Consider the following 60,948-nt stretch of genomic DNA (forward strand, 5'->3'; position numbering starts at 1 on the left):
TGCATTATATCTTACAGACAGAGGAGAAAAAAGAGCAGAGAAGTGCCCGTCGTATGAAGTGATGACCGGACTAAAAGCTCTGCACGTCCACGTCTGAAACTTTCTCCCGACTCTCAAACCTGTAGGCCCCCCCACCCGTTTTCTGGCCACCTACATAAAATAGAATTAAAAAAAACAGCCAATTTATTTAGTTTGCACTTACATAAGACTTATTAATGGCTTATACAAGCAGGTTTTCTCCCTGAGAGCTGCGTTTGTTTAGAATGAGTCTGAGTCATTTCTATTAGGCCGAGACGCTTCTGTCCGGCTTCCGGTTATCACTACTGGTTGTGCAGTCCCCTCAACAAATATCAGTTTGTCGTGTCGGTGGTCTGAATGCTGTTTGTTTTCTCATCAAGAAGAGAAAATATAACATTTTGCGTTCTGGGGGAAAAGTCGTTTGGTAACAGATTTCAGGTGATTTAAGGAAATGTCTTATTTCCAGCTTGTGCTCAGCAGCCTCACACGCCCTCACGTCCTGAATCATTTGACCACTTGATTCTATAAAAGCACTGAACTCAGCTGCAGCGCTGCCGGTTAGACTCTCCTGAATCATATTCAGATTTTACTTCTGGTTGTCTTTATTGGAAAATAATAAATTCTTTGTGCGTTTTTTTCTCTAAATAAATGTAGTCTCATTTAAAATACACAGTAAAAATACTGAAGCCTGATTGGCCGACAGCAACACATCCTTAGATTATGAAATAAGTGGAAGACCGTTACTCATTTAGCCAATCATGAGGCAGTCTGGCTTTGAAAATGATCCAACTTTAAACTTCTGATACGAAATATATTAACAATGACCTCATTAAATGTCTCTAATCATATATGTACATGATCAGAGGCAGATCCGAATTCCTTTAATGTGGGGGAGAACCCTGCTGGTGAGGGTGAGGGGGTTGGGGGTGTGCAGTAAGAATGGGTTTGGGTTGGTGGATTAGAGGGCCGGTGGGGGGTTGAGGGCTGTGAACAGCAGCCACTGCAGCTCCTCATTGATCTTTTCTTCTTTAAGACCTTCAGCATTTCATAAGATGTGCCTGTGATTTATGACCCTCAGGGGCTCCAGTGGTCCCACATCATCCCGCTCCTACTGTCTGACAGCTGACCAGCTCTTTCTCTCTAATGTCGTTTCCCGTTTTCCTCACACACACGCACGCACACACACACTTGGATAAACATCTACTCTCACATGTCATTCATCTCAGTGACATGAATGGGAAACCCTTCGCTTGTATCTTACATCTGGATATATTTTTAAGCTGCGGTTGTGGGATAAAATTTTTTTTCTGATCCAATAAGGAGAAATATTTGTCATTTAAAAGCTTTCTTCTTCTTTCAGAGCTCTACGTTAAGTCAAACTACCTGTGAAAAAGGAAAAACACTCATCGCCGCAGTCGTGTGATCTGTGCTCGGCAGCATCTCGAGGACAATCAGAGAATGAACATTTCAACAGTACATCAGCAGTCACAAACCGAAATGCTTTGATGGTATGGCCAGCATGAGGTCAAAGGTCATCAGGACTCATCTGTGCAGTAATGTTGGGTTTCATGACAAAAGAAACACTGAATTTGTATAAAAAAGCATGAAAATGGATGTTATGGAATTGATAACACACAATATAAACAGTATCGGCATGCATTATCCTGAATCATGAGTAGAAAATGATGGTGTTACATGTTACTTTAAATCCTATTTAAACGTCGGCCCTGCAGCCGTCAGACCTCGCTGCTCTAGACTTTAGATTTCACTCTGCAGTTTGGCCATAGAGAACACAACATGTACGTGTTGTCACTGCTGAAGAAGGTTACAGCAAAGATTAAAAAACAGGTAGAAGATCAAAATCAAAGTCACTCTTACCATGAGTCTCAGTTTCTTGGTGAGGGAATACAATGCCTTCAGTTTCAAATAGGGGCTGCAGGAAGGCCACTACAGAGAGAGGAAGCACAGGGGTGGGGAGTGTGTGGCGTAAACTAATCACACAAAGAAACAACCATTATTACGATCTCTTAGCAGCACTTTGACTTCTATAACTTTACAACTGCGGCCTGAGAGCAGTTTAAAAATAGAAATACAAAACATAATCTCAGAGAAAATCTTCTGTTGAAAAGCAATTTGGGTAAAATCAACAACTACAAGGTGAATGTTTTCTTCTGCACCACGGGCCACCAATGTGAACGGTCCCTGCATGGTTTTATTGGTAAAATAATAGAATCATTCAGGCTAATCTCGTTTGTGTCAGCTGATTAATTCAAGTTAGAAATGTAAATCACAACAGAGGTCAAGACCGAATTCTTCGCCCGTGTAATTAGAAAAAAAAGACATTTTTTAAAAAAGATTAGAGTTAACTGTCAGTGCAAGATTCCCACAGAAGACCTGCAACCAAGCTCTGATTCCTCTTTCGTATTTATCTTAAGGGGCTGTAGGGAAGTGTGTGTGTGTGTGTGTGTGTGTGTGTGTGTGTGTGTGTGTGTGTGTGTGTGTGTGTGTGTGCGAGAGAACTTGTTCATTTTCAACCAAACGTCGTCTGATCATCAGCCTGATGCTGTCGGTTGAGGGACTGTTGACCTGGCGGCACGGCAGCCGTCCTCCCTGCCTGAGTAAAAGCCTGGCTGTGCTCCTCCTCCTCATCATCATCATCATCATCATCGTCCCAACCTTTTCATTTGTCTAAATGGACGAGCTGTCTGACTGTTAGTCAGGCAGGAGGACGGTCCCCTGAGGGGGCGCCTTGGGCTCTCACACACAGCGTGGAGGGGCCTTTAGTGCTCCGAGTGCTGCATCGATCTGCAGTTAAACGCCGCTCGCTAACCTGCAGCTCACCCCTCCTCAGCCGGACACTCTGTTTAATTATTACTCCTGAAGAGAGCTGTCATTTTTCCTGGAGGGAGCTGAAGAAACTGTTAAAAATGACTGTCCTGCTCTTTTGTGTCCCAGCCTGGTCACCCAAAGATCTACAGAAAGATGAAAAGGTATTGATCTCAGGACGCTCTGCGAGTCCCACGAGACCAGAACCGCTCAGGCTCTACAGGTCTGTTTAATGCTCTCAAAACATTCACTTAACCATCATTTCTATTGTACTAAATCAGCAAATCATCCCAAATTTAGAGCCTTTTAAGACAGATCAATAATGAGATCTCAGTGGGGTGACCACATCTGATCTGATGGAGGTTCCTCTCTGATCACACCTGCAGAGGAATCCCGTTCATTCATTTGAATCAACCTGCTTTGACTTGACTGATTATTAACACACTGGTCCTTTAACTTTAAGGACAGACTTAACTTTAAATTCATCCATCTGTGTTTCTGGGGAATATTTAGAGACTTTTCTGCCCTGACAGGAAACACTGGGGGCAAAACTAAATGTTTTCCTACGATAAATTTACACACATTCAACATTATATAACAGCTGTTCAGTAGATTTACATCAACCTTTGCATTAAAGGTGCAGGTCACCTAAAAATTTAGCTTTTTTTTTTTTTTAATAATCAACATTTAGATGACCATCTAACCCCAAAAATGGCTGATTCTCTCAACATCGTCTTTACATTGATATATTTGTCTTTGTCCTAAACAGGCGTCATTCATTCAGGCAGCATTAAAGGCCCCTGTGTCCACAGCGGCAGTCAGATTTAACAGTCTGCACTCGTCTAAACAGAACATCCACATTCACATTCACCATCTCCTCACCCGTGTCGTGTAAATAACACATTTCAAAGTGTAGTGTATGTCCAAATGTCCATGATGGGGTGCATGGCCAGGATAGGCTACTGATGGTTGTAATGCTGGATGATGGGAATGCTTGGCGCATGACAGCATGTAAACAAAAACCAAATATGGTGATTGCCATGGTGACATATCCATATTTCATCCAACCAGAGAATAATGAAGAAACATGATTGGACAATTTAGAGGAAAAATCTCTCCCTCCGAGCTGCAGGTTATTGAAATCAGGACAGCAAAGAATGATAAAAAATATACAGGCGCTGACATGCTGCAATCTCACAGAGACACTGTCGCATTCTGAGCTGCTCTGGATTCGCCTGGTTCTCTCTGGCTCGCCACGGGCCTGCTGTTGATATGAGTCCGCTTGTTTATCCGCTTGTGTAATTGTACACAAAGCGGCAATGGTGGCTGATGTGTGAGATTATCACAAGGTCATCCGTCGACGGGATGAGAGCCTGCGATCACGCACCAGCCTGATCTGGCTTTCACTTGTTTACATCCTGATTTTGGCTCCAGCATGGCCGCTGTGGCTGCGCGTAAATCTTAAGACGCAATAAAAACACCCAATTCGGCTGATCTAAAGAGGCTGGAGGAGTCAGGATGTGCGCGGAGGGAACCGGCGGCTTCCCTCCAAATCCCCCTCAGTCCCTCTCATTGTTTCCTTTCCATCAAAAGCGGCGGCCAATGATTATTTTCATGCTGATGGAAAATGACTGTCGGCTGGTTAGAAAGCGGATAATAAATCGTGCCCTCTATATTTATATCACTGCGTAAGTGGAGCACAAATCTACGAACGTGCGGCTGTAGCACGCCGCTGTGTACGCTAAGAATCAGATCAACCTGCTCCCCTTTCTCTCTGCCTGCCTCAGGACGAAGCAACATTCACCGAAACCCGAACAGCTCCCCGCATCCCCATCGCTGCTCTTACCTCCCGTGTTTGTGCGTTTGGTGCTGCTGGCCTCCGTCGGAGTCTCCAGGGGTCTTTTACGTGAGTCCGGGGGATCGGACTCCATGTGTGGTTGTTGATTGTGATGGTGAGGATTTGAGAAAATCCCGTTTTGCTGTACTGCTCCGCCGGCCATCATTTTCAAGCTTGCTCTTGGATGCTTGGGCTGCGTTTGCGGTTAATTCCCCCCTTTTCCCGTTTTTTTTACGCAGCGTAGCCGTGCAGATGAGTCCTTAGAGGAGGCGAGAGCGATTTAGGAATTGGAAAATACGCCTGTTTCTTACGGACGGGGAAGGTTAGCTGCGCGTTTCTCTGTGGTGCGCCGTGCGTACAGAGATGCTGCGCAGGGACAGAAAGAAAGAAACGCTGGAGCGGCAAATGATCGACTCAGAGGGGGGAAAAATCCGAAACCTCTGCAGATGGAGTGTGATCTAGGCTACTAAAAACGTGCAAATGGAGCGTCAATCTTCCATCAACCTTCTGATATGCGGGCTAGGATATGTGTGTCATTCCGCTGCAACCGGATAAAAGAGCGTACTCATGTCAGGCAGTGCAGGATGGTGGCGCTCCTCTGCAACAGCCAGCGAAACGGAACAATAAATAAAAGAAAACAAAAAAACACAACCGAAAGACAAAGAGGCGAAATCAAGCGAAGAAAGAAGAAAGGGAGGAAATGTCGGTGAAACAATAATAATACAAAAAATCCGATGCGTTACTGCTGGGCTATTCTAATTTCTCTCTTCTTATCCTGTCCTGGCTCCGATCGTGAAGACACCCAGAGGTGACGGGGTGTTTGAGGAGGGTCCGGAGACGCGGAGCTGGACGAACACAGAGAGGGAGACGTTTTTTCCTGCTCGGTCTCTGTCGGTGAAGATGCTGCAGTCTTGCGTTCAGAGCATCCCTTCTCTGACTGGCTGCTAGAGGGAGCGCAGGGGAGCGGCTGACGTCACAGGGCCCTGAGCTGCCTTCATGGACATTCCGTAAATCCGGATGTCCGATTCTTTAATGTAAAAGTGGGACTTGTCTGTGCGTTTTCGTGCCCTTTTGTCACCAAATAAAAGTCTAAAATACTAACTCGGGGAAATATTTTTGTCCAGTTTGTTTCTTTTTGTTTACAAGAACGAGGTATAATGTAGTAAATTTAAAAATATAAAAAGCTTGTCATCTACCTACAGTGGTCTTAAATTATTTCATGGTAATCTTCATGAACAGATATCTGCGTATGAATGCAGAATCTGCAGGCTAGGGGCAACATTTTGGTATTGAAAGTGTTCTGGTTAGTGCTTGTAATCCGAGAAATATTGACCAATCATATTTCAGAGGGTTCTGGTTGCATGCAGGTAAGCAGTCCATGTGGATAGCGAGCGAAAGAGACAGAACACACTGGCCATCATCTGATGACAATTTAGCTTTTTAAAATGTATTTGCAGTCAAGATTTGCTTAAATGCCGTTTGATAGCTTCAGAAGCTGCAAACTGGACTGTAAACAATAACCGGCACAGAGGAGAAAGTCGTGGCCTGGATATCCCAGAAGCCCAGAAACACTGGCTGTTGACCCCAGAGGCTAAACCGTGGCCAGAAGAAAGCCAGTGTTTGTAAAGACTGAACTCATGGCCCTGACACTCCGCAGGCTGTCATGCAAAATATTTGCACAAAAGTCAAATGAATGTTGCCGCAGTAAAAGAAATAACATGTTGACGAGTCGCACCAAGTCTACGTCCAGCAAACATTTCATCTCTTGAGCTCAGTTCAAACAGAAAATCCCGGCGTGCCACGTTGTAGCCACAACCAACCCGTGGCATCCTTCTTTTCGACGTCACCTGAAGGCATCACGAGAGAGAAAGCAAAAAATGAGAAGGAGAGCGACGCCTCCGTCGAGACGCGATTGGCCGAGGATGCATTTCTCCGGCAAAAACGCGCAGGACACAGATTTCGGCCGGTGGAGTCACATGACGCAGAGGAAAGGATGCGGCGGCGGGGTTTACTCCGTTACAGCCGCGGCAAATGCAATTATGGTTTAACGGGAGCCCGAAGGTCCCGCTGCGGATGTTTGAAGGTCTGTAGCGCTGCCCGTCAGCAGGCCAAGGGAGCCTTCACACACCTGGAGATCTGCAGGAGAGCTCGCCCTCAGTTTACTGGCTTCAGTCTAAGTGTTAGAAACCGGCAAGTGAATCAAACTGGAGACAGTTTAAGGAGTGTGTGTGTGTGTGTGTGTGTTTCAAGAGGAAAAGATATAGATGAGCAGCTTTTTTTTTTTTTTTTTAAATCTAACAGGCCTACATGTTTTGTTTATATTGGTGTTTTTTTTCCCCACAACCCCAGATTTGACAGATTTTGGTTTCCAAAGCACCTGACCAGCCCTGATGACCCTCAGGCCAGACTGCAGGCCTGCTCAGCTTCGACTTGCACCAAAAAAAACACAGATTTGACAGGTTTGGTAGCTCTGCGTGATCATAACGCCGTGCTGACTGAAGACGTCCCTATAACGCAGGAAGCACGAAACCTGAGCGGCCGGCCTGTCTCACCTGTCCTCTCAGCTGCTGTGTGACCCACCTGTGTGTGCTGCGCCTGACATCTCTGCGTTGCTCCGCCTGGATCTGAAGAGGGATCCTCCAGCACTGTGAGCTGTCTGAGAGAGCTATACCCGCCTCAGTCTTTCTCTCTCTCTTACACACACACACTCACACATTTGGCATATTCTCACACACACTCTGAGAGACACGCACTACCTTCTACTCCCTCTCTCCTCCTCTGTCCAGTGCCGTACGGATGCGATGCGCCCTCAATGCCTCCAGTAGATTGTAGTCAAGGTGACATTGTGCTGCCTGTGCACACACGCACACACACACATACATACAAACACGCACGCACACACCGAGAGAGAGAGAGAGAGAGAGAGAGAGAGAGAGAGAGAGAGAGAGACAGACAGAGTCACACAGAGCAGCTCTCTCACACTATTTCACATCACCATGAGAAACGAAACGCAGGTCTCCCGCTCTGGAAATACGTGGCAAATCGGAGGCAGATGGATCCCAAGCTGCAGTCTGAAACAGATTCTGCACCACAAATAGCAGGCGCCGCTCAGAGGGACAAAAGGCCTGGATGCCGGCACCTAATTGTATGAGCTACTCTGCATAGTCTGTGGAGCGTAGCACAGTTTCATCTGGACACACGCATTCATACATTTGGAGCTGAGACAAAATCTGCTGGAAGCTGAACTGTGAGGGTCCCACACTGCCAGACCGTCCACGCTGCTGCTGCTGCTGCTGCTGCAGCATATGGAAAAAGTGAAGTAGCCCCATAAGCAGTAAAGCACAGAGACCAGCAGCATTCTTGAGTTTTTATTAGGCTGGAGCTACGAGCAGATGTTAGCGAGACGGTTTTCAGAGATCTGCTTGTGCACACCCCTGTTCGACTGTGGACACTGACCCCCAAACAGTTAAAGCAGCCTGCAGAGTTGCCACAAATTATCCTGAACAGCACATGCAATTTGGAAGAAGCAGGGTTACAGTAATAACTCAGCTTATCCCACTATGTCATAATCTGAAGGCAAAAGCTTCAGCTCAGCCAACAGCAAATGTTTTTCACAATTCCACATGAGTTTTACACTCATGGCATCAGTTTTACAGCGATCGAATTTTAATTTTGGAAACAAAATCTGGAGTTCCCAGTGACTTAACTAAATTTTTTTTGGAAAGAAGAGGTGAAACATGAGCTAGCTGCTGTGCCAAATCTCAGACCTCCTGTAGCCAAAAGGTTCTGACATGTGACCCAGTGCATAACATGAGATAAACCCTTCAGCAAACATTTCATCCCACCAGCTGATTATCAGCTTTGTAATTTAAAAACAAGCATTTGTTACTATTTATGTAGCGCAATAATTCAAATAAAGACTGCACAAAGGCTGCAGAAACGAGTTTCCTTTAGGACAAGGTCGTTCTCAGCAGGTGTGACCTGCCCACACCTGTTTTCTCTGCAGAGTTCAGCACTGTACGTACAGTATTCGCTAACTCTGGGTCAAGGCTGACTGCAGCTAAATGGATATTCAGGATGTAAAACCAGCTGTGTGGTTCACAGATGTTGGGCCTCTGCTGCCCCCTGCTGGTAGCGTGCTAGAAGAACAGTACGTAGTCTAAACATTTATGTCAGTCACCATCCTGCTTTCACTGCAGCAGACTTTTTCTCCTTATGTTTTCTGACCTTATCATTCATACATGGACAAGTGAGACTTTTCTAACAGCTGATATTGGTCCATCACAGATATACTGGTTTTGACATGTACAGTCCGTTTGCAGATATCCATTAAAATTGCAGTGTATGAAAAATGCAGCCCAATATATTTTTTGTAAATACATTTTCATGTATTCTGCATTAGAAAATTAAAGGATAGTGGTTGACATCTTGCACTGGAATCATATTAAAAATGGGTCACTGCAGGGCCAGTTTGGAGAGGAACAATTACAGCAACCAAAAACTCCTTCAAAGTGCATATGAGCATGTGAGTGTTGTTCTAAGACAGACTTAAAAAACACGTGAACTTATCCTTCAAATCACTAATTTAAAAATACTCAACAAATTTAAGGGATCTTTGCCAAAAACAGTTTGCTACACAGTTTATAACAATGTAAACTACGTGGTTATCATTTGTTTATCTACTCTTAATCTAATGTCAGTATCAGCTCTGGCCTCAAATATCCAGCATCGGTTGGGAGAATATCACCTCATATTAATATCACCTCACTACTGCATTTCGTTGTCTCTGTGTTGCACTCTGACGATGACAATAACGTTGAATCTAATCTAATCATTCACTTGTAAAACATTCTGTCATCACTGTGGAAGAAAAGCCACAACATTCACGTTCAATGTTCTGCCAACAGGCCACCTCTAACAGTGTGAGTCCACAGCCCAGTCTGTCCCCGCCCACCTCCACTTTTGCATAATTGTCCTCTCACCTGGCACTCATCCAGTCCCAGGAATCAATGGAAGAGTCGACGAAGAAGAGGAGGCCCGGCCACTCTGTGAGATTGGAAGGAGACAGATGTGATGCTCTTCATTTTTGTTGTGTCTGACTCTGAACACACTCAAGCCAACACACAAGATTTATGAGTGACACCAACACGACCTGACGGCAGCAGAAGAACCAGGATTACAAGTGTATGTTATTTATAAAGATCACTATTCCAACCAACACTCACGTATTTTTAGAAACTACTGTACCAAAGCAGTGTGCCAGCCGTCTTTACAAGAAAGCTGTCCTGATTCTTCACACAGAGGAGGGGTAGTGACGACAACACTCTTCATCATTCAGTGTCTCAAAACTGCAAATGATTGAGTGTTGATGGATGTCTCAACCTATAATCACAACAGGAAGTTCACCCAAATAGCTGCCATAGCAATACAGAGGAGGTGAGTGCATTTCACACCTGAAAAATAAAACCGCAGCCTTTCTTTCCACAAATGTCTCCCAACTGTGGACAACACACGAAACAGTGGAAAGACAAACTGCTGTTGCAGTTTGTATGTGATTATGGTAATTGTGGACAGATGGCGCGGGGTCGTCCGGGTGAAAAACCATCTTGATCTCTTAAACTGTTAACGTAATGCTTTAATGGCTGCTCGCTCTTGCGCTCATTTTTAACCACTCTGGTTGTTTAAAACATAGACTTAACTGTGGTGTTTAATCTCAGGTAACAGAGGGAGACACAGCGGGAGAGGAAGCTAACAGGGCTCCAAAATATGAATGAACAGGCCCAGCACTAAGGATTTTGGTTGCTTCACTTGATTAATTATGGTAGAAACCCGAGAAGCAGGTAAAACAGCCACTATTTCACATTTGGAAAGAGTATAAAACATGACTTTTCCACCTCCTCCTCCTGAGAGCGGCCGATGAAGAGGAGCAGCTCGTGCGTCTGGCCAGCTGCCAGTCATTGTTCTGCTGCAGCAGACTGACACACATCTGGTCAAGAGAGCCTCTCTGTGTTTTTGATATTACTCTCTTTGTTCAGTGACACTGAAATCAGGCCTGTGCTGATATTTGAGCCGCTTTCAGCATCAAATTTCGATGGAAGCTTTATAGTTACGTCACAAATCTCTCAGCAACCACAGCTGTGCAACATATTGAGAATCCATTAGGGAATTGGCCGTGGACGGAAACATAAATGTCTCTATACGGCAATAAAATTTGAAAAGGAGACGCGTTCCCGGTGTGGAGATGAGAACAGCTGGATAGACTGAGTTCAGAGCTGGTTTTGTGTTAGCGGTCAGCAGGAGCATTTTGCACAGTAGCTGCTAACAGTAAATACAGCCACAGCTCATGTTCGCGCTGCCTGCAGCGAGCACAGACGACCTCCACTGTCAAAACCAGGCAAGACTAAGGTAAGCTTAAGTGCAAATGCAAGCTGACGTCAACACAAAATTCACATTTGCAGTACTATGGAAACTCACTTAAAGTAGGATTTTTTTTAACCTTATAATTTATTCTATTCTAACATTAACATCAGGCTCTAAATGTCTAAACTCAGCCTGAAGCCAGCAGGAAAGAAACATGCTACAACAGAAACAAAGTGATTTTCTCTGAAGCAACACGAGCCTGATTTCAGCACTGCTGCATGCAACAAGTACCAAAAAATAAAAAAATCTAACAGTCGTGCTTCAGGATGTTTCACCAGAAAATCTGTTTTGGATCAGCTAAATAAATTCATTCAAGTTATTAAACTACAAGTTATGTTTGTTGTCTCATGTGTCACAGTCATGATCATGTGATGGATTATCTAGTACTCTAACACATCTTGAAGTTTGCACAGTTTGAGTCTCTCAGTAACAGACAGGCGCGAGGGAAAATGTTTTAAGCATGGCGGGCTGCCAATGAATATTCAAGTATGAGGACATGTATTTTAGGGCAGAATAGGGGCTCTGTGGCAACTTCACTGACCACAGTAGTCATGACAATGGCAACAACACAGGAAACTACTCATCAGCTAGCAGCTATGCGCTGCCTTGCCTCGCGCGCCTTGCGCCACACACACACACACACGCACGCACGCACGCACGCACCACGCACGCACCACGCACGCACACACACACACACTCAAAAACACACTCTACTAGCCTTAATGGTTCCAACAACCCACCCGTGGGCCGTTGGATCCGTTATTATTGTTAACTGACAAAAGAAGATATGTTCAAGTTTATGCTCATGCACTGCTAGCAAGCTAAGATTCTCCTGAATCGATCGACAAACTATGTCAAGACACAGTCACAACAAAAGGCAGAAAAAAGGCCAACAGGAGCCAACCGTTTTAAAACTGACACAAGATGGAGGTAACTCACCCATAACGTCTCTTAGTGATCCACCATCATAACACTCCCACAAAAACGGTCCACTAACATCCACAAAGGTCCGACGATCCGCGGCAGTAAAAATATTTAGTCCAAAACATGATAATAATCCACAGAAACATGTTTTCTCCTTTGGAATTAGCAGGCGACCTGCTCCTCTTCGTTTGTCTCCTCATTGTAACTTCCGGAAAGGTGTACTAACCGGCCAGGTTTCAAACTTGACCAATCACAATCCGCTATATTTACATATGCACTAAAGAAGCCAATAACAGTCTGAGTTGAACAGAAGGGCCTCCTTCTCTTCTTCTGTGAAGATTGAGCCAATCACAGCTGACTTTGCAGATAACTGACACTTTGAATAGCCAATGATATTCTGAACAGACCAATGAGCCACTTCAGTGGGTTATTTAGAACTCAAATGAAGGATTTCAGTGCTAATAGTGATATTACACAGTCTGAAGTGATAAATACAGTAAACGGTCACAATATAAAGATATATATCCAAAATAAAGGTATAGATACCATAAGTATGAATATATATGGACAGAACTTATGGAGACTTGTATATTCAGCTCATCCTTGCCTGGGGGTGCAGTGTCTTCACTGGTCCCATCAGGCGTTAGGCATCTGAAGGCACAGAGCACTAAACTAACTGTCACAACTGTTAAAGTTATTCTGTTCACACCGTTATTGTAAAACGTTTGATGAAACTGGAAATTTCAATAGAAAATATAACTAAGTAGATTTTTATTAAAGAACATTATATGTTTGTTAATATGTGAGCTGTTGATGTTGTTTAACTAGCAGCCTTAATGAAAAGACAGAAACATCTTAAACTTTAGCAAATCTGGGCAGGAGAAATCACAACTACTTAAAGCAAAGAGTACAATAGCAGATATCACAGCAGGCAGCTGTACTGAGAAGCTCCTGATGTGAATCTGTGTAAGTGTACAGGATTGTGACTGGACCCAGACATTGTAATACTACTACTACTACTACTACTACTACTATTACTACTATTACTACTACTACTAATAATAATAATATTGTTGCAATCCACTGCAATAAAGTCACTGATGCTGATGCTACAAACACAACCTCAACTGTTTCTGTTCAACTAGAAGTGCCACTGTCATTATGCTCTTCATACACTGGATGGTGCTCTCGTCCAAGTTTCAGTGCATCATGCATCAAAACTACAAAACTGAGCACAGGAAAGTTCCAACAAATCCACATCCCGGTGGTTTATTCCATCATTGTATGTATGTTTCTCTTAGAGGACTGATGTAACTGTAGGCTGAGCTTGTTTTAGTGTTCAACAGAACGTGTCCCTCATTGATTCCATCACTTTTCCTCCTGTGATGTGAGAGTTAAAGACAGATGATACAGGAGCAGAGAGGATGAACCTGTGTATAATATTTCACAGGAAAACAAAACCCACAGCCTTATTTTTTAATTCTAAAGCCACTGCTTTACAACAGTGACTCGCTCAGCTGTGCTGTTTAACAATGTAAATGTGTTCAGCACAGCGCTGATGCAGGAATGTGGTATTTTGTTTTTTAGGGTTTTTGTTTTTTAGCAGTTTAATTTGAAATAATTTAATAAACCAAACACTAGTTTATGATTAATTGTTATTAACCATCGTTTTAAAACTGCACTTTTCTAAATTATCTGTAATCTGAGAGAGTAATCAGATTACAATCATCAGTCTGCTGTAATCTGACTCCTGTAACGCCCTTACATAAGTTCTTTACAACGCCTGTCGGCCATCTTGTCTTCTGAGGGAAGGTAAACACGGCGGTCACGTAGATGATATTCTTTTACCACTCCAGTTTGTTTGTTCAGCATCGGTCCAGTCTGGGTACCGTGAGAACGTCCTTTCTTATTGGTTCTTCATAGAAACAAATAAAAACACACACTTTGTGCTGTATGGGGCCGAGAGTCCCGCCTCCACTCACAGGCAGCGTTCCAATCAACTGCATGTTGACGTTTAAAAAGCTTTTAAAAGCCATTAAATGGCACATTTCTGAAAATTCACTGTGTTAGTGGAGAAAAGTGATCAGTATTTTTCTGATGACCTTGCTTGTATCTTTCTATTTATTTTGTCATTAATAAAGCCTCTTGTGTCTCTGTTTTACATGTGTTTAGTCAGCTCTTCCACTGAGGTCATGTGGTGCTATTTCCATTTCACAAATCACAGTTAATGAATTTCAGGAAGGAAAAAAAAGCCAAACTTAATCACTTAATTCCACCCTATGAATTCTGAAGGTTGAAAATGGGAAGTGCAGGGCTGAGCTCCTCAGAGAAAAACACAAGATTACGACAGATGTGCTGCGGGACTGAGCAAAACATTTGTACGCCTGAACGAGTCTCCACGTCCAGGAATAAGAGACTGTAAAGCAAAGTGGGCCAAACAATATGATTATATCAGCTGCTGGAAATAAACCTGGTTATTGGTTTAGTGATTAGATAATTCTGGATAGAAAATAAACCGAAGCAGAGTCACCGATCAGCACATCGCCGGCGCCCCGTCTGAGGAGGAACAGGAGGAGAAAAAGGGGAAATTGTGTTTGTAAACAGGGAACGGGATGAGATTCTTGCCTGTCTCGCTCGCTCGCAGACGATGGAGGCAGTTTGTTTTCTTGAGCGGATGCAGTTTACGTTGGACATTCTCCTCTGTGCCTACTGGTTTACGCTGCTCCAGTCTGAGGACATCCACGCTGAACCCTCTGCTCATAAACAAAGATGGCAGCTCTGCAGAGGTGAAACATCCTGGGGTTCCCTCCACTCCTGCCTGGAGATATAAGTTCAAATCCCAGCAGCACAGAGGGATGCTGGGGGTCCTCAGTGAGACCTGAATCATGTCTGATTGTCCTCAAGTTTATTCAGACCAGATCTGACTGTCTGGTAGGTTTTTCATAAGCCTGTTTAAGACTGCAAAACTTAGGCCCCTGAAAACGGTGGTGTTAGAGCATATTTTTAACACTGATCTTTGGGTCTGACTCTTAAAAACAGCAAAGCAAAAAAGCTAATATTCCAAAATATTGAACCATATCTGCCCTTTAAACCTCCAGCTAGAAGTTTTGACAAATTGTTTTCAAACCTGATCTGAAACAGAGCTACAGAAAATCTGCCTGAGCCTAATGTTCATAAATTAATTGTTTGTAAAAGAGAGCTGGTCCAAAAGGATCCCGAGAACAGTCCAACTGTCCAAACCGGATACTTAGACCCTGATACAACCTGGTTAGCTGTTTCCCCCTGTTCCCAGTCATTAATGCTAAGCTAGGCTAACCACATCCTGACTCCAGCTCTGTACTTAATGCAAACACATGATTTTATATAGAAGTATTTCCCCAATTGTTGCGCTGTGAGGAAGTGTAATAATGTGTAATATGTGAGTCATGATTTTCTGTAATCAGACAGGATTCTTGGGAAGTGACCAAACCTGACGGGAGAATTTCTATTCGGTCAAAGGACGGAGATGCAACAGTTTGAACATGCAGCGCTGAGTGTTTCCTGTGTCATTTCCTGCCATGGGAAAATGACTGAACAGCTCAGGCAGGTTCATCTGACATGACCGATCCGTCCTTTCTTACCTATCATGAGGAGAAAATCGATAGCAACATTTTCAAAGAGGAAAGCTGAGCAGGCAGGCTTCATTACATGACAGCCAGAACTGCTTTAGGCATCGATCACTTCATCCTGCAGATGAACCAGGTGGAACGACGTCCCTTCATCGGGCCTTTGTACATTTAGAGCTGAAAGTTTGTTGTGGAACCAGCCGCAGGTTTAGCCGCTCTAACTGCTGTTTATCGTGCATTTTTTAGTTTGTCTGAAAGCTGCAGGTTTTGCAGCATTTTCATGAACCCAAAGGTCGTGGAATTTTCTCATCTCACAGCAAATTAATCCAACAAACGTGTGTAATCAGTCAATCAATCAGATTCTATTTGTGGCAGAGGTGTGACCCAGTTATGTTTCCGAACAATAACAGGGGCGTTCCCGTTGACAGAGCGTTGCTTGACGAGGCACCTTTGAAAAGTGCCACACCCCAACCTCTGCTGCGTGTGTGTTCAAGGAAAAGAAAACATTGAAAACAATACTCCAGTGCCCACATACGTTCACGTATGTTCAGCCAAAGCTTTGTCGGTCACTTTGCTTGTTCCTCCTGTCATCACAGGCACAAAAAGGTCCCGTCTCAAAGCATTTCAGTGTCCGCAGTGTTTCTGTGCGACAGTCAGTCCCAAAGTTCAACCAGTACAAATATCAGGCTTCATCAGCATGAGGCAGGCAAATCAAAGTAAAGTTTTTAGAGAAATTATCGTCTTTTCAATCCCTTTCAGGAAGGAGACACTGCAGAAACAAGCAGGGACTTTGGAAGATTCATGTTTGATTTGTCTAACTTAGACGGCTGAAGCCTCGTATTAACTTCAGACGGACGATTATTATATAATTACTGATTATTCTTCTCTTGATTGATTACTGGAATCATCAGATCCTTTAAACTGTAATTCAAACACCTTTATTTCCCACTCTGACATACCACGCCTTTGTTACCCACCCATAAGCCTCCACCCCAGTAAGCAGTCCCAGTTTCAATTCCAGTCCCTGTTTTCTGCCCTGCTCCATTCTCAGTAAAAAATCTAATCCCAGTCTCAGTCTTTCTCTGAATTTCACTCATCTTAATCCATCTCATTCTAATGTCAAGCCTGCAGCGGTCAGAAGTCATGTGTTGATCCTGTTTATTAAACTCTTTCCCAGTCTGCAGGCCAAGTCCCAGTCCCAGTCTCCGTCCCCACTCTTAATCCCAGTCTCAATCCCTCGACCAATCCCCAGACCTCTAGCTCCTGTTCCCGTTTCTAATTGAGTTCTTCGGTTAAGTCTCCAGTCCCAGCTGCATTGCCAGTCTCAGTGCCGTGAGCACAGACCCAGTCCCAGTGTCTGATCTCAGCCCCCCTCTTCCAAAATTCACAGACCCTGTGCTGACACAGCTGGACTCTCACTCTGTCCCCACCATGGGGACTATCTGCTAACAGGAAGTGGGCTGGCTTTGCAGTTCAGGGCTCATTTTATCGTTTCCTCTTCAGGCCAACCAATCAGAGCAGGATTCCCAGTCAGGAACAGACCACCAGCTCAGCGGACGGTCGGGAAACATCTGCAGGGGTTAGCGAGGGTGTCGGACACATTTCGAGTAAAGTCAAGATAAGTGAAGCTGCTGCGTCACAGCTGCTAATGGTCTGACCCGCCGACTCATGCGACGCTCTTTAAAAAACGACTGTTCTTTGAACTGTCTAAATTCTTTAGTCGTCGCTAAATGGTGTTGGTTTACATTCTGTATCAACAAAACTGAATGCCTTGTTGATTTTATTGACATTTGGCCCAGCTGTTTATGCGTTGCCACTGTGATTGATCACTGTGCTGAGTCAAGAGATAGCTGAGGATTTTGGTAAATCTGAAAAATAAACAGATTTCTGTGAAAATAAATCAGGCTGGGCTGTCACAAACCATCTCTTATTCGACTTAAAATAGTTTGTTTATTCTGCGAAATGAGGTGTGACAAAGCAAATTGCAGCATTTGCTCGCTGGGCAGAGAGTGACTCAGTGAAAGAGGAGGACAGAGGATCTGGAAACGGTCTGTTAAACCCTACGATGAGTCATTAAGAAGATATCTGTCACAGTATTCAGTCCTCTTACCTGCTGCCATTGACTTCTCATCGGCACTTTTCCACACTCAGCCACGTCCACCTGCTCGCTCACCTGATCACACACCTGAGGCTCATAGCAATCAGTGCAGTATTTAAGCTGCTCTGCCACACTCACTCCTCATCAGACTGTCATTGTTCCAATGGAAGACTCTGCAGCAGTTTCTCATGAACTGGTCTCCCGTTGCTGAACCTGCCTGTTTCCGACTTCGCCTGTTCATCGGTAAATATCTCAGCCTTTTGTCCCTGACCACGAGTCTTGCCTTACGCTTCCTGGATTTTGGTTTGCCTGTGACTGCTTGGTGTTTGATTCACTGTGCGTTACCAGAGAATCTGTATTGTTGCTGCTTATCTGGAGCTGCCAAGTCTGAGATTAGAGTTGATATAAGCAATATCCATGTTGTGGTGGCTCTGCACTTGGGTCCTCATTCTCACATTTGATGGAGCGATATTGGTGGTGTATTCTCTCTCTCTCGGGTTCATTGTTAAAGAGGCACTGAGGCGACGGAGGAGAGGTTGACTGATGTTTAACACCAGACGTGAGTCAGACTTCAGACCCTTATGACTTCATGAGGCCGAAGCAGAAACAGCCATTGTTTCATTTCCTTTTGACTTTTATCTTATCAAATAACAACCTGACACACGATAACCTGCGTGACCTCATAAGCCTGCGTGGATATATGTTTCCACACGTTCTGCTAAATGCAGATAATAAACACACACTCACAATGTAAAACACGCTGAGGGGGAGAGATTTTTCGGCTTTGCCGGCGAATCAGGTTTGTTTCTCACATCAGATCTTTAAGACAGACTGTCCGCACTGTTGTTACAAGATCGGATTCGTGTGTCCAGACATCACCCACCTACTGTGGCTGCATGGACCGCCGTGGTATCGTCTCGCCCTCCGAACAATCGCACTGTCAAGTCAGAACTCCTCCGTCGCACCAGTCAAACTCAGCGACAGGAGGCTGTCCTAGCTGAGCTAAAAAACAGTACACATAATGCATTCCCCAACCCAATTAACCTAAACCTAAGTCTAACTTTAATCCTTGAACCAGCCTTCAAACATCTCTTTAAAGAAGAATGTTCTACCCACACACACACACACACACACACACACACACACACAGAGGACACCACGCCGCCTCCTGTGACCCTTTGAGATCGCGGCTGCTTGGTGACTCACGGCTCGATGCTGTGAGGGAACACTGTAATTCACTGAAGCAATTTCACCTTGACATGGACACGGGTCTGTTTATAGCTGCGATCAGCAGGAATATATCGAGGCTTTGGGATTTTCTGTTGGACCATCCGCTCTTTAAAGATATACCTTTTCTGCAGATTTGGGACTCTTCCTTATTTCTATGGTCTTGGTGCTGTTTGTAATATGCTGCTAAGGCATTAACAGCACTCTTCTCTTAACACATGGAAAAAACTGCATTTTCTGAGGTTAATGTAAAGTTTGGCAGCCGAGCAATTATGTTTTCATTCTTGCCACCTTTAATAGGCAGCCAGCAGCTAATCCACGTCTGTCAGTGGAGGGTTTAGGGTTCTTGTGCAGGCTGGTTGTTTCCTGCTCTCTATTTTGGTTCTGTTGTGAACTCCGGTCTCTCCTCAGCAACCACATTAACTGTGTTTGACAGACGAGAGTTGTTCTGGGAAAAGTAAGGGATCATTTAAGTGGGAGTAAACAAGCTAGCCAACGGAAAGCTTGTATCACATAAAATTAACATGTTAAGAGTCTTAAAAGTATCTGCTTTAAGTGTGTTGGTCAAATGTTAGACAAACACGCTAAATGCTAAATAAACACGACTAAATTAAGACACAAGTGTGGATGTGTTTGGTTGCACTCCCCTGCAGATTCCTGAAATCATGCAAATGTCTCGACCTCAAACGTTGAGGATTAATTATGCCTGGTCGAGCCCAAAGTCTCTGTGTGATTCAGCTGTCATGAATTTGTTTTTCAAATGTGCAGATGTGAATAATGAGGCTGTGGATTATTTTAATGAAAACAGGAGTTCATTGAGAAGCTCCTGAATGGCTTTGAAGAGTCTGGTGTGTTCAGGCAGCTCATCCTCACCTGAGTGGAAGTTCTTTTTGCAGCAACCAGCATAGAAAATATCTAAAAATATAAACCCTAACCCTTATAGAATGCTCATATGGTAAAAGCATTAAAAACTGATCCAATAAGAGGAGGGATCAGCAATAAGCTGTGCAGGGATCCAAAAGGCAGTTTATGGTGTATTAGAATTAAAAGTGTTTCTTGAACATGGGATGAATGAAAACTTGAATTTCATCTGCAGGAAGTTTCCTTTCATAACTTTTTATATTAGAAAAATGAGGAGCAATTACATTTTCCAAACATAATTTAGCATAATTTATCCTCAGTTTCTCTACTTCGGCATTAATATTAACTCAACAGCTTATATTTGTTGTCCTATTAAACCTAATAAATCTAAGTGTGATTCTTAATGTGGTGATTTGGGTCATATGGGCTTTTATAGCTAAAAAGACTTTGATAAGCCCACGAGGACCCTGAACGCCTCTCCAAACATGTGATGACATTTAAAACATACACGCCTGTCAGTCAGGAATTAGGGCTTTTGTTCTGGACTCCTGCACGATGCACGATACGTGGTTACCATCCCACAGCAGTGTGAGTCTATTTTTACCTCGTGGTGCCATTGTCTGGGCTGTTCAGGGGCTGGTGATCTGCTTCCTCCGCCAGGATGGAAATACGACTGAATGAGTTACTAATTAGATTATAAATAACATGCGTCTTAAATATGGATTCTAGGTCACATTGGTCACAGTTGTGGGAGGCATAAACGGTTCACCAGTGCAACACAGAGGTAACATCAGAGTGAAAGTGTGTTAATTTTGTAGGAATGAAGGATTTATTCAGGTACAACAAACAAACCAAACACATTTTCACCCCAACACTCCAAATTGTCTCACTCTGTTCAGGTTTAGGCACCAAAACTTTGTGGTTAGGTTGAGGAAAAGATCATGTTTTGATGTTTTCTGTAAACATCTCCGTCTCCATCCTTTGTCACTGTCATTCAGTCACTTCAGAGGTGAACTGTACGCTCCAGTTTCGCCGCCGCCGCCGCCGCCGCCGCTGCTGAGCTGCACTGGGGAATAAATCTGAATATCTCATGAAAATAACAGCACAATCATCCTTTATGTCCCGGAGGTGTTTCTGTATCCTTACCTGATAATAAATCACTCTAATAATCAGGTGAGCAGCTTTTGGTAATGACAGCATGGCCTCTGGTGAGCTGCTATATATAGACATATAGCCGAGGTGACCAGTGAGGCATAGAGGGCGGCAGGCAATGTTCCCACAGAGAGCCAGTTATGTCCTTTCTCTTTTCTCCAGACAGAAAGACGTGCAAGCACTCCCTTTCCCCCCTTTGTTTTTCAAACACATACACATGCATGTACAAAAACTCCCATATACAGTACACCTTTACAGGTACTCGTCCCTGTATGTTACACATGCATTCCTTTTATTTCTAGCTGTCTTCTTTCTCCCTTTTCTCCCTCACACACCTACACGTACACACTGTCCTGTCTTGTATAACAGTGTGGAAACGTGCCCACCCCCATGAGGACAGGTCGTAAATATAAGGTTCCCTCTAATGTACGGGGATAACAATGGAAAGGACACGGGCACACACATCGTCCAAGATAAATGCACAAGCACACACAGCGCGCTCATTGAAATACATGCACTGGACACAGATCCTGCAGTTTGTCCTTCATGACATTCATTAGCTGTGTCGCTCTGGGAGTCAGGAATTGGACAAAGTGAAGACTGATGAAGGTGACTTTGTGTTGGCAGTCTCCCAGACTTGCTCTCTCTCTGCTGGTCAGTGCAGTGATCTGTTACCACAGGATACTTGCAGTGCTGCAGGAATACGCAGTCTGTGATTTATAGCACTTAGCGCACATTAACCCAGCCTGGATTTGTCTGTTGGGAGGCGTTGCAGACTTCTCATTAGAATGATGCACAAGCACTTCCTGCCACCTCACTGATACAGATGTGGTTGTGTTTAAGATCTCGCTGTGTCTCGAACTTGGTCTTATAACGTATCGTCCGTCCCGCCCAAAACCGAAAGTGTTTACAGCTGTTCTGAATGACACTGAGCAGGGCGCTGTTACACTTTCAGACAGTCTCTCCTGGAGTCAAGCAGTAACGTGAAGAGTAAAAAAAGAGGGCTGCCCTGCCTTTCACACCTCTACACACCTGACCAATCACAGATCACAGAGATCACAGCCTGCAGTAAACTAAGTTTGCTTGCAGAAGTTTAGTCAGATTGTCTTTTTACTTTATTTGAAGGTAAAACTCAAAGTCAGCACGTGCTAAATAGTTGCTACAAACACCTCTGTGCCAGCACAAGTAAGAAAGAAAGAAGAAAATCCAGTACATAAAAATGAAAAACACAGAATCTGGTCGTGAACTCTCCTCCTCCTGGTGGAGGCGCCTCCACCCAGCTGCTGCTTCCACGCAGCCTTTCAGGTGCCAAACAAACACGTGTGGATGCAAAGTTTGGTATGCATAATTTATTTCTCATTGACGTCGCTGATGAACACATACACATTATGAAGCCTGGTACCTCCTCTCAGACCAACATACAGATCCACAACCAGAGCAATGGTACACAAAGCAGCGTTTAGGGCAACATTAACAAGCTGAAAGTATCCAAAAAAAATCTGCCTTCACATCATTGAACTAATGCTTTCATGCCAAGACAACATAAAAGATGGTTTTGCTGGGATCATCAAGACAAACATTTCTTATCCTTGACACATAATTGTTGGCCAGTGGAGCTGCAGCATGGACACTTACTGTCTATCATCATGAAATCAGTATCTGAGCAATAATGCTCCACACGAGGATGGTTCACATGTTATTACCTCTGATTCACAAAAAAAGTACAAGAAAATGTAAAAAGGAATTGTTGGATTGCACTATTTTTGCAGATGCTTCTGCTCACTTTACTTTCTTTATGTGGTAGAAGCTGCAACTAACAGCTTTGAATGCTAAAAAAAAGCTATGTTTGGTCACTTTGTGTTGGATTTACAGTAAAAACAAGCTGCCAACAAGGAAAAGGACAATCACTCATGCCAGTGTAATGTCAAATTATGGTAAATATAAACATACATGAACGTGTTTGAAGATTTCTTCTGCAGGCCCTCACAGATCTCACTTGACATCGTGACTTCAGAAAATTTGGCAGCAGATTATAATCGTCGGTCATATTTACATTAAGAACAATCAGCTTCACGTACAAAAAGAGAGGCATGCTTGCTTTACATTTTCCATCGAGCATTTTGAAATAAATCACGCCGATCAGTTACGTCGCTGTTTTAAATGCTGTCGCCTGCATCAAAGAGGAATGAACGAATCCTGCCATTTTGGGGGAAATGAAGAATGAAAATGACTGAAACTGAAAAGCAGTGTGCTGTACATCACTGAGGAAGCTCGGGACACTTTAAGTTAGAAGGCATCTGTCTGAAATAGAAATGTAAACAGTTATCAGGTGCACTGTGTGGAGCCTTTACCAAAGCCCAGCGTGTCGGGGGATTCATGGAGGCAGCACAGTAAAGGCTGTCAGAACCATCATGCTCGTCGCCGTACTTTAATTATTATTGGCAACTACTGCATGCTCTCACATTTTAACAAACTTCATCTGCTTCTCTGCACTGTGGCACTGATTTCCTGCTCTCAGCTGCAGTAAAAGGCTTTGGTTTATGTTTTTCTCTGTGGAGTTGTTTCGCTGTCTGTGCTGAAAATGAAAGAAAAAGACATTGCTCACATTACATAAGAGACACTTCTCTAAGCCTTCTTGCTATCACAGTTTATGAGCTGAGGTACTTCAAAAAGCTTCATTATTTCCTTCAAAAAAACTAATAAAACAAGCATTAAAAATGTTTTGGACCATTAATCTACAATCTTTTTATTAACCTTCTGCTCTTCTTCCATATGCCAAAGTGGTGCATTTGGGTGTCGAACTCCAATCTCCGACATCCACCCTTTGTCCAGTTGGGTGTGAATGCAAAGGTGCCTCTTTTCAGGCCACTAACAATACTCAGCCATGCAGAGTGTGGTCTGCTTAAATAATTCCACTTAAATATTCAAGAATGTCTTTCCAGGCATTGCAAATGAGTCCTGGAACAGCTGGAAATTGTACAAATGTCCAGTCTGTTAAATTGTATTTGATAAAATCCGTGTTAGTCGCAGCAGTGACATGACAATGGAGATGTCAGCTGGTCTGTTGATCTGTCAGTCCAACACTTTGGTCCATCTACTCGATGGATCGGCATGGGATTTGGGACATTCATGGTCCAGTGAGGCTGAAATCTGGTGATCCTCTGACTTCTCATTCAGTGTCAGAAGGAGAGTAAAAAACTCCTCTGGTCCAACACTTCACTTCACGGGGATGCTCTAAAGTTAATGATTGAATTGTTGTCAGCCGTGGCTGCATTCTGGGAGTCATGATAACATAGCAAGTTAGCATGCTAACATTAGCATGCATGCAGCTGTGAGGAGGCTGACAAGCTACAGCTTGAAGTAATAAGAGTAGAACACAGTCAGCAACAAAGAACTGAGCCTGAACTGTCAGTCTGTCAACATGGTCACAGAATAAAGGACCTTAAACCTTTTTGATGACCTCTTCAGGTGCAACTATTCAGGCCCGACTTAGTGGTAAGGCTCTAACGATAGCAAAGTATTTCTTAATTTTTCGTTCACCCAACAATTTGTTTTCTGGTGCATGCATCTACAGCCTCATAAATGCACCTGATTCCAGAGGTCATCAGACCCAGTCAGTGTCATGAGCTTCCTCCATCCACTGAGCTGAGCAGAGTGGACCTGCAGTTAGCTCCACGCAGAGGTCACTTCCTAACACTGAGGATGGTCATCTGTAGGCACTCCTCCTTTAGAGCCACCAGTTCTGTCTTATAACTGCTTGTCTTGCCTCCATCGGCATAAACACAAGGCTGCTTCTTTGCTGACAGCGGCGTTTCCATAGTCACTGAACCTGCGTTGAGTATGTCAGCATGTGACGGTGAGGAAGAGGAGCCTCTGTGGCAAGCTGCAGACAGTAAAGCGGAGAGAGCTCGGCCGACGTCGTGCCGAGCCCCCTCATTGACGAAACAGTACAAAATGGGGTCGGCAACGCAGTTGAGGCTGGTCAGGGCCAAAGATACGTGGTACGCTGCGAACAGGCTCTCCTCTGAGCCGCAGTCACATGGTTTCCTTAGAAACATGACGCTCCGCACCAGAAGGAGGATGTGGTACGGCCCAAAGCAGAGCAAAACGATCAGGATCAGACTCAGCGCCAGCCTCTGGATTTTGGCCTTTTCCTGACGCTCCGTCGAGACGTTGCAGCGCACTGCTGCCAGGATCCCACGGTAGGCAACGAGCATGGCTGTCCATGGAGCGAGGAAGCCCAGAAATGTCCTGTAGAGGTTCATCCCTGCCACCCAGTCCTGCATGGGATACTTCTCAAAGCAGAAGGTGTGGTTGAACCGATCCTGGAAGAGCTCGTCGTGGAAGAGAGGAGCAGAGTTGGCTATGATCTCAATGATCCACACCATGGCGCTGACCAGGATGGCTGCAGGACGTTCGGCAGAGCAGAGGAGAGAAGACGAGAGAGGAACATTAGACTTGGCAGTGACTTCCATTCCTGCAGCCTGTGTGAAAGCTGGACTGCACTGAAAGAAGACAGGGAGCTCCTGGAATTACAGACATCTATGGGCTGACACCATGTAACAACCCCAGTAATCATTCATTTCACCAAACAGCAGGCCTGTACTCCATCCATGAGGATATTGTACTTTCTGAAAGAGCCAAGAGTTTCCATCCAAAATGCTTTTCAATGGGATGGGATAAAAAAATAACTTCCTAAACTTCATTATTTTGTATTTCTATGTCTTGGGCATTGTTTCCGAGCTCTGTGTGAGGTACATATCATTGCATTTGATTAAAGGTGAGGACTTTTGCAGATATCCTGTCTTTTGATATGGAAGTGATCTTATCTCTGCTCAAACTGAATTTCCTGTTATGTCAGGGAATGTCAGATTTGAAGACACACATCCTCTCCGGGCTCAGCAGCAGCACGGTTTGGCAAACTAATCATCAAATGTCATATTTTTATCCTGCAAAAACAGGACGAGGTCAGATTTGACTGAGTGGTTTCATTGGAAGATTACTTTATTTTAGATTCATCCATCAGAGCTAATTGATTTTAAGGACACTCATGTTTTAAAGTACCATCATTTGTTTTTATATCATGTCAGAAGAAGAAAAGCCCGCCTGTACCCACACGTACCCGTTTTGATTCGTCGAACCTTGGCGAAGCGCAGAGGATATGCCACGGCCAAGTACCTGTCCAGTGATATACAGCAGAGAAAGGCGATACTGACGTAGATGTTGGTGTAGAAGATGAAGCCGAACAGCTTGCAGCTCTCCTGACCGTGGATCCAGTCATCGTGCTGCAGGAAGTAGTCGATCCACAGAGGAAGCGTGGTGATGTAGAGGAGGTCGGCCACTGACAGGTTGATCAGATAGATGCCGAGCTCGTTGCGTTGGCGGACCTGGAGGGAGGAAAGAGCGAAGAAGAGAGACGAAGGGATGGAGAGGCGGGAGTGACAGATGGTGGAGAGATGAAGATTTGAAGTTAAAAGAGAACACGATGAAGATGTGTGAGATTTATAACGAGGCTGCAAACGTCAAACGAGACAGTAAAATGCAAATGATCTGTGTATTTCCATCAGCTGCACGCTGTTTGCATGTCGAACCATGGAACAAAACACGGAGAGTGAACTGCTCAGGTCTGACTGTGTTATCGTCGTTTCATGACTCATACAAATAATGTTCGAGATTCTTTGATTTGTCAGCGCTTGGATTGAAATCCAGCTACAGCTCTGTTGTCCACGCAGGATTGATATTACAGTGTTAATATTTAAACTGCTCTGCTGAATAAACTGTGTAGTTAATGACGAGTGTTTGGGAACTACAATAACCATAACGTACCTGTGACCCAGCACACCTTTGCTGTGTGGAGCCACAGAGCATCTGAGCCAGGGCTCAAACTGAATGTAGAAAAGCTGGAGAAGCAAAACAATAATCTAAAGTTGAACTGTCACTTTTAATAACGCTGTGTTTGAAAAAGTATGACTTAGTGAGCTTGCTTGAATGAAAAGTCAATAGTAATCTCTCCAGCTGCTGCCAAAGCAAACTGTCAGTCTGTGGGAAATGCTGGAAATGTTTGATGCTGTATGGGAAAATATCCCCAGAGCTCTGTTGACTGTATGTCGCAAGCAATGTCAGACATGTTCCATCAAAACTCTCCTATTACAAAGAGGAAAGTATGTTATCTATAACTTTATAGCACAAATGCTTATTCAAGCACTGCATCGGTTCCCATATAGAATCTATTTAGGTTTTTGCCTATTTTTACTTCTGTCCTGCTGCATTTCAGCTGGAAATATTGCAATGTTTTACTCAACTACAATTATTTAACAGCTTTGGTTACGACTCATTGTCCACAAATGTACCACAAATTCTAACCGAATTTCGAGAAAATCAGCAAAACAAAACAAAACAAAAACTACTATTAAGTGATTATTAGGAGCCGGTTCGTCCAAGGCTCAAGCCTGGTGGAGATAATTAATCAGACAATATTTTGAGGTTTGACAAATTTTGTACGAACCAAACAATCAGTTAATTAATGGAGAAAATAATCAGCAGATTAATCCACAATGAAAATAATCATCTGTAGAAAAATAGTTCAGAATGTATGAACGAGACAGTAACAACATGATGATATAATGTATGAGTATAACAGTCACAGTGGACGTTTTTCTGCTTTGAGTACTTTTAATACTTTAAGTACATCTTCCTGATTGCTCTTACATACTTTTACTTTAGTAACCTGAACAGGAAACAGGACTTTAACCTGTACACGGGTATTTTTTACAGTGTGGTATTAGTACTTTTCCTTAAGTAAGAGATCTGAATGCTTCCTCCACTGCTGTTTGAAAGCACGCATTACAAGCCATCGCTGGTGTGTGTGTGTGTGTGTGTGTGTGTGTGTGTGTGTGTGTGTGTTCATGTGTGTCTCCTCCTCACCTGCATGTAGGCAGCCCACAGAGCCATGCAGTTAGTGGGCAGCCCCAGAACGATGACTATGATGTAGAGCGTGGGCTGGAAGAACTGGTCCACCTTACTGTCCACATCACAGAACGAGATGTTGCACATTGTCCTGTGTGGAACGCTCTCAGTGCGTTTGTGTGTTTGCAGGTGTGTGAAGCTACTCTCAGCTCTGAGCGTCCCTCTGTAGTTTCACTATATTCCAGCTCCGGCAGTTTGAGAGTGACATGCCGACTCTGGCGTCCTGCTCGGCTACCACACGGCTGTCCAACACGGAGCGACAGAAGAAAACAGAACTGTCATTTCCAGGGCATTTCATGGTTCCTGTTTAAAACACTGTCCTTCTCACCCAGGGGGCTCGATGTGTCATAATCCTCTCTCACACTTCAAAGCCAGCCCCCGTGTCCCTCGGCACAGTCGAGAAGAGGAGAAGAAAGGAAGGAATGAGGGATAAAATGTGGTGAAATGAAAGCTGCCTTATCGACGCCGTGCCAGACCTCCCGCGCCTGAGCAGGCCCTCATCAATCTTTTAGAGATTATAGGTCTGCCAGGTCCATTGTGAGAAGGAGAGGCTGAGCATCAGTGTGTGTGTGGGCGTGTCTCACGGCCCTGATGACACATAAAACTCCTGTGGGATGCTCGCGCTGAAGTGCAGGAATGATTTTACAGAGCTTCAGCACTCCGGAGCCGACAGGTCGTCCATTTACTCTGGACTCTGCAGAGAGAGAGAGATTCGACTGTTAAAGCTACGTTATGTAACTCTTTTACCTTAAAATAACAGCTTCAAAATCATTTTGATCTGCCTCTTTCACCTCCAGTCTGCAGCCTGAAGGCCTGTTTTTTACACTGCGTGCAGTAACTTGGATTGATCTCTTTAAAGCACTACGTCACATACAGAGTGTTTAAAACATGGACGCAGTGTCCGTGATGCCACCCACAGGTTTCCGAAGAGCCAGTGACTGATTCCCAGCTCCTAGCTTTTGCAGGCTTCTGATTGGCTGACATGGCTTTACAGTCACATTGCCGCCGCCTGTTGGTTTGGCATGCTTGTCACAGCGCGTCAGGTGTGTTTTTGCCTTCTTCATGTGGAAGAAAGAGCATCAGACCTGCAGTTTTCAGGCATTTGGTTTGCTTATTTGAAGTGAATACTGTGTCTCTCACAGTCAAAACAAACTATTCAGAAGTGCCTGGAGTGAACACACCCTCAACATACAGTCTTCTAACAGGCTGAATTCTGCTGCCCTGATGGGCTGACATACAAATTGCAAGACAGGGGCCCAGAGGGGAAGACTTCATGCAGCGAGTGCAGAGTTTTATCTAGGTGACATTCACGGAGAGACCTTCTAACATCTGGTACAGTATGATAACACAGAACACGCTGACACCGTACAGGCACGAGAAGACCTTCCTAGAGTTCAGGACGTATGATGAGCCTTATGTAAGCCTTCACTAAACATGACCTGAATATATGTGGACGAGATAGAGAGAGCAGGGTGGGAGCCGGTTTCTGTTTCCCTCCTCGACTCCTCACGTCCCCACCCTGAGCTCAGCTTCTGTTTGTACATCTTGGAACGCTCTGATATTTTTGCACATGGCTGATATGAGCACACATGTGCTTTCAATCACTTCACTTGAATACGTTCTTCCGCTCCGTGAACTGCCTTCCTCCACAGTTTATGTATGTTTCAGCTTCTTTTTCACTCCACTTAGTTCGATGGATTTCAGAAATGATCGTCAAGGTTTTTCAGCTTCGAAGAGCCAACTGGATGTCGCAACTTTTTCACATTGCAGTGAAATATTTCTGACAGAAAGAAAGGCTGTTTTTCATTATTTTAAGGAAGAGACAATAGTTCATGGAATCAGAATTCCTGCTGACCAAGAATATCCACATAAGTACAAATAACTGTAAAGCTAAAAATGATGTTTCTCTGAGGACCATGTGTGTACAGAGCTGACAACCACGAATGTTCGAACGCTCGGTCCCTCGGGTCACAGAAAACATTAGAAATAATCCTTATTCTCCGGAGACTGTGAAGAAACGCAGAAGATTTAAAGAAGTCAGAGCTAAAAGGAGCCCTGTGATGAATCCATAAAGACCTGCTTCCAAAGAAAAGGCCAGTCAGCGTTCGCTTCCTGGTGAAACGTCCCAGCGAGCGGCCTGAGAGACGTCCGTGTGAAGGTTTCAGTCACCGGTGTGGAACAGTGAGTCCGAGCCGGTGCTGCAGCCACAAACACACAAGAAAACACACACACACACACGACGGACAAGTGAGGTCATTCCTGTGCCGATAAATCTTTGCTGGGGGACATTCTGATAAGCTGAACCACAAATGGGTCAAAACTTTGCAGTAATCTGTTATCAAACACGCTGGAGCCACAGCACAGACGAATTTGACTCTTCAGGGTTGATTTTACAAAGAGGTTTCACATTTAAGTTACTGCCTTCTATTTCCCCCAAAACTCGTCTTTCTCTTTGTTAGCGTTCCACATGTTATAACTGCATCCACGGTTTGACTGGTTTGGCTTGTTTTCCCTTTAAATCTCCTCAAAACTGTTGTTTGCATTGTTGCATTGCATTCTGGTTCCTTGGCGGTCTCACTGAGGAGCACTTACGAGACTAAAAAACATTTTGTGTTTGTCCTTTCGGGGAAGTGAAGAGTTTACTTTTACTCGTATCTACGGTTTTGATGTGATGGAAAAGATGGAAAACTGAAATATGAGTACAATAATAGAGCAAATGCACAAACTCTTCATCCTCAGTTTGATGTTTTTCAGCAGAGCAGCTCTCTTTTACAGCATCATTAAACAAAATGTGGAGTCTCTGCTTCAGCCTGCAGTCAGTCACAGCGCTGTCAAACAACCGAGATCACATCTGTCAGAGCCACAGACAGACCTCGTTTCCTCATTAGATAAAACAGCAGGGCCGCATGCCAGTGACACATTCACTGCCAGTCGGCCTTATCACTACTTAAAATCTGCTCTGTGTGTGTGTGTGTGTGTGTGTGTGTGTGTGTGTGTGGCTTTGCGCTCACATCAAACGATGAACTTTCTGATTAAATACAAACTGAGTTAACGTGCGATAAACTACTTCTACGGCCGCGCCTGTCCAGCGGTTACAGAGGAGGAGCTCTGGGGTGCCGAGGCTTGCTCAAGGGCACGTTGTCGGTCCTCATTCAGCTAAAACAGAGGGTGACGTGGGTTTGTTTCCCAGCGTGCAGCAGGCATCACTTGTGTTATCTTTGTCCACGCTGTCACCAGAAATGTGGTTTGTTCTGTCAATTACAGATATTTATCACGCAGCGTTTGCATGCGATGGATCCACACACGCAACTCTCTGTTGGTGTTGTGTGCATGAGTGTGTGCATGTGAGTGAAAACGTGTGTGTGTTTGCCCTCCTGGGTGTTTCCTTTAGGCTGGCGGGTCAGTTAGCAGCAGCTGACAGTCAAACATTCAACCTGTTTGTGAGTCATGAAGCTCAAACAGTCACAGAGGTTATGTTACGCTCACCTGCAGAGCGGCCAACAGACTCACGACAAAACACAGAAAAACTATTATCCACTAGTTTTATTATTGTTGCTGCTGCTGTTTTAATTATTTCATCTTCAGCGTCAGCATACGTTTAAAGTTTATGACCATTAGCATCAGAAGGAGCGTCGTTTTCACAGGTGGGTCTCTGCTTTGTATGCATTGTGCAGGCGTGTGTGGGCAGCATGATTCATATCCTGCCAATGGTTTCACCCTGTTTCACTGACGGAAAGTTACTGGCAACTTAGCAATGCATCAGCAAATTAAAAGGGAACAAGAAGTGTGTAACAAGAAGTGTAGCGCTAAATGTGAGAGGGCACCACAGGCTGCTGCCCGCTCACTGAATGCAGCTGTGACACCGCCTGCACAGAGTCCTGCTCACAGCTGGACTCTTATCTCTGAGGCTCGACACGCTTCAGTCAACTCAAACCTAGAAATGACGCCTCTTCAATACAAGTGGCTGTTTTTTGTGCTTCGAAGGCTCAGTGTCTGCTCACGGCGTCAAGGCGTGTTTGACCATGAGCATATCAACAGGTTTAAAGCAGGCGGGGGTGGAGGAGGTGTGACTGTCATCGCCTGTGTTGTTTTTGCTTTGAATTCATTTGGTTTTTCATTTGCATCTGCTGTCCGATCAGCCGCCGAAGCAACCGGGAATTCTCCCAGTGCTCCCAGTGGCCAGTCCAGGCCTGGGTTATTGATCTTCAGGCGGCTTTTCTGCTTTCTTTCCATCAGCCTCCCTGTGCAGTCTTGCATGTATTAAAGAGCTTATTTAAAAACAAACTGTATTTCTATGGAAAAAAACTGTTTGTACTACATAAAATACAGTTCTGCAGAAATGTACCGTAACTGATTCAGTTCACAGCTGGAAAGCGGTTCAAAAGGTTTATTAGGGATTTAAGAATTAGGAATGCGTGTGTGTGTGTGTGTGTGTGTGTGTGTGTGTGTGTGTGTGTGTGTGTGTGTGCGTGTGTGTGTGTGTGTGTGTGTGTGTGTGTGTGTGCATGTGTGTGTGTGTGTGTACAATGGAGGCCTATATCAACCTGTTCTGTGCTGTCCGCTGCAGCGCAGCAGTGTCTGATCTCCTGCCAGAGGAGATTAGGTCAAGGCAGCCATGCACACATCATGCTGGCTGTCAGCACACACACAAATACACGCACACGCACGCACACACACACAAACAGATGTTTTCTCCGTCATATACAAATACCAATACAAACTCTACACACGCATCATCTCTGTCCTTTACTGTACTCTTGTTCTCTTCTCTGCTTCATTTCTCTGTTACAGTCGCCTCATTGTTCACACTTTCGACTCTCGTGGTCTTGACCAAGGTCACTCTGAATATCACGGCTCCACCTGACCAACTCTCCCAGAGCGACGAGGAACAACAAACAACATAATATGAGATATGAACACAAGCCAAAGATGCTTGAGAGGTTTTTTATTTGTGCTTAGTGCAGCGTTACAAGTCAAAATCGAGCCGTCACTGAATTCATGGTTTGATAAGGTTGAGATGAAGTTATGTGACTCAACACAGTCTAACTTATCATTGAGTGACTGGCGTTCATTACCACATGATAACATTCTGTAACTCGAATGAAAAATACTTTACTGACCAACACAGGTTCAGTTTTGTGGTGTGAAAGCTGCAGTAAACAGACACAACCACTGGACGCTGTTAAGTGGGAGCATCCTAAAGTTATGCAACACAGTATTCAGGTTTTGTACCACATGTAAACCAACTGATAGGTTACTGGCTTTGTATTCTGCTAGAACGTCCCTTTAATTGTCTGGATTTGTAAATAGTTCTGTGTCGGTGCAGAAACACTTCAGATTGTGGAGCCGTGAGGGAAGATAACACAAACAAGAGCCCGACCTGAGGGTCAGGACAGAAGTCGCTGTTAGGAAGATATCAAGGTAGACAGTGAGTCTGTGTGTGTGTGTGTGTGTGTGTGTGTGTGTGTGTGTGTGTGTGTGTATTTCCAACCTTGAGAGGGAAGACATTTTGGAACGCCAGCTCCAGTCCTCACCTCTTGACAGTGTTAACTTCTATGTATTCCATTGATTTCAGGTGAAGTCAATGCCTGAAGTGTAAGTAATAATACCTCTTTGAAAAGGAACTCTGTGCACAAAACTGCAATAAGTACAGGAGGTCGAAGCTGTGATGGAAGTTTACAGCAGTTTAGCTCCTATTTCTACAGTTTCCTTTTAATTTCTCCTCCAGTTTGTTCACAGTCTGATGTTACGACACCGAGAAAACTCACTGCTAAAACTATGAAAATAAGAATCTACTTAATAAATGAAATTATTCTTTAAACTTTGGTTTCAGGGGTTGAAGTTAAAATTAGGTTAAACTTACGGGTTCAAAATGAGGGCTCTAAAAAGTATAGAGGTACCAACCTCTGTGTGTGTGTGTGTGTGTGTGTGTGTGTGTGTGTGTGTGTGTGTGTGTGCGTGTCTCTTTGGGCAGTAACTGCGTGGCTGTATGCCAAACATTCCTGTTGACAGTTAAACAGAGGAAGCAGGAAGACAGTAATGCAACACTATGAAACATGTCAACACACCTCTTACACTTCACACACACACACACACACACACACACACACACACACACACACACACACACACCAGTAACCTCATTACCCTCATTCAAATCTCAAAACTGGTGAAAATGGTCTAAACCAAAACAATGATAATCTTCAGGCGCAGGCGGTTTTATACTCGCTTCACACTGGATAAAAAACCCACGACACCCTCCAACAGTCTTCAGGGCTGAGTGGGACAACCTGCACTCATTTCCAGGTCAAACGACTCTGTAGTGTTTGTGGTTATTTATCATGATGGAAACATGATGGCGCGCTGAGGTGCTGTTACTGGCGCTGAATTTGGTTTGTTTAGATCTGCGTTAAACACAAGTCACATGGGGTCACAAGCAGACCCGTCGACACTGGGACGTCCCGCCACTCTCACCACTGCCCACATAGTCCTCACATGTGGACAAGGCTACACACAGTGACACAACATGCTTTCAAACATCAGAGTGACAATGACTGAGTGAACCAGTTCCTACATTAAGGGACTACAGTTAGTGGTCAGATAGTAAATGTTTCTTCTTCTCCTGACTCCTTGTCAGCAGCTGTTATTGTGCTCCTTTTGTCTCCTGTCTGTCTCTCCCCTGTGCGTCAAGTTTGAGTCTGTGTCACTGCAGGTGGGGCCCAGCCTCCCCTCCCCCTGAGCACAGGTGCGCTCAATCAAGCAATCAAGACTCACCTGCCTGCACAGTATTTAAGCACCAGGGTTTCAACCAGTATTCATCGCATCGTCTGCCTTGCTATGAAGTCAACAACCAGAGCTCAAGAAACCGTTTGTCAGCATATTCTGGTCATGTGTGCTACCTGCCTTCCTGACTCTGCTCAGGTGTCTCATCCTCACCTGCTGTCGCTCATGCCCTGTCAGTCTGCACTCGTCCCAACTCGTTCCCTGCATTATATTCAATACATCATTAAACTTTCTGCTAAAAACAGAAGTTATAGCTAATTGCTCTACATTCTGCCACCTGCTGCAGTGGAGGCGGATCTGCAGTTTCCCCTCCTTTGTTCCCATCATGCCTGGTGTTTCCCCTCCCCCTCTGTCTCCTGCCTGTCCCTCTCTTGTCCGTCATGTGTGGGTGTGTTTCGCTGCAGGGCGTGGCCAACAGGTTGGGCTCGGCCTCCTCCTCTCCTGAGCACAGCTGCTCGCAATCATGCAATCACCTCCTCCCATCGAACCCTCAGTTCATCTGTTTGGTAACGACTAAACGACCAAACTCAGAAGAAATCCTGAGTACTTTTTGATATCTGTTTTGCCTTTCTGCTCCCTGCCTTCCTGTGGGGGGTTTTGTGCTCAGGTGTCTGATCCCCACCTGTCTCCGTTCATGCCTGTCCCTGTCTGAAGATTGGATTCAACACTTTTTGGCTGCTCCTCTCCTGAGATCTCCAAGTTCTGTGATTTGTCTAGATTCATCTGTTTGCACATTCCTGGACGATTCATTAAAACTATAAACTTTTCTTGGTCTAAATGTGGCATTTTGGGTCCTTTAAGTTACCAGATTGTAACAAATGTAGCAAACATCAAATAGTCAGTTTTTTGGTGTTTTTGTTTTGAAGAAAGGTTAAAAATACAGGACGGGAGGAAAGCGGGAGAGAGGGGTAAAATACAGGAGAATCCTGGGAAAATGGGAGTGTTGACAGGTCTGTTCACAGTTCACTTCTTTAGGGGAGTTTTGGTAACTTGTTTGGTGCCAGGTGGAGGACGTGTCCGTGCTGTTTTTGTCTTGATAGTCTGGTGTGAACAATAAGGACAAGAACTTGAGCTACAGCCAAGCAGTTACTAAAAAACAGGACAGCTGTCCCACCCATGGTCCTGACCTCAACTTCCCAACATTTAGAACATATTTTTGACATCAGGAGCAGACCTGGCAGGCCTTCATTAAGTTCATTATCCTTTAGTTTATTTTCAAAGTGAACCGAGAGCTCGGCCTTGAACGTCACCTGACTGTAACCTGCTCTCTCAGATTCTGATCGTTTTATTGTCAGTATCGGAGGCTTCGTTGGCAAAGGCGAGCCTCGCCCTCGCAGGACTCCACTATTTATCCCAGCTGTGATGTGTGCTGTGATAATGACGAGACAATGATCCTGAGAGCTGTTTATTAGCCCACAGCGGAGATTAAGGTGCTTTAATTCAGTCAACGCCAATGACACTGTTTTAAAGTGCACTGGGGACGAGTAAAACATGAACTCATGGTACTGTAGTTTTTCATTCTTTTTGTGTCAAGCATCGAGAAAATTCACTTCCTGAATTAAATGAATTAAGAGACCACTGAGACCCCGACACAGCTCATAAAACATACACTGCACACCAGAGACCCAGATGCTACTACATTCCTCCTAATAATAGGATGCAGTTTTATGTCCGTCGTCAGCTAAGCGTCTTTCTTCAAGTCATATGCAGAGTTTCCTTTGGTGACACACTGCATGTCTCCACCCTGCAGGATGTCCTTTTTACAGCTGACGGTAAAATTAAACCCTGCCTCAGTGAGGCACCACACAGACACCTCGACGGCCCATTTCAAAGCGGAAAATTGAATTATTTGAATTATTCATGTTTCCTTTTATTTGTGCTTAAAATGATCCTCCACTCAATAAACTCCTCAGAAGGTACCTCCAATCTTAATACATCAGAGTTCAAGGTCGTCTTTATGGTCTCCCAAAGGAGAAAATTGTCTTGGATTAAAGGAATAGACATATTTGCACCCACATTTGAATACAGTCTGGATGTCACACATGAACTCACCAGTTTATGAAGAAGCTACCTGAAGGAGATCTGAGTGAGTGGGAAGAATCTGCAGTGCTGTTTGTTTTGCACATGAAAATAATGCAAATATGCTTCATACAGTGAAGTTAATGTTCTGTTTGGGATCCTGTCTATTCAAATACATCAGGCTATGTGTGTGCACCCGGCTTGGCCTGGTACTTTCCTCACAGGAAGCTATCCAAACGGTCTGCCTGTGATTGCAGTACTCCTCAGAGGGCAGGAAAGACATATGCTATTGTTGAAAATGTCAGTTTAGTGGTGGTTATTAATGATCAAAGAGGAGCACGATTTCACCAGTTCCCTTTGGGACTCAAACCGGCAACCTTCTGGTCACAAGCACGCTTCCCTTGAGGAAGAATAAAATAATAAGAACTACTGGAGGAACATTTGCGCATCCGGAGGGATTTAATGAAATTAGGAAAAGTTTCATACAGAAACAAAGCCCCGAGGGTGAGGGCTGCTCCCAGAGCATCTCATCTCCATCCTACCCAGGATCCTTCGGGCTGCAGTCAGTATTATTTTTACATAATGATGGTGGTGGTGAGTAAAATCACAGAGACAACAGCACGAATTCAGGTGCACAGGCCTCAGTGTTTTCTCATGATTAAACATAAAGGAGTTTCATACAGAGCTTGTTCTGTTCGAGTGTCATATATTTGTAATTTCAGGCTGGGAGCTGCAGTTCGTTGTGTTCATTTGACTGTGCGTCACTTAGATCACAACCTGCACCCACAGCGGACACATTATTCCATAAAACTGGCATATTTAATGGTTTAGTGGTGGACGGTGACAGTAAAATAACGTGAAAACGTGTTCTCCTGCGCCTTTATTTCTGAGTGTGCACTCATCTATGTTTGAACATTCAGGGTTTCATTTTCATAGATCAAAGGCACATGTTCACGTCTCATCACTCATTCGTTTGCTTGTAAAACCAGAGCAATCAGTTCTGCGGTGCACTGATTGACTGTCATCCGAATGGCACAGCAGTGATATTAAACTCGCCTTTGAGGAGATAATGTGCTGTCCATAGATATGTTGGCAGTGAACAGCAGGGACAGTTCGGACTGGAGGAAAGGGCTGGATGTGGGTCTTGGCTTCAGCAACCAGCCACCGACAGCTACAGAGGGACGGAGCCGCCTCCACAGTTCTCACTGAGAGCTCGGACGGTTTGATTCCCTTCAGCGTTTGTTCTGTGTTTATCATGGCTCAAGCTGGATGATAATCATTTCCACAACAGCACCGTGTACTGTACACATAGAACGAGAAACACCGGATGAGTTATTCTTTCCTACTGATTTAAATCACGTTTAGTGGGCCGACACGACTTCTCACAAATGTAGCTCATCCTTTGAAATGTGGCTGTTTACGCTCATAGTGCTTGATGAAAATAGCATTGAGTGGACTGCTCTTTGCTGTGTGCACATTTTTGTGAGCATCTGAAGAAACAGCCCGTCTACATGTATATGTAACTGCAGCCCAAACCATCTTTTTAGATTTCTAGTCTCTTACATCATGCACATGAATGGATCTTTTGCTGGGCCAAACGTAACAATGCGTCTGAGTGCTGTTAGACCAGGAATCAGTCCCGTCCATATCTAATACAAATGCAACAGGATATCTTACCGACTGTGACAGTCTGGCCAATGAAATCTGATCAGTGTCTGTCAGCACTAACTAGTGTTGCTCAGAGGTTTATCTGCTGCTATTTTTACTGGAGTAATTAACCTCAATTAAATAAGAAATGATTGATGTTAAGTTTCAGCTTGCATCTAGCAACGTTTCCATCTAAGAAGATAGAGATCGTGCAGGAGAGAGAGAGCGATTCTCCCCGAATTAAAACATATGTGACTCTCAAACATGCAACTTGCCAACACTTTGCATCTTGTGATGTGCTGCCCGGTGTCCTAAAGGCCTCTGTGCACTAAGAGCAGTGCTGCAGGTTTGCTGCAACGCTGCGTCGTTAAGATGAGTCTAATAAAATCTTGATCACAGATGTGTCAGGGTGTTCGATTCCTCTGTTGAAGCATGTGAGATGGTGCCTCAAACGTCTGGAGGATTGTGCAACTACGATGTAAATGTAAAACATATTCAGGCAGAGACAGATCAACATCTCACAACATACATCAGCATTACTCTACAAAGTACAAAACAGCCTTTTGCAGTACAAAAAAGCAGCTTCACCAGGGAAAAAGCCCGGCCATCCTCTGTGCATCATCATGGAAACAGGACCAAAAATCCATACGAACCAGGCCCTCCAGCAGATAGATCTGTTCTTCTTGTTTATTTAACTTCCACACTGTCAGTCCCTCCCTGATGCCACCAGACCCGTTTCTGTGTTTATGGGTTTCTGAGTGCTTAACTGCAGTGTGTTTTCAACCTTAAAACACAGCTCTGGTCTCTCAGCTTTACACTTTTACTGACAACCTTTATGGAGGAGAAAACATCAGTCTAACAGCTTTACAGGAGACTTTCCCTTGTGGCTACACGGATGCAGCAGTAAAGATAAGAGATGAGATTAAATAAAATATAAATGATCTCTGTGGGAATACTCAGCTGTTACAGCAACACATACGCTGATGATAGAGCACAATCAGTTTGTCATGTTCACATGGTTAAACCTGATCTTAAACTGGTCTAATGCAGCAGTCCTGTGATAAAATCCACCTCCATGAAGGTCACAGTGTTCAGTTTTTTAAAACTGTTCAGATCAGGTTTTAAAATTAAAGATGACATATTGTAAATCACTCTCGATTGCCATCAGAAATGTCAGTTTGGCTGCGTCCTGTCCTCATGGCTCAGAGTTTGAGACATGTGTCCCAGAGGACACTGACTGTCATAATGAGTTGTAAACAGCAGGGAGGACGGCTCGGTGTCAGCTCCCAAAAGTGTGGTGGGAAAAGCCCCAGCATCATCCTGCCGAGCCCCACAACAATAAACACAGCAAGAGGAGAGGACAGAGGAAATGAGGAGAGCAGAGGAGAGGACAGAGGCAGCAAGGAGAGAAGAGAGGACACAAGGAGAACAGAGGAGAGGAGAGAGGACACAAGCAGAGGAGAGGGGAAACAAGGAGAGCAGAGGAGAGGAGAAAGGAAGGAAGCAGAGGAGAGGGGAAACAAGAAGAGCAGAGGAGAGGAGAGAGGACACAAGGAGAGGAGGGAGGAAACAAGGGGATGAGAGAGGAAACAAGGAGAGGAGGTTTGTTGAGAGAAAGTTGACTCATCACCCCGTTACAGAAGGTGCAGACACTGTGGCTGGGTGACGGTGAACTGAGCATTTACCCTCTCTGTTTTTTTATTTTTATTTATTTGTGTGTGTGTGTGTGTGTGTGTGTGTGTGTGTGTGTGTTTATGTGGGCTCTTGTGCTTCTATCTTTGTGAGGGCCAATTTGAGTTCTGTTTGGAGAGTGAAGACATTTTGTCCAGTCGTCACTTCTTCACTCCTTGTTGGAGGCTTAAGTTTCTGTTTTAGGATTAAAGGAACACTTTGACATTTTGAGATCACGTGACAGGACACACAAAAGATGAAGAAATGAAGTGTACATGTGCTTAAACTGGGAAATACTGTCTACTTTATGTGTGCATTCAGTTGCGTCAGCCAGTCAATGAGTGTTCAGTGAAGGTCAGGCCCACCTGTGGATCTTAATGTCATCTTTTAAGGTACACACAGAGGACGTGCTTGAGAGCGTTCGTTCAAGCACAGCAGCCTCCAGATGGTTAATGTCTGTTGTTTGTATTTTATTTTCCTCCTGCAGGTCTTGTGGGAGTCTACGCTGCTTCTACAGTTCTTACTGTAATTCCCCTGAGCGCTCCTCAAAAAAAATTATGAACGCACCGATAAACACCCACAGCTGAGGTTTGTAAAGATGTTCCTTAACGATAACACCATTCAAATGTGGAGCTGTGACTGTGTTCTGGCGTCATTAAAGCTGGAGCTCGTAAAGTTGGAGAAACCAGCGTGAGTAAGGTGGATTTTGAAACTGAAAAATCCAATCCCAGGTTCAGGCCTCCCTCCAAAGCTTCTCCCTCAAAACGCATGAATGTGCACTGTCAGATTCCTGCTGGAGGACGAGCACCATGAGTGCACAGGCAGAGCGCACACAGGTAGGCAGGTGCGTAGGCAGACGGGCGGGTAGGCTTATTACCGGCCTGAGGCAGCCACAGAGAGCAGATTTCTGTCCTTTTTTAGTTGTCAGAGCATTTTATTGACTGCTGTTGTTGTTGTTGCCTGAGCTTTAAACCTGTAAATATGAAAGAGATGACTCCAGTCACTAAAGATTAGCTGCAAGCGTTATCTAAGTAAGTTCCAGCTCGTTTCAGAGGTGTTATTTTTGTGAAGAATCCTGAGAAACCAGTTATATGACAAATATATGACTCGATGTGTAGGAGAGGAGAGCTTACGAAGGGAAAGTCAGCAGTTTAAATTTGGCTGCAAAATATTTGAAAGGAGCCTAAAAACACACTTTAACACCTCATCAGCACCAATCTGCACCCCGTGGCCTCTGTTCAAAGATTTCATGCATCCCCAAACCGATCTGTCTCTTCGTGGGTTTGCAGCCGTGTCGTTTGTTGCCCTTCACCGGCAGCTTGCCTGAGGCCTAAAAAAGATATTCCTGCGATAGTCACAGCGTTAGCCAGCCTGGTGTGCTAGCGTAAACACAACAACTGTGGTGAGCTCAGACATATCTGCTGTGTCACCTGGAAGCAGGCCAGCGGCTGTAACACCAGCGCTCGTGTTACACAGACACAAACGGCCGGACGTGGCAGGACGGCAGCTACAGAGCTGACGACGCCACCGGCTGCAGTCCCCAACCGGCTGCAAAACATTTCACAAATCGGATTGAGACATGTCAGGCTTCTAATGAGTGATCCGTATGTCAGTTATGCTCCACAGCTGAACAGAAGAACTGTGCTCTCACAAGATCCAATAAAACACAACGAGATGCCACCGCAAACATTGATCCAAGCAAAGCTGTAAAAACTTCAGTAATGCTCTAAAACACTTTAATACTAACAAGAACGTGGCCTTCTTGGCGTCCTCGCAGAATGTGAACAATACCAAAGGTCCTTTCCAGAGTCGGAGATCTGAGGCTGTGCAGGAGCTGAACTTTCTGCAGCTGTGTCCCTTTGCATGGTCCCACAGCCTTAATATAGTCTGCTGTAGCTTAGGCTGGTTTCAATGGGCCACAACAGGTATTTTGTCGAGTCATAGCAGGAAAAGCACAGGTGTAACTACAAATAATGATGGCTCTGCTGCATGTGGTGCACCAGATGTTCTGTGTCAGTGAGCCACACAGCACAACACAACGGTCTTAGAGCGATGTGGGAAAGTCGTCCACGAGCACTTCCACCACTTACTGTTTACCTCTGCTATTAATTCTACTTTTATTAATTGTGTCGCAGCCTCCTGGTATAACTTAATCTAGCGCAGCAGAGCACTATGTTAGCTTTACAGTCCAGCTGAGGATGATAGGAATCAGTTTCAGAGCCATCCTGTTATGAAATTCTCCAGTTCTTTTATATTTCCTCCATCCTTGTCTGTCTTTGAACTCAATCTTTTGGTGCATATATTAAATGTTACCCTTCATTTCGATAATCTTGTCACAGTTTGTGATAGCTCCACGCAGTGCCAGCCAACACTGGGTGGTAAACGGTTAAGAAAGCTCATTTCATTGTATTTATTCCACTCAGATGACAGTGAAATTTTCCCCAGTTTTCTGTTTGCTGTGTTAATGAGACTTTTCTAAAAATGAGATCACATGTTGGAGGGAACACCTGCTTTCCTTCTTTAAATGAAGTTCCCTGGAGTTTCAACACATTTTGCTAATCACACAGTGTGCTGATGATATAACAGTTTCCATGATCGGTGCAGCACCTTGTTTAAATTGTCACTCTGCTACAGGAAGTGCTGACAGACAGTTGTCACCAGCAGCGCGGCTGCCGCCCAGGGCTACAGTTATTACAACGATCCATCAAAGGACTAATCCTTTTACAGGTGAGTCACAACAGACAGTGACTTCAGATTAGATTACAGTGCAGATGACTGGGTATATCTGGACCAAACAACCAGACCATATTATTAGAACGGCTCAGTCTCCGACAAGGTAATCAGTTTCTGTAACATCTTTGGAGTCAAATGCACTTCTATGGCATCTGACTTCAACGTCCCTGCAGAGCGCGAATCTGCAGAGTGCAGCAGTCAGAGCACGTCATCAGCTGAGACAGAACGTGTCCGTCACACAGTCTCACCTGTGTCATATTTGTAAAGCTCAGCTGGACGCCGCTGCACACTGCGTCATATATACCAGTACTGGTCCCAGCACGGTGACTGGAACACATCACAGCCAGAGCTCGGCCTCCTCCTGTCATCCGTCTGCTCCCCACCTATCGTCCAGTGAACCAGCATTCGTCATGCTGTCATGAAATCCTTAGAGGATCACACAGAGGTGCACTGTGTACAGAGGTGGAGTAACTGAACTCTGAGTAAGTGCTCCTGGAGGGAGGTACAGGGTCCCCTTCAGTGAGCATCGTCATGAACCTTCATGTGGAGGACAGACGGAGACACACTCGGCCGCAGCTTTTCCCCACTCGTGCATGTTTGGAGACGTATGTCATTGATTTTCTTTGTGGGTTTTAACAGACTGAATGGCTTTGGGTGTAATTTGCTTGATATTTTTATCCCAGGCTCGTGTTTGTGCCTTCTCATTGAAGGTGTTGTGTTACTGTGATGTTTGGCTATGATGCACCAATTTTCTGCTCTGGGAGCCCCAGGTGTTGGACTGACAGGCGATGTCTCTAAAGTTTGAGAGGAGATAATAACAATCCCACATACGTGTCACCACCCAGCTCGTCCTGATAATAATCCGTGAAGAACAACAAAAGAAGCTCTCTTCATCTGTAAGTTTTTCCACAACAGCTCACCAATGAGAGATTTAAGGCCACATGTCAGTGAACGTGTCACACAACTACAGTGTGAGTGAAAATAATAATCAGGACAGGATGTGTTGCTGTTATGGCACAGCCCGAACACGACGTCTGTCACCACAATACAAGTTGGAGAAGGTGACGGTGCTGCTGAGAGCAGCAGGGAACAACAAGAGAGAGCGACCGCATGATAACAGCCTCCAGCCCATCATCAGCTGCCGAGCTGAGTCATGAGACTGAAGCCCGAGGACCCACGCTGTCATCACATGGCTGTCCCACCTCTGTGTGTGCCTGCATGTGTGTGTACAGACACAGGGTTTTGTCTATTGATCAATTAAAAATCCCACCGTCAGTCAAATCTGAGCATTAACGCACAGACGCACACCATAAAAAATACTAACAGAGAGACCGAATAAGAGAAAACAAGATGGAAAAGATTTTAAAATATAGATAACAAATAAAGTGTATTTGACAAGAATTTACATTTCTGTTTGATTTTTTACCAGCTTACCTGTTTCTTTGCACTTGTTTGTGACTGAATTGCGATTTAATGTTTACATTTTGTTCTCATTTTGATGCAGTTTTATTGTTATATACTGATATTTTAATCATTTATCATCTTAGCGATAAATAACACTTCAGTAAATGTATATCTGTGTATTTATTTGTGATGTTTAAGTCGAACATGATGTTGTCTGACACATAAAGCAGTGACCCCAGTCCAGTGAGGCTCATTAAATAAATACTGGTTTAATACAATTTCAGCTCCTGGAACCAGATCAGACCTGAAAAAAGTGGGTCCCTCATTTTAACACTGTGAACACCATCACCCGTCTCTGAGTTTTCACATATTTTCCAGGAATGATGCTGAAAACACTGACATGGGAGGCCTTATCACTGTCTATCCGCTCTCTTGTTCTGTGGCTTTCAAGCACTCTTCAGTTCCGTAATACGGACGAACAAACTTCCTGTTTGGCCGTTTTGTGACTGATGTGTTTTCTCGGGGCCACCAAGTTTACTGAAACCCTACAACTCTACCACTCGTTCAGTTGTTTCTAATATTTACTGTGTCTGTGTTTTGTGTCTTTTACGGTGTTTTTTCTTTCTGATGCTGCACCTTGTTGTTTAAACGTGTTGTTAATATGTCATTATAAAGTGCCAAGATCAACCAACAGACTGCAGTAAATGAATGTAGATCAGCTGACTTATGGCTGAAAAGAATGACAGCGATGGAAACATAACTTTTTTCACGAAGCTAACTTCAGCACCGATTTGAATTTCCCAAACTTTCCCTGACTCTGCAGATTTATACGTGTCCTGTTCCTAAAAATGCTCTTCCTTCCTGTCACATGAATCACTCAGAGAAATATTTCAGGAATTTAAGATGCATTGTCAGACTGGGTAACACTGCAGACCTCACATCACTCTGCAATGTACGGCACCCACTCTGAGGCAGCCCCTCTTTCACGGCTCACTTCCTGTTTCTATTTTGGGCTCCAGGACGCCTAAACTCAATCAACCAGTTCCATTTTCATCCGCAGCCCCTCCGCTGACAAGCAGCCTGTTTACAGTAACACAGAGCCATAAAATGAAACAAAGAGAGCCTGAGAAGTCATAGGATATTCATCGAAGCTGTGCTGCTCACAATAGCAGCTTTGATCCTTTGTGTAGCTGTTTTGTTGATGAATCAGCCAACAGTTTGCTAGAAACCATCTACATAACCAGAACATCTTTTCCTTTTCCAGGTTCCTCTCTTTATTTCTGAGAGTTTGACCTTTTTAAAAAGGACCGCTGTGAAAGTCATACTGGTTCAGAGTAAAACTTGTCTTGTCTTAGACCAGTTAAGAAGGCTACAAACAGGCCACAGGATGCAGTTTGGTCTCCATCCATCTCCATCAATAGAGAGTGAACCTGATGCAAATCACTGAACCCATACTAAAGGAGAGGACACTGAGCCGGTTCTGTGTGTCAGGATGATTTGGAGAGAATCAAGTGTCTCGATTTTACTACGCATACAGGCTTATTAGGCAAAGTGGGTCCTTCATTTTCATATACAAACACACACACACACACACACACACACACACACACACTCTGTCAACATGACCTACAACCGCCGCAGCACAAAGTGGGATGTTTTTTACTCAAGATGGCCGACATTCAGCCCCCAGGTTTCATAGAATTTTCACCTCAAAGATGTCTTCATTTACGCCTCCAGCGTAACAGTTGATCCATAGCTCAGCGTTGGATTTCACCAGTGGATAACACTCGTGATGTACATCAGCAGGTGGTGTCGCGCTCTAAATGGCAGCGGTTATAGAGGCAGAACCATCCTGCACAAATTACACATGCGTTTAGAAAAAGCTACTCAACTACAAGTTCAACTATACAAAATGCACATCAGCGAGCGAGTTAAGCTAGCTATTTTGTATTTTGGAGCCGCCGTTGGTTTTGTTGACAGGCGTGGATGAGGTCTGCACACTGTACAAACGTCTACACATGTCCGTGCAGTGCATTGTGGGACAGTTCTGGTGATTCCAACCAAACCAAATGGCTTCCTTCCTCCTCTGCACACATCCATTTAGGCTTCTTATTGTATGTCTTTCACCATGATTGTCTTCACAAACCTCTGTCATTACATACGACGAAGTAATTGTGTTTACTTTCTGTTTTGCTGGATCACAGAATATGCTGAGTGTTACAGAAACGGAGAAGAGCCTTCGACAGCCTGTGGGGCTCAGGGGAAAGACGCCAACCATGAAACACAGTGTCCTCTGTTCTATCTCTCTCGCTCTTGTCATCTCTGCACAGCCAATAATGAAGGCTTAAAAAAGCCAAACAGAAGACGTAGCATAGAGGCTTTCTAATATATGCAGCTTGTTTGTACTTGACACCGTCTGAAACTGCGGCCATCTGGTACATGGAGGTCAGCCATCGGCATGAAGGAGGAAAAGAAGTGAAGACAAGAGTGTACAGGAAGGAAAGAAGTGAGTCGAAGAAACACAACAGGAAGGACAAAAGCAGCCCAGGGCGTGAGAGGGAAGTCGAAGGCTGCAGGTAGTTAATCCTGGCTGTTCATTTCATGCTTGGGTGGCCGAGCAGCCGCCCGGGTCTCAAAGCCCTCGTAGACTTGACCCGACGCCCTGCAGGGAGAATTAATGACTTCAATAGAAGCGGCACATTTTCCTGTGACATTTCCCGCATCGAGCTTTATTGGACAAATCTTAATTTGGCTGTGATCAGATCACCAGAGCTTGTTACTGTATGTCGGGAAAGAAATGAACGAGGCACTTTGTGTGTGTGTGTGTGTGTGTGTGTGTGTGTGTGTGTGTGTGTGTGTGTTTGTGTGGATGACTAACTTCTTTCCTCTCTGCAGCAGCCAAAACACTGGACATGATGCACGATGCTCAGCCTTTTTAGACTGAAGGGGCAGAGGAGAGCAGAGCAAAAGTTGTTTTTTCCAGAGGGATTTTTTTTGTCCCTTCATTCTCTGGCCTATGAAATAAAGCATTTGCGTTGTACATTGACAAATTCAGACTCAATTTGCTTGAAATTCTTTCCCACAGCTAGAACAAAAGACGATTGTGCCAATTTCCCCCAGACAGTCCATCTCCAACCGCTAAACTCTGACCATATGTTGTTATGGCCGTTTTTGTGTTTGGTTGTGATCCTGCGGTCTGTGTGCGGCTGGCATTTTTTCTTTGTTATCAGTTATCTAAAACAGCTGATCATTGAGTCCTAATTGACCCTGACAAGTTGAATATTTTTTAAATTCAACTCATAAAATGGTATCAAGGTGTAATCATTGAATCATTTTATGTTATTGTGTAAATCATTTCCTGATTCTGTCAGACCGAAACATTTCATCCCATAAATCTTAATTTTACTTGCACCTGACTTTCAGGATAAAAGCATGTCTGTCCATCTGAAATATTGTGCACCGCGTTGGTGGGACAGCGGTTTGAACGGCGAGCCCTCGGCCGCTCGCTGCACCTCAGACAAATGATATTTCGGTGGAGGTTTGGATGTGGAGGTGTCAGCAGTTTTAATGACAGGCTGCAGAAAACCTCCACTCATTTCTGAGGCGCTGCCTGCCAGACTAATCCCCCTGGAGCTCTCTGTGTTTGTTTGTGTGTGGGTGTGTGTGTGTGTGTGTGTGTGTGTCAGAGAGGGAGTATGCATATGATTGTCTGAATTTCTGTCGAGTCGAGGGTATGTGTGGGCGTCTAGATGAGTGAGTGTGTGAGACTTATATGCGTTGACAGATGGGATTTGACTAGAATGGCCACCCAACAATATGCGCACACACAACTCACAAACTCAGACACACAATTATACACAAACTCAAACAAAAGAGCCACTCAAATAATAATTCATGACAGTGTTATTAAAAAACACGTATACGTATGACACAAAGATGACTCAACCTCAAATTAAACCTAAATTAAACAAAGCAGCACAATGCAAAGTTAAATGAGGCATTCAGCCCACAGGAACAACAGGTGTGAGGCGGCACATGAACTCATCACTTCAAGCATTTAATCCAACAAGGAAGAGAGATAAAAGAGGTGTAGTGATTGTGTGAAAGCTAACGAGTTTTACTCATTCGTTTAGGTTTTACTTTGATTAATAGTAATGTTGTGTGCAGAACGTCTGGGTCTGAGGTCTGAGGTTCAGGCCACGCTCAGCGGGGTTAAGTCACATAGTGCGGTGAGTTTGGGGGCTAGAGGAGGTTTTATGCTAACGATGGTTCATTAGTCTACAAGTACAAACATGTGTGTATGATTATGGGTTTGCCTGCACGGGTCTGCTGCCAGGATGCGGCTGCTTCCTGTGCCACTTCCTGTTTTGTCTCTTTTCATCTGATTGGTTGGTTCTATTCTGGTTGGTCGTGGTGAGTGACGCGAGGGCACAGAGGGCACAAGTCTTTGTCCTCTTTGATCTCGAGTGGGTTACAAATATCTGGCATGAATCAAGAAACGTCTTACAGGACTGATAAGGCTTTTATAGCATCAGCTGTATCCAAATATTCTGATATGTCTTCCAACACTGGAATGCAAAGCTGTAATCCAGCAGTAACTGTACAAGCAGATGAACCGCTTCGCCAGGTTTGTCCTGCCAGGATGTTAAATTCATGGAAATTATAAACATTTGCAAGCATAATGTGACCAAATATAGGAAAGATACAAGGATGAATAGGCTGAAAGGAGAGAGCAGCTGTGATGAAAGTCAAACAGAATCTGGTTAACTTGAGTGCTAACGTTCATATCCTGCTCTGAAACTGTCGCTCATGTGGTCTGTTTTCTCTCGCCATCACAGTTTAGGTCCTGCAGGTAAATATGCTGTTTTTCATCACGATGATGATTTCAGCCTACACTGCCTCTGCATTGAAGGAGACATGACAATGAAACACTTTAAATACAACTGATGCATTAATAGGTTATTACTGTATCCTTCTGTTTAATGCAGATGGATCCTGACATCTTCTAGACAGCAGTGCAAAATAAATAATGTGAACTGTGATAAACTCAGCTCATAAAATCATTTGGTACAACGTTAAAAGGCGGAGATTCAGGTCAATGAAATGGACAGATGATGGTTTAAGAACACTTTTGGGTAATAAAAACTATCTTTAATGTAATCTCAGAGAAGTGCAGGATATAAAGAAATAAAAGATGTTTTCCTGCCAGAGCTGAAGTTATGGAATCATGTTATTTGTGATAGATGTACACGCGTTTGCCTCGAGGTATCATGTTGTAGAACATGCCAGACATGGTGTAGCCAGCAAATACAATATGATGCAAGTTATTTGCAGCTTGTTGATGCAGTTAGTCACATGGTCGCTAAAGTAAAGCCTGGCCATAAAATAAAATGTGCTTCAACCCTCTTCTCTGCAAAACACAAAAGGCTTGTGTTGAGTGAAATGCCTCTCAGTATGGTGGAGTATATTTTCATCTTCATTAGAAACAAACAGGCTTCTCTGTCAGCTTGGCTGAGAGAATAGCTGGCAGCCAGTCAAGAGCCGTGAGGTTAAATCATGAAGCTGCCAACTGCCTTTATGATGGAAAATATACAGCAAATCACAGCCGGCTCCGTGAGACTTCCATGCAGAACATGAATCATTATTTGGAGTGTGTGTTAAGAAGGAACGCGCTGCCATGTTGGAGGAATGACGGCTAAAGCTGAAGAGCATGCGCTTTTTCATTATCGCCATCTTTTTCCCCGCTGCTACTTCATGTCCACAGGACCTTCTACGTACCGACCAGGAGCAGCTCTGGCAGAATGGCCGACCAACAACAGAATAAATCCTTCAAGACTTTACGTGAACTGTTCTTGCAGTGATCGAAAATAATCCGTTTGCTTTAAATATCACATAACACAACAGATTTTCCTTGTGTCACTGCTCCTCCAAACGTCCATCATAATTTAAGTTTGTGACTTTTATGCCTCTTGAGTTCTTTTAAATCCCTTTGGAGTAAAACCAACAATAAAAGCAAAACAAGCTTTCTTTGCTTCTGAAATCCATCTAATTTAATACTCCGTTATAAAAGCAGCCTGGAGCTGCAGCCCTGATGAGAGACTGTGGGGAGAGACTCACTCTGGGCATCTTTAACCTCTTCCTCAATAAAGCTAATCATCCTCATTCTGCCTCCTGAACTGTAGCCGTTAAACAGCAGAATGTAAATCACTGCAGTGGCTTAAATAATAAGACTCTTTGTTCTCATGTCAGCATGTAGGTTTAAGAGCAAGAGTCACATTTTTAATGACCACTAATCTCATTTTGTACTAAAGCCTTTCTGATCCAAAGCCTTCATACATACAAGAGAGACTCTTTTTCAGCAGATATGTACATTTGGTCAATGCAACCACAGCGAAAGTCTGTGTTCAGACAGACAACAGCACTGCCTGGAAAAGTCAGCCCTTTCACTCATTTCACTGGGTTGTGTTGAAGCAGAGCGGCTGAACGAGGCCTCAGGTTCAAACCAGCAACTGGAGAGAAGAAATCGAGAAAATGATTTTACAGAAAAAAGTCCATCTGAAGCTTTAGGCCAGCGGGCAACGGCTTCACATCTTCTGCAAGATCTCAAAGTAAACTTCAGGGCTTTTAAACACAAGTGGAAGAACAACCAAACACTGAGAGAAGAGCAGGAGCAACAAGAAGAAAAATATTGATCAAGCAAAAGTAAAGAGAGGACGAGTGAAAGAGGCTGAAAGTGAGAGAGATAAGAGTGGTGGAAAGATAGAGAGATAATGTGATAGATGGAAAAGAGGGAGAGCCAAATGGACGGAGAGGGTAATTTTAGATCCAGGCAAAGTGAGAGAGAGAGAGACAAGAGAGTGAAAATGAGAGAGAAGAAGAAGTGGAAAAAAGATCATGTGAGAGAAACACAGCAGAGAAGACAGGAGAGAATTAAAGGACAAGAGAAAGTCATTGATCTCGAGGAAAATAAGGAGAGAGGGAGGGAAAAAAGGGATAGAAGAAGGAAAGAGAGGAGGAAAGTGCACAGAGATAGAGGTTCGAGATGGTTATCGACCCTCTGAAACTGCTTTAATGCTGGCCACAGGTGCTGCTGTCTCCACACTGGAGACATCTGAGTGTGTGTGTGTGTGTGTGTGTGTGTGTGTGTGTGTGTGTGTGTGTGTGCGTGTGTGTGTGTGTCTAACAGGGCTAACAGTGTTTACAGACAGACAGCAGTGACCTCATCACGCCCTGGGTGCATTTAGACGCGGCGTCAGACTATCAGCAGTTACACAAACACACAGACAGCGACAGAGAGAGTCTCACACACACTTGTGATCTCGGTCACCCAGCGTCTCCTTCTTTTGTTTAAATGTCCCTCTCAGCCTGCAGGCCGTCAGCCGTATCATTTCATCGGCACAGAGAGACGAGCTCCGCGGCGAGAGACTCGCACCGCATTGTTCTGAGAGAGCCTTGAAGCTATGAGAGAACCAGGACGGCTTTTTTCATCTGAAGAAATGCACCAACTAACCATGATCCACAACAAGTCTGGTAACAGTTCGCTGTAGAAAACCTCCACACAAAGCAGACATTCATACCGAAAACAGGCCTGCGTTAAAACACCGTGCTGTTGATGTTGAGGCCTGCGTCTTTGTGTCTGAATGTGGCCAAAGCTGGCCGCATTCCACTCTCATCACCTCCATGTCGGCTCTTTGTCCACGCTAAGCAGCCGTTTTTCTCACCTGAAAACAAAGCTGTTTGAAAAGTGTCTTCAGAGTGGACAAACCTTAAAACACAGGCCCTGTGACTTAATGCAGACAAAGACTGTTTGAGTTTGTAACTGCACCACCTCTGAAACTGGACTCAGTTTGAAATCCCTGCAGTGAAAACAGACTTCAGTTCTGTCATTTATTCAAAGTTAGAAATGACTTTTAACAGTGGAAGTAAATAAATTTCACCAGGCTCCAACGTTCACCACTAACTTCTCTCATTAATGACAGAGTCTGTGTTTTAAACTTGAGCTGTTAGCTCAAAGAGAGCGCCAATCAGAGCAACAAAGACTAATTATGGTTGGATATATTAATTAAAAATATGCTTTAATGAGTTTTATCTCAAAATAAATGAAACAAAAAAAGTTTTGCATGAAGTTCTGAGATGACGAAACTGTCTGACAAACACAGCTTGATACTTACCGACATTAATTCGAGCTTTAGACCTGAAAATCTAATGACGTATTGATGCTAATTAAGGATTTAATTCTTGACCCTTTCAGTGAGATGAATTGGAAGCAGCTAATTATTTTCTTATCATGAATTAGTTCATGAAGTGATGGCGCAGTGAGATGTCAGCTCACTGATGTCGGGTCAGTTAACTATTAAAGTCTCCTTTCAGAACAGAGGTTTCAGAGTCAAAGTCCAACCGCTGTGTCCGACGTATGGTGGACAAACGATTGTCTTACGGCCATGACAACAAACAGAGCAGAGGCTTGCAGGAGACGTTGCTGCTGATGCAAATGAGCCTTCAACTCTGGGAAAACAAAGGCAGAGTCGCCCACGATGAAACACACCGGCACGAAAACAGCACTCTGCTCACAGACCTCCAATTAAACCCGTAGCTCTCCTCACCGCTGGACTGTTTTGGATGTGCGCGTGTGTGTGCGGTTGGATGGGTGTGTGTGACTCAAACCATTGTCACCTTCACTCGCTGATGAGTCATCCCTCTAATTAACAGACCAGAATCGTGACACCTCTCAGCGTCTCTGCAACAATTATCCGAGTAGGTGAGCCGTGAGCCTGCGAGCTGAGCTTTCTCATCGCGACCGGGATAAAAACAATCTGTTTGTTCATCCATCACCTCAATGTGTGTGTCTGTGAGTTTAGTTTGAGGGAAAAACTTGCCAAGTAAGCGTTATTAACCACCCTGGTAGATCAATTACAGGAGCACATCATGACAACACATTACTGCTGTGCAGTTACAGTAGACTGAGTGATGCAGCTCATTTTGTCTGATTGCATTATTGTTTGGTTTCTGAATTGCTTTGCTACAGCCAGTATAACCAGCTATATATAGCCTTGATCTAGGTGTCAGCGCTGTGTCATCAGATTTCAGTGAAGGGAAAGCCGTGCATCCCTGCTCATGTTAGTGTTCCCATTAGCTAACTCAGCCCTGTGCCAGGAGCTAAACCCGGGAAGAAAACCACCTCTTCAAAACGTGCCAAGTGGCGCTAAAGGGGAAAGTTGAACGCGGTTAAACTTCATGCAAAAGCCCTGTGATGCAACAACCACGCAAGAGCCAGTTGTGTTAATTTGGATTCCCACAGAAACAGAAGCTCTGCTCCACCAGCGGAGCAGCGGATCGCATTAAAACCGTTACATCGACACAGGAGCGAGGCGAAGAAAAGACTGCAAACATGGCTTTTCTGTACTCGGCAGTAGGAAATGAACAACTTCCTCATGTGTACAGAGGCCACAGTAGAAAACAACTGTCCAACTGCAGCAGAGTGTAATTTATGAGCTCAGCACAACCAGAGAGCGCCTTCTGCTTTGTTTCTGTATGTGTGAACGCAGCATCGCTGCGACTGAAATCTGACCCTCTGTCATACACACACAGCATTTTTCTAAGCAGACACTGTGGGGGCCACACTTCAAAACCCAAAGAACACATTTATTAGCCTGTTACTGTTCAATATGTTCACTTTCTTACAAGTGAACGTTGTTTTTTTAGCCTATATCAGTGTAAAACAGACTCTTGGAAGATCCCAGGAAGCAGAGAAAACCACTTTAGCATCCTGTCAACGTGCAGCTGTTACACACACTTTCTGAATTTGCTAACATTTCCGCGGCCTGGATGGGAGGCTGTGGCGGGCTGGACGGAGCCGATCATTGCTGTGCTACATACGTCATTTACGTATGTAGCACCAATTATTCAGGTATTTGACCCTCAATCGTTAGACGCAACATCCAAAATGCCAAAGTAGATGACATCAAACTCACATTTCACAAATGACTACAATCTGTGATTTCCACATTACGCAACGGCGTTCTGTTTTGTTGAGTTATAGTATAATGTGATAACGCAGTGCCACGGGGTGTCGATCCTCCGTCAGGCTAGCTGTTAACGTTGTTCTCTAACACAGAAGCCGCTCTGGCCCTTAATCACAGTGATTACTTAACCACAGAGGCTCTTAAGTGCTGCTTATCAGAACTCCTCTGGAGAGCAATTACACCATCCCCGCTCTCTCTTCCACATTCCCCCCTCCTCTGAAGCTCCATTTTTATCCTCCTGTCCGCTCCCTCATCCATCATCCCAGCCTTTCTCCTACTGCCCTCCTCTCCTGTTGTCCTCTTCCTCTCCTTTCTCCTGTGCTCCTCTACTTTATTGTCCTCTAAATTTCACAGTCACTCGTCTTCTCTTTCTGGTCTTTTCTCCTGTCCTTGACTTTCCTTTCCGCATCCAATTTTTCTAATCCATCTATTAGATTTTGACATATTTCACAGAGTAACTGGAAACTTTGACCTGCTGGTGGCAGGATCACCAGAGTCATTAGGATTCTTCCTCTGAGCTCCATGGACATCATTATGCAGCTCTGCAGAGAGACTGATGAGACAGTGAGCTGTGATGAAAATTCAGCTGTTTGTCTCCCAAACTTTGCCCAAAAGTGAACACATTCACACCTCTGCCTGACCTCTGAGGGACACCGAGAACCAGGAGGGAGGAGAAAGATATCTATGTGGGTTAGGCGTTGAGGAGGAGGAAGTGATGTGTGTGTGTGTGTGTGATGGTTGGGGAGTGGTATGAAGGACTGGTAGGTAAGTGAAGCTGGGGCCTTTAGCTAACCACAGTCATCCTCCTGCCTTCAAGGTCAGAGCTAAAACAGCACAGATTATCTTTCCAGGGGTCAGAAATAGTTCAGGACATGGGATGAGGAGGTGGGGGGTGAGGAAGAGGAGAGGATGGTTTACTTAAAATTAATGTAACAATGATGCAGTGAAACAAAACGCAAAGAAATTCAGTGTAACATGTAAACTCTGCGTTCTGCATCTGCCAGTTGTTGCTGATTTGTATAACTGGGTTGGAAACAAGTTAAAAGCTTTGTAAACACAAAAACAAGGGAGTGGGAGAGAAGAAAGAGACAGAGAATGATGAAATAAAAGGAAGAAAGAGGACAAACTGACTTCACAGAGGACTGAAAGAGAGCAAGAGAAGAAAGAGAGCAGACATACACAGAAGAAAAGGAGATTCCACTCATTTTAATATCACAACTGTCGGAGTTGAAAGCAGGAATTCTGTAGGAGGAACAGCGGATTCATTGTGCCGACCGTTTACTAAAAAGACCATTAAGGTCTGCTGAAGCACTTCCCTGCAGCTCAATGAAGCATGATGCTTTCCCGGAGTCGCTCTGTCTCTCTCCTGGCCCGAGGTGGCTCATCTGCTCCACTGTTTACCCTCAATATAACACACTTAATTATTTCTTTATGCATCAAAACAAGAGACTTTTTACCCCACTGAATCGTCGGTTCATGATAAGAACTGAACTGAATGTTGTTCCTAAGCTGTTTCAAGTGGCTGCCATTCATTCTTGTGCAGCATCAAAACCAATTTCCATAGGGTGAGATAACCCATGACAGTAAACATGATTCCATAATTTGATTTGGTCAAACTCCATTTATCCTCCTTTAAGTTGTGTGGGTCCATATCCGTGCTGCGTTTAGTCTCCCTCTGTTTCCTCCAGACATTAAGAAACTGAAGACTCTCGCCAGGAAATAATCCTTCAAAGACACGTCACTCCATAAACTTTACTTTGCTGTGCTCTCACATCCATATCTTTTCATTCAGAGTGTCTGTGCCAGCCCGGGGACTGGTGCATTTACAGCCGTGACACGAAACAAAACAGTTAAAGGTGAAGCTACGGGACAGAAGGTGCCCAGCTTGAAACGCTTGATCCGCTTGCAAGCCTGGATCACCATCACATTCTCATCAACCAATTTCTCAGCCATGTCTGTTTGTTTTTGAGCTACGCCGCTGACAGGCAGACAGGCTGAGGCTTGAAACTGAACCTCCCTCATACTTCACTGGCAGAGGTAAAGATCTAAGATCTACACACCGTTTTCCAGAATGCTGAAATGGCAAAATTTCAACTAGAAGTAGATACTAAGTCAGCTAAAACTGTCACGAGCGATCTCCTTTAACTTCAAGATTCAATGTAGAACACCTCTTCTTGATAAATTATGTACTAAAGGGTTTTTTTTTATAGCAGCACAGCAGCTCCAGATATTATCTAAAAGAACAATTTCTGGTCCCTGCAGCAAGTCAGAGAGGTTCAGTGACACATGTGGCTGATTTAGATGTTCTGTCTCATGATTTATTAATTGTCTGCAGTCAAAACCCCTGCAGCTGTGGCAGGGACACGAGCACCTCCCGTACTGTAACATCAGTGCCTCCAGCTCATCCCGTTTTCCATTTACTAATGCAATTTGACTTGGTTTCTGCAGAGGTTAAGAGCAAAAAGCAGTCTGCTGTGCGAAGAGTAGAAGTGATGTCAGATGTGGAATCCAAACTGAGTTCAAAGTCAGGGGAAAGAGCAGCGACGGCGCTTATGTGCAGCATGTTGTGACTTAATTTTTACTTCCTTTGATGTCATAAACCCCTTTGACAGTTTAGTATGTACAGTAAGAACATTACGCTCACTTACTGTGGAGAATTTAATCCAGATCATAAACATGAAGCAATGTGTGGCTGAATGTTATGGGATGTGAATACGCTGACATACTGACCTAATGTCCAACTCCCAGCAATAATCCCCAAAAACTACTGAAAAACTACAGAAAACACACTAGATAGATAGATAGATAGATAGATAATTGTAAAAATAGTTATAGTGAATCACATTTCTGTTACTGTATACTGTACTGTGTTTTTCCAGTATACACTCATAAAGTACATGTTGCAGGTGACCAATAAGCACTGAATGTACGCATTCATCCTCCAGCGTACAGCGCTGAATTTAATCTCTGCAGCAGGTGACAGTTTCTCTTACACTTCTCCCTCTGCTGCGAAGAAACGAGTGAAGAGTCAAAGCACAACGCTGTACTCACATTCAGGATCCCGAATTTCAGCTGTCGCCTCCCAAAACTGCGCGTATCCACGAAGAGACAGTTCACTCAGGCACTTGGTTTCATTTCACCTCCGCGAAAAACGTTCAGTAACAGTCGGTGGTCACGATAAAGAGCCTGGAGCGCAAAGCAGTGTGAACAGTGCGGCATCAGCCGGCAGACTGAGAGAGAGAGAGAGAGAGAGAGAGAGAGAGAGAGAGAGAGAGAGAGAGGAGAGAGAGAGACGGAGAGAGAGAGAGAGAGAGGAGAGAGAGAGAGAGAGAGAGAGAAAGGAGAGAGAGAGACGGAGAGAGAGAGAGAGAGAGACAGAGAGAGAGAGAGAGAGAGAGAGAGAGAGAGAGGGAGAGGAGAGAGAGAGAGACGGGGAGAGAGAGGGAGAGAGAGAGAGAGGGAGAGAGAGAGAGGGGGGGAGAGGAGAGAGAGAGAGAGAGAGGAGAGAGAGAGAGAGAGAGAGGAGGGGGGGGGGGGTTTGGGCAGACATCATCATGTAATGCAGGGTCTCTCTCTCATGAACATGAAGCACAAACCTGATTCCAGAAAGTTGAACTGAAATGTAAATTAAGCAGAATCATGAAGTGATCCATGAGGTGATGTCCTTAATCAGTGAAGCTTGTTTGAAACATGTTCAGAATTAACATATATTTGTAAAAATCAGCGAAACTGTTGAGATAAATGTTGGACATATTGTCTTTGTATGTCAAAGTTTTATAGCTTTCAACATTCAACTCAGCATCCTAATTAAAACCTGACAAGAGACGACACAGTTTGAAGTTTTCCTGTTTTTGGCTGAATGGAGTGTGTGTGTGCGCATGCACTACTAGTGTGCACGTGCACGATGAAAAGGCAGCAGAGAGCGTTCTGAGCTATTGCAGAGAGCATCATGAGCAAATGTTGCAGAGCTGAAGCGTCTTGGGTTAACGCCAGATGACGGATGAACAATGCTGCAGACGTTAATGCTTTGCACGTGCAGCTGTAACGCAAAGGGACTGTTATGGTGACGATATCTCACACTCGTACACTGTAAACATCTGTTTGGTCCAAGATAATGCTGTGAGTTTGAGTTCTCCTAACCCTAAGGCTTGGATATGTGTATGCGCTGGAAGGATTAGTGATTAGCATAACAAATTCATAGACTAGTAAAAATGCTAACAGCTATCATTTATAGTTCAATAAATGTTTATTTCATGTTAATATATCAGCTGCAGCAGTTCACGCTGAAAGACAACGTGGATCAGTGGTTGAACATGTGTGTCCTAAGCATGAAGCTCTCTGGTGATAGACCACTCCCTGGCTCATGTGGAGTTAGAGGTGGGAGATGATGGTGTTGTTACTGTGGAGAAGCGATTTACATGCATTTTTGCTTTTGTCCCAATGAGTTCCATGTGTGATCACCCGATGAGAAAGCTGCAGGGCCGGGCTGCGGGGAGCTTCACTCCTGCTGCTGCGTTGTCTGTCTGGTAAATGGACAAAATGTAAGTAGATGGGGAATATTTTCTGTCGTTAAAAGCAAACCAGAGTGCTTAAATTAGTTTGTTGGGACGCGCTGAAAGTGATGAAAAGGACTCGTGTTGAGAGTCACTACAGCTACAAACATCCTAAACTGGATGAGCTGTGAGGTTTGACAGTTCGATGAAGCCGTTTGGTGGAGTTTGGACGTCCGACAAGCAGCTTTCACAGACCGCATTCTGACAGAGACGGTGTTCTGAGGGCAGGTTTAGTGCTGAGCAAGCTAACAGCTAAGACGCTAAAAGCGCATTCAGAAGGAGAATCTGTGAAGGAGTGCCAACTACCAGCAACTGTGGCAACTGGAAAGAAGTAGTGCTGCATGTTCGTGCTCAAACCTCCTTCAGGGATTTGGCAAGAGCTCTCAGGACATGAAAGGTAAACAAAGGGAACCAGCTGATGGACCTGACAGCCTCCGACATGCTGCAAAGCAACAACCTGCTGCTGAGCTCAGCGCAAGATTGACTCACCCAAACCTGGAAAACCTGCTTGGAGTAGCATCATCATCATCATCATCATCATCATCATCATCATCATCATCGTCATCATCATCATCATCATCGTCATCATCATCATCATCATCATCATCATCATCATCATCATCATCATCATCACTACCATCTGACATCAGAAATTTGTCCTTAATTAGACAGCAAACAAACCGCAAAACAGCTAAATTATGCTGTAACTACACACCACAAGTAATGCTGTATTAGACCCAAAACATACTGTATTTAGACACTACTGTACCAAATTAGTAGAAACCAAATAGGGAGATCCTCAAAAACTCACCGTCAGACCTTTATTAGACTCCTCAGAGGGCAGTTTGCGACACATTACGACAGAACTGGACCATGAACAAAAGTGAAATCACATCCTGAGTAGCCCTGTCCACATGTACGTGTCCACACCCATCGCCCTGAGCCAGCTCTGTCGAGACAGACGGTGTCTCACGCAGAGATGAAAGACGCAGCTTCACCTTCATTGCTGGGCTACACAGCATTTTTTTCAGGAAAACCAGGTAGACTGTGTGTGAGGCCTGGAATGATACTCATAGTCATCTGCAGCCCATAACTACCACACTACAAGGTGTGTAGGTTGTTCACGCTCCAATTTCAACCTGTTTTGGCCGCTCCGCCCGTCCACCAGTTTGGTCCAGGCTGATGACTCAATAACTTTTGGAGCGATTGTCATAAAATGTGGTCCAATTACTGAACTAAACCCTGCAAATACCTGCAAAACAGACTACATTCCCATCACCCTCCGCTGTACTTTGTGTTTAGCAGTCATCTGTAAATGCTAGCATGCACACAGTGAAGATGGTAAACGAGATAAACATTATACCTGTTTAGCATCTGCTTGTTAGCACTGCTGCTGCGAGGATGTTAGTATTCAGCTCAAGGTGCCACCGTATTTAAGCACAGTGTGACAGAGCTTATCTGCAGACTCTGCTCGTTTAACTCAGACCACGCTGGTCAGTGCAGGTCTCTGTGACACTGTGTGAAGCTGTGTCGGTGCAAACAGTTTACTGGAGAAGTTTACTTGGTTGTATTTTTGCCTTTAGTTTGTTTAGGTTCACACTGCTCAAGTTCAAGGAGGTCTGACCTCCTGGAAGTCATTAGGGATGAGCTGCTGCCTCGACTGACTTATTACATCGCGTTGAAACATGTTACGTTGAGGTTTTTCTGGGTGCTTGTGAGTGATTTTCCGTTGACAATCAAAACAACCACAGTATAGATCCAACGCTCAAAGGTTAAACATCGCAAATGTGTCTGCACCTGCATCCATTTTTACAGCTGGACGGAGCAGTTACTCTGGGGGACGAGTGCTCTGTTACTCTAATGTGTTTTTTAACAGCAGGCAATGGAAACATACTGCACATGAAGTGGTTCTCATGCGTGTTTTTTCCGCTCTGCAGGCCGACTATCAGACAAACCGCTGTTTTTCAGCAACACCCCATACATCAACACGTTGCTCAACGGGCCGTCGGCAGCAGCTCAGACACCCTGGTGGTGCGGAGAATAGACTGTTAGACACAATCTGCATTCTTGACCTTCTTCCTGAGCTCTTCCTCTCCTCCACTCCCTCTTTCTGACTTTTCATCCTGTTCTCTTTCTGTTTTTTCCCTGCTCTCATGCAGCGAGGCTGAATTCTCCCAAATAA

The 60,948-nt window shown here is 44.3% G+C and overlaps 2 protein-coding genes across 5 annotated transcripts in view; both read right to left on the minus strand.

Annotated features, from left to right (window-relative positions):
* nova2 (NOVA alternative splicing regulator 2) overlaps positions 1 to 5,664 on the minus strand; it is a 65,602-nt gene extending 59,938 nt beyond the window's left edge. The window contains exons 1-2 of one of the 2 annotated variants that reach the window (XM_076734493.1): positions 4,691 to 5,664; positions 1,897 to 1,965 (exon numbers count right to left, since the gene is read on the minus strand). In XM_076734493.1, the coding sequence (XP_076590608.1) occupies positions 1,897 to 1,965; positions 4,691 to 4,847 (226 nt within the window). In that variant the 5' untranslated portion in view covers positions 4,848 to 5,664. The remainder of the gene's footprint in view (positions 1 to 1,896; positions 1,966 to 4,690) is intronic. The other variant, XM_076734494.1, reaches the window with a different exon arrangement.
* A 16,644-nt stretch (positions 5,665 to 22,308) lies between these two features.
* gpr4 (G protein-coupled receptor 4) lies at positions 22,309 to 57,445 on the minus strand. 3 transcript variants are annotated; one of them, XM_076734195.1, is made up of 4 exons: positions 57,261 to 57,445; positions 27,893 to 28,628; positions 26,091 to 26,355; positions 22,309 to 25,373 (listed from the first exon to the last, which is right to left on the minus strand). In XM_076734195.1, the coding sequence occupies exons 2-4, from the start codon at positions 28,019 to 28,021 to the stop codon at positions 24,652 to 24,654; spliced, it is 1,116 nt and encodes a 371-aa protein (XP_076590310.1). In that variant the 5' UTR covers positions 28,022 to 28,628; positions 57,261 to 57,445; the 3' UTR covers positions 22,309 to 24,651. The 3 variants fall into 3 exon arrangements, with proteins under 3 accessions (XP_076590310.1, XP_076590312.1, XP_076590311.1); XM_076734197.1 differs by having other exon boundaries at positions 27,893 to 28,626; positions 57,254 to 57,421; XM_076734196.1 differs by lacking the exon at positions 57,261 to 57,445 and adding an exon at positions 30,011 to 30,479.
* Positions 57,446 to 60,948: the final 3,503 nt, after the last annotated feature.

This window comes from Chaetodon auriga, chromosome 7, assembly GCF_051107435.1.
Source record: "Chaetodon auriga isolate fChaAug3 chromosome 7, fChaAug3.hap1, whole genome shotgun sequence".
Taxonomy (NCBI): domain Eukaryota; kingdom Metazoa; phylum Chordata; class Actinopteri; order Chaetodontiformes; family Chaetodontidae; genus Chaetodon; species Chaetodon auriga.

Coding starts and splice junctions, on each gene's coding strand:
- gpr4 (XM_076734195.1), bottom strand. CDS start 28,021: ATGTGCAACATCTCGTTCTGTGATGTGGACAGTAAGGTGGACCAGTTC. Junction 26,356..27,892: donor TGTGGGCTGCCTACATGCAG/GTGAGGAGGAGA, acceptor TCCTCCCTCCAG/GTCCGCCAACGCAACGAGCT. Junction 25,374..26,090: donor GGTTCGACGAATCAAAACGG/GTACGTGTGGGT, acceptor AACGTCCTGCAG/CCATCCTGGTCAGCGCCATG.